Source organism: Sinohyriopsis cumingii, chromosome 15 (genome assembly GCF_028554795.1).
Source record: "Sinohyriopsis cumingii isolate HCF-2022 chromosome 15, ASM2855479v2, whole genome shotgun sequence".
Classification (NCBI taxonomy): Eukaryota; Metazoa; Mollusca; class Bivalvia; order Unionida; family Unionidae; genus Sinohyriopsis; species Sinohyriopsis cumingii.
Window position 1 is genome coordinate 45,154,854 of NC_142975.1, and position 72,089 is coordinate 45,226,942.

Sequence of the window (72,089 nt, forward strand, 5' to 3'; positions counted from 1 at the left end):
ATATCTTATTTGAGGCTGCTTCTTAATTGATCTAGAACAAACTGGTAATCGAGATTCCATGCGCGAGATAAAACGTTTCTTATTCCAGACATTAGCGGATTTTTATTTTTGCTGTTAGTTTATATTTTGTAGTTGTGTTAAGTATATTTGCATTTGCATCTTCTAAATTGTTCACTGGTCATCCTTTTCTTGCATCACCAGCTTTAATAGTAGTTAAGTGGGATACCCTAGCCTCAATGGGAATTAGCATTACAGAGACCCCTGGGACACTCTAGCCTCAATGGAAATTTAACATGGAGAAAAATCGTGGGACACTCTAGCCTCAAGGGGAATTTAACATGGGAAAAAGTCTTGGGTCACTCTAGCCTCAAGGGGAATTGAACATGGGATTTTTTTTTTTTTAAAATTTTTTTTAAAAAAGGGGTAGGCAATTGAAAGGCTATCTCTTTTCGAGAAATATGGCTGCCCTGAAAAGGGACTTGGGTTTATGTTAATATTAATATTAACATAGATGGCATCTGTCACATCTTCTTCTTCTTCTTCTTCTTAAACTCCTTCTAACTGCCGGTCCATACACAAGTACCCTCTTGAGACATCCTTGTCTTTCTATGTAAACTCTCCTCATCCATTGACTAGTATCTGTCCTATCAACAACAGTCCACTTGGACCTGACATACATGAGCATGTCCGTCCTAAACATCATGGAAGACACAAGGGTGGATGACTCAACTGTGGTCCACATCTTGAAGCGACAAGAATAGGTGAATCAATGCAGTGAACTGCGCTTATTTATAGGTACAGGAAGGATTGAAACGGATTGAATTCATTCACCAATCCGAACACGCGTTACAAAATTCAGTCAGCTCGCATCCAATCCGAAGAGAGCAGTCTGTGACGTCACGTGGTCTATATAGATTCGTTAGCGCTTGTGTGCAGTCAATCTATGCGACAGTGATTCAACATGACGGAAACTCAGAAAACGATCCATTGGGGTGCACCAGCAGGGGAGACTGCCCAAGGGAACCCGGACTTACTTTCAGAAGAGAGGTACATTGGGATTTTGTGGATTTTCTTACCTCGCAAGAATTTGTTCCGGAACCTTCGTTACCTTCTTCATTACCGCAAGTGGAGAATTTTAGACAGAGACAGAAAGAAGAATTGGAGAAATTTATGCAACGACAAAAGGAAGCGGAACAAACTTTTCTCCTACAGCAACAGCAACAGCAACAAGAAGAGGTAAGAAAAAAAACAACAACAAGAAGAAGTAGCAGCAAAGAAATAAGAGGGTGAAAATCAAACGGCTACGGTACTGTTGGACATTTTAGCGGAGTTAAGAAGTCTGAAACAAATGTATCAGACTTCTTTATCACGACCGAAGAGAATACGACCTTCCCGAGCTAAAAACGCCAACCCTGTGCCTAAGCCTATCGTACCACCCTTAGTGATTTCAACCCAATCATCAGAAGTAGGCCTCGGCCGTGGCAAAGGCTTAAGGCAGTTAAAGTTGATTGGTTAAACTCACCCCTACACCAAAATAAAAAGACCCTTTTCAGGGCCACCCACTTCTCTCGAAAAGAGATAGCCTTTCAATTTGCCAATAACTCAAAAATCAACAAAAAAACAAACCATTTTACCCTTATAGTACATGTCTGTGTATGAGTGCGTGAGTGTAGCTTCTTATTTTAAAATCAAAACTCAAAGACACTTACCTTATATCATTCATGTATTCTTTTATTCATTTTTTACAATCCAATTCACAATTCACCACAGAACACTTTAATTAAAAGTTCATTGACTTCTTCTTTCTCCTTGTTTAGTCTCTCTGTTTTTTGAATTTCTTCACCGTTTTTTCCTCATTTTCTTCCCTTCTTCTTTTCTTCTCGTGTTTCTTTGCTTCTTTTAAATAGAATTGTCTTCTTTCTTCCTCTTCTTCCTCTGAAGAATCCCTCTCTTCTTTCGAAGAATCCCTCTCTTCTTCCGAGGAATCCCTCTCTTCTTCTGAAGAATCCTTCTTTTCTTCTGACTCCTCTTGTTTCTTTTTTGGGCAATCTGGAGACCAATGTCCTTTTTCTTTGCAATAATAACAGGTATCTTGACTTTTGTCTTTTTTAGCCCCTGTTTTTTTTTTCTTTTTTGACGGTCTGGACACTCTGAAGACCAATGCCCTTTCTTCTGACAGATATAGCAAGTATCTTGACTTTTATCTCGAAAGGAAGGAGAGTAGTCCGTCGGCTGGTCTGAAGAGAATTTTCTAATGACCCCTCGCAAAGCTCTGACGAAACGTTCCATCTGGGTAGTCTCTTCCATCGTTGTGCTCGGCTTGAGAGTGAAATGAATAGTGAAAGAACAAGACACACACCCTTTTATATACGCTGGTCTGCCATGACTATAAATTAGTCTATGGTGTTTACACTTGAGTCATTTGACGTTTTGCACTCAAGATGAAACGATCCCATTCATTCGAGAAGAAAGAAGAAGAAAGTAAGAGGCAGAAACGTGATCTATCGCCTCGTACCAGAGCTGAAATCTTGGCACAAATTCATGCCAGTGATTTTGAAGAGGACATGAGTGAACCAGAATTTGAAACCTCTAAACCAAGTTCGTCACCCTTAGTCAACCCTGAAAAATACTATTCCATTCGAGAGACGGAAAAGCGCTCCTCTAGAAAATTTAAAACCACGGCTTACACCTACACGGTGAAGTTTAAAGATTTCAAGGCCGACGTACCATTGGAGAAAGCAGAAGGGTTCATCACCGGGGTGTGGGATTCTTTGCTCACCGCACTCAAGCGACAATGTCAACCCAAAGAAGACGATCGCTTGACACTATCCATAGATCACGACGGTTTGAAATCCCTGTTTGGATCGAGTTTAGCAGACCCGCAGAACTAACCCCTTCCAAAGTCATGGACAAGATTCAACACGTACAACAATCTAATGACCAGTTTGACATCACCGATGGTAAAGCCACACTGAAAATGGCTCACGTCTCTCTTCCTCAAGGGACTGGACGCAAAAAGATGTTATTGGTGGACGACCTTCGCAACACCAAAACAGGTCTCGTCCGAATTAACAACCCTCATGACCAGATGTGTTTAGCCCGAGCCATCGTGGTGGGACGAACCTATGCCAACAAGAACGACACGACAGAATGGAAAAGAGCCTGGAAAACTATTCGACAATCGAAACGAAGCAGAACTCCTGTTGCAACAAGCTGGTCTGTCCAAAGACACACCCTGTGGCATTCCTGAGATGCAGAAATTGCAAGATGCTATAGCTACACGCTACACCTTGAAAGTGCACCCTCAAGAAATGCGTGGGTCTCTGTTGTTTCGAGGCCAAGATTTTAAGGACGGAAAAAACATTCACCTTTATCATCACGATGACCATTTCGATACCATTACCAGTATCACTGCATTCCTGCGATACGGTTATTATTGTGAGAAATGTGATTATGGTTATAACAATCGAGAGCAACACAAGCATTGTGGATGGAAATGCCCAGGATGTTTGGCCTCTCAACCCTGTCTGAGCGAAGAACCAGTGCCTTGTTCAACTTGTTTGCGCACGTTTGTCAGTCCTACCTGTTACCAACAACATTTGAAGAAGCAAGGTTCACAGAAGAAATCTGCTTGTCAACTCCTGAGATTGTGCCCTACCTGTGGACAAGGCATACTTACCAATAATGCCAAGGCACACGTATGTCGAGGAAAGAAAAAATGTCACATTTGTCACCGCATCGTGGACTTGGAACACCAATGCTACGTGCAAAAATACCAACCCACACCAGAGAAAGAGGACGGTCACAAGAAGAAAGGCAATTTCATCTTTTTCGATTTCGAATGCATGCAAGAGACCGGCATTCACATTCCTAATTTCTGCGTGGCTCATCGAGCGTGCGAGAAGTGCATTCAAGAACCTATCTTCAGTCATTGCCCTCACTGCAGCAAGATTCCCGGAGGGCGTGAACAAATCTTTCGGGGACCAAACACGTTAGCCGATTTTGCCCAATGGGTCTTAGACCCCATCGACAAGACGTGGAGCCAAGAGGACATCGAACGTTACGGAGATTGTCATCGTCATGCCACGGTGATGGCTCACAATTTCTCCGGATACGATGGACAGTTTCTTTTGAGGTACTATACGGAACATGGCACCGAACGTCCTAAAGTGATTTTGAACGGAGCCAAAATCATTATCATGCAAGTGGGACAAGTGCAGTTTAAAGATTCGATGAGTTACTTGGCCATGCCTTTGAGTCGAATGCCTAAAACGTTTGGAATGACAGAAATGGCTAAAGGGTACTTTCCTCACTTTTTCAATACAGAAGCCAATCAACACGCCGTTCTACCCCATTTGCCTGAGGCTCACTATTACGACCCCGACAACATGCGTACCGAACAACGAGAAGCTTTCTACGCTTGGTACCAGGCTCATGCCTCTGACCCCTTCGACTTTCAGGAAGAAATGTTTAAGTATTGTCGTTCCGACGTGGACATTTTACGACGTTGCTGTGGAAAATTTCGAGAACTGTTCATGGAACACGGAGGGGTCGATCCTTTGAAAGAAGCTTGCACCATTGCCAAAGCGTGTTCCTTAGTGTACCGCCAACGATTTATGCCTGAAAACACCGTGGCTGTCATCAGTCCTCAAACGACCAACTATGTCAAGCGTCAATACTCGGTCAAAGTCCTTCGTTGGTTACATTACTTGTGCGACAAGGAAGACAAGTGGATTCAGCATGCCCGCAACGGAGGAGGCGAAATGACCATCGGAACGTATTCGTTCGATGGCTGGGACTTAGAAAACCCCAAGATCGTGTACGAGTTTAACGGTTGCTTATTTCACGGATGTCCCGTCTGCTACCCTGACCGTGACACTAAAAATCAGTTTTTACGACGGACCATGAAAGACTTGTACCAGCACACTTGTCAGCGGCGCCTAAAGTTAGAACAGCAAGGATACCAAGTGGTGGAAATGTGGGAACACGAATACGATCACCGTATGAAAACCGATCCCGAGTTTAAACGCCTCGTGGAAAGTTACCAGTTCATGGACCCGCTGAACCCGAGGGATAGTTTGTACGGAGGAAGGACCAATGCCACCTGTTTGCTGTACCAAGCCGACGAAGAGAAAGGAGAAGAAATCAAATACTTGGACGTGTGTTCGCTGTATCCCTACGTGTGCAAATATTGTCGCTTTCCTGTAGGGCACCCGCAATTGCTGACGGAACACATCGACCTGAAAAACATTCGACAATACAAAGGCTTGATCAAGTGCAAAGTTTTGCCTCCCACGAACCTATACTATCCCGTCTTACCTCACCATTGTCAAGGCAAACTGATGTTTCCCTTGTGCCGTACTTGTGCCGAAACGTGCAACCAAGATCAGCCTTGTCATCACAGCCAGGAAGAACGTGCCTTGACGGGAACCTGGGTCAGCGTAGAATTGTTCAAAGCTCTGGACATGGGATACCAACTGTTAGAAGTGTACGAAATTTGCCACTTTCCCAAGACACAACAGTACCACAAGGGTGACCCTACTCAGAAAGGCATTTTCGCTGACTACGTGGATGCCTTTTTGAAACTGAAGCAAGAAGCCAGCGGCTATCCTTCCTGGTGTCACACTCCCGAAGACCAAATACAATTCAAAGAGAAATACTATGCACAAGAAGGCATCTCTTTAGACCACATCGAGAAAAACGAAGGCAGGCGGTCGTTTGCCAAAGTGATGTTAAATTGCTTGTGGGGTAAAATGGCACAACGACCGTGTTTACCCAAGACGGAATATTTGACAGAACCTTCCCGCTACTTCCAGATGATTCACGACAAAACCAAATACATGAAACACGTGGACGTCGTTCGAGAGGATTTGATCTTGGTCAATAACGAAGAAGATCTGGACTTTGTACAAGACTACCCTTTTGGAAATGTCATCATTGCGGCTTACGTGACAGCCCATGCTCGCTTAAAATTGTACGAAGCTTTAGAACTGTTAGGGCAACGCGTCCTGTACTTTGACACGGACAGTTGCATTTACATCCATCACCCGATTCAACATCACCCTGACATCGAAGGAGACCGTTTAGGAGCCTGGACAGACGAGCATCCCGACGACAAGATTCTAAGTTTCGTCAGTGGCGGCCCCAAAAATTACGGCTACGAATACCGGGACAAACAAGGAGAAGTGCACACGACGTGCAAAGTGAAAGGACTGACTCTGAATCATCGTACCAGTCGAGTGGTCAACTTTGGGGTATTGAAAGAAGCCTTGCAATCGGGAGAGGATGGAAACTTTAAAGTGACCACCTATCAACCGAACAAGATTGTACGTTTACCCACTCACCACATCGTCAGTCGACCCTTGGAAAAAGTCTATCAAATTGTATACCAGAAGCGAGTGCGACTTCCCAATCACTTTACAATGCCGTACGGTCACGTCGGTATTGGTCTGTATATAAAAAGGAACCCTAGGCAAGATCGATAGTTCATTGTTCATTGAAGTAACTTACCATGTCGTTGACGAAGAAGAAACCAAATTGGTTTGGCTTGGACCCAAGAGGTGGCCCAGTATGCACGAGAGTTAATCAAGGAAAAAAGTTACTTTTCAACCCGTGTTAGTGACGGTGCCAGAAGAACCCGTCACCCAGGACGGGACTGTCGTGGACAGGCCTGAAAGACCCTTTCGGGAGGACACTTGTGTGACCTTACCCCCTACTATAGAACTGGTTAGAACTTTACCCAAAACATGTTGTACAGACACTTGTGTTTATTCCACGTTCATGGTTATCATGTGCCTTTTATTCTTGTACTTAAGCCTTTGTCTTTTATGTATTTTTGTCTTTCGTATTCATGTTTGAAAAAAAAACATTCAATAACGTGTTCTGAAAAAGTATATAAACTCTTGTCTTGTTTGTTTTTCGTGTCACAAGTGACATTTCTCACACAATGGCTACCTCTGCTGTCTCTGCTCCCTCTTCCTCTACTGTCAAAGTCATCGACGAACACTTAGATCGTGGCAGTTGGGAGGCTTTGTATCTTCGCCATCCCTTTAACATGCTCATTGCTGGACCTAGCGGTTCAGGCAAAACCGAATTCGTCAAACGTTTGATCGAACATAAACATCATTTGATCGATCGGCCACCTCAACGGATCGTGTGGTGTTACAAAGAGTGGCAATCGGCGTACAACCTCTTGCGAGAAAGTCAAGGCGATTCCATCGTGTTTGTGGAAGGCATTCCTAAAGAAGACGACAGCATCGTCTCTGACTCCCGTCAAACCCATTTGGTCATTTTCGACGACATGTTAGGAGAAGACGAAGAAGAAATTAAACTGTGGTTCACGCGCAAAGGGCATCACCGTAATGCCAGTGTCGTTTACATCACCCAAAATTTGTTTCAACAAAGTAAAGCCCATCGCACCATCAGTCTCAATGCGCATTACGTGGTCTTGTTTAAAAGCCCTCGAGATAAATCGCAAGTGCAAGTCTTAGCCAAACAGTTAGGAACGCCTTGGCTGACTCAGGCGTACGACGATGCCACTCAAACACCACACGCCTATTTACTCGTCGATTTGAAACCTACGACCCCCGAGGATTTGCGATTTCGTACCCACTTGTTTCACCACTGGTGCCAAGACGGACGGCCTGTCCTGTACACGTCTCCGTCCTCGACTTCACTCCCCATAAAAAAATCTATAAAAACCTCAGACCCTTTTTCGTCTGTCTCACAGTGTGAACATGACGTCCCTTCAGTCGCATCTTCCCGTCAAATTGATTCGTGCCTTGTATGGCATCAGTCGAGACAAAAATCCACAAACACGAGCTCGTGTCTTAGAAGCTAGTCTCAAAGAAGTCTTACGATGGTTCACGGTGAGGGCACGTCAATTACTCCAAGGAATCATTCAGATTCCTCATCAAACCAAACGCTTTTTCGATCGAAACAAAGTCGCTTTGGTCCAACTCGCCGATCCCCGCATCGACACTCAAACCAAAAAACAAATCATTTTGAAACCTGGAGGGAGCGGTACTCTAGGAGGGGTCATCATTCGCTCACTTCTAAGATGGGATCCTAATGCCCCCAAAGTTATCCCCAAGACAAAAGTCCAACGAAGTCCCAAGAAGAAGAAAAAGACCAGGTCCCCAAAGAGAAGAACTTCTCCAGTGGCAGGACCCTCCTCTGACCAGACACCACCACCCCGGAAAAAGAAAAGAAGCCCCCAGAAAAAGAAACAGACAAAAAGTCCCCAGAAAAAGAAAAGTCCACAGAAGAAAAGTAGTCGCAAGAGAGGCACTTCGGCCAGGACGCAACATTACACTCGCAAACCACGATCTGCCACGGCAGTGACTGCGTCTCCGGCATCCTCACGTTCATCCACTTCTCCGTTAATGACATCCAGAACTGAAGACTACTTGGAGACGTTGATTACACCAAGAACATCTCCGTTGATGACACCCAAAAGAACTTCCCCAGTGGCAGGACCTTCCAATTTAGTGGCAGTGGCTGCTGCTCACAAAGTACCTTTTCCCAAAATCAAAGTCCAAGAAAGATCGGGCATGTTACAAAGTTTACTGGATTTGCCCAAGCAAGAACTGGCTCGATTTAGTCCGTTGCGTACCCCTGCACGACGTGTCATGCCTGTCATGAAGTTGATACTACGTAAAGACAATCAGTGGCGACGCGTTCCAGTATAAAAAAGGCCTGTGACCAAGTCGGGGTATCAGTGTTTTGGTGCTCCTGAAGATGTCACCCTCCAGAAAACCCCAAGGAAAGAAAAGGAAAGGACTGCCTCCTCGTTTAGTCAAACATGGGGACATGTTATCTGTCCTGTCCAAACCTTCTCCACCCCTACGAAAAAAACTCATTCAAACGGCCTCCAAAGAGGTCATCGATACCGTGTGCGAATGTTGTTTGAACGTTTTGAAAGGCACGATCCCTTTGTCCAAACACCAGAAACAATGCTTAGGCAAACATCGTCACGTTCTTCGCCAAATGGTTCAAAAGAAAATTCCCATTCGTCAAAAGAAGAAGATGTTGGTCCAACGTGGAGGCATTTTGCCTCTCTTGTTAGGCCCCTTACTGAAAGGAGTCTTGGGAACCATGATGGGAGGACTGGTGGGAGCAAGATAAAAAGGCCTTCGGAAGTCCCAAGATCTCAGAATCGACCCCTGACAACCCCATGGAAGGACGAAAACTAGCTTTAGTGCCTTACAAACGATGGATGGAATACCATCGGTGGCAAGAACAACGCACCCCGCATTTACCTCCCAATCCCCATTTGAGCGAGATGTCCCAGTTACAGCACGAATTGCAGTCCTTAATGGATCGCCAAGATTTGTCCGAAACAGAAAAATCGCAAAAGTACGGTCAACTCTTGCAGCGACTGCAACTCTTTCACCAGAAAGCTTTAGACGAAACAGCTCTACCCACTCTGAAAGATTTTAAGAGCTTGATGAAAAGTCCAGCACCATCACCAGTACCAGTACCACCAGTACCCGTGACCAAGACAGAAAAAGATGAAGAAGAAGGGTTTCAAACTCCACCCGAAAAAGTACGCAAGTTAACAACACCACCTACCTCCAGAATTGGATGGATTAAAAAGATGATGGCCACCCCTTCTTCCTCACAAGAGAAAAAGAAAGTGAAGACAGAAGTGAAGACAGAAGTGAAACAAGAAAAGATATCCCCCGCTCAGACATCCTCCTCTTCAACACCTATTGCCGGTCGCACACGCAAAGCATTGCAATCCAAAAAAATACCCCAAGAGAAAAAGAGTAGCCTCTTCCAAAAGTGGGTGCCTTATTAACACACCAATCAACACAAAAAAAAAAATGGAAAAAGTCTTAGCCAGCATTTACTACGGTCCCTCGCATCCTGCAGGTTACGCAGGAGTTCAAAAATTGTATCGTGCTGCCAAAACGCGACTGAAAAGTCTCCATTTACCTCAAGTGCAACGATGGTTACAAGAACAAGCTACCTACACTTTACACAAACCCATTCGTCGCAAGTTTGCCAGAAGTCGCACCCGAGTGAAAGGTATCGATCATCAATGCAAGCCGATTTAGCCGATGTCTCTCATTTGGCCAGCTACAATCGTGGCTACAAATATTTGTTTTGTGTCATCGACGTCTTTTCCAAATTTGCCTGGGTCGTGCCCTTGACTTCCAAATGCAGCAGCGAGTTGGTGCGAGCCCTGCAACGAGTGTTGAAACAAAGCGGTCGTCACCCTCTTCGATGGCAAACGGACAAAGGCACCGAATTTCTGAACCAAGCTTTCCAAAAAGAATTAAAGAAACGTGACATTCATTCTTTTACCACCGAGAATCCTGAAACCAAAGCCAGCATCGTGGAACGTTTTCAACGCACATTGAAAGAACGCATGTGGAAATATTTTACGCATCACCACACTCTGAAGTACATCGACATCTTACCGCACCTGGTGCAAGCGTACAACCAATCTTACCATCGAAGCATCGGACGTGCCCCGCAAGACGTGACTCCCGAGAACGAAGTGCTGGTGTTCGAGCGTCTGTTTGGTACGTCCCCGACGAGGGCTGTCCCCAAGAAAAGTGGAGAGTTGGCCGTAGGAGATTGGGTGCGCATTGGCAAAACCAAACGCACTTTTGACAAAGGTTACTTACCTAACTGGACGACCGAACTGTTTCGCGTCACTGGACGAGTGCATGGCCGTCATCCTGCCGTCTATAAATTGGAAGACATGAACGGAGAAGTGCTCAAAGGAACGTTTTATTTGCCCGAGTTACAACGTGTCACCAAAAAAGAAGACGACGTGTACGACATCGAAAGCATTCTCGAACGCAGAACCCGTAAAGTGGGCAAACGACGTGTCAAAGAAGTCAAAGTACGTTGGAAAGGATATCCGCCCAGTTTCGATTCTTGGATCGACGCTTCGCAAGTCATCGACTATAAAAAGAAGTGACCATCATGCCCTTTCACACATCAGACGCAGCTACGTCGACCACTCCTCCTTCACCCAGTTCTTCTGTGCAAGATTTACAAAAACAACCCTTGTGGGTGTGGTGTGGAGAACGTGTGCCTAAAACGCAAATCGTCTTTTTCTGCCAAATCTTCGTGGTGAATTGTGTCATCGGGGCAGCCATCGCCAATTTGAGTTTGCAACAAAGAGACAAACAGTTGTGGACCATTTTATTGAACAGTTGCATCGGTTACCTGCTTCCTAATCCCTCCCTGAAATTCACCTCGAACGGGAACCACGGGAACCTTGTGTCCAGTGCCAGTGCCAGTCACCACTCCAACCACAACCAGAACCCCATTTTGGGCGGAGACACGCCTCTGACGTCCACTAACCCCTCGGACAGCCACAGAACTCTGGAATTATGAGTCACCAAAACCAATTTTACTTAACCTTACCCAGTGACAGTTCCATGGAGGTGTTTCCCAAGAACACGTTGTGCTGTTACACGGCCAAATTACCTCAAGCCATCCAGTTAGATCACGAAGCCCATTGGGAAGTGGCTTTAGTAGAAATCATTCACCCGACCCAAGTCCTCAATGTCCTTCCCAATCAAAATTTTTTTGATGTGGAAGTTCATGACGAGCAAATGCAACAGTGGATGGATAGCAATGTCAAATATGACAAGAAAACCCGTACACAAAATCAAAAGTACACCACCTATCACTTGTTCATTCCCCCAGGCTATTATTTTAGTGGTCAACATTTGGTCAGCACCATAGCCTCTAGGTTTAATCTCGTGTTTCTGAAAGCTTTGGAGCATGTCAACAAAAATGTCACCATGGAGTACCACAAAGCAGCTCGTCACTTCTTGATGAAATTGAACGGAGTAAAATCATGTCCATTTTATTTTGTCCTGAATTGTTTGACATGATGGGCGGAGACATGGACATGAGAAAGGCCATGATCAAGAAAAACGAATTACCCATCGTTTACGACAACGAGTCTTTTAGCAAGCTATTTCGTGCCCCGGTAGAACTGAACCAAGGACTGAATTTGATGTTTGTGTATTCCGATGTGGTGGAGTACAACGTGGTGGGACACACCTCCGTACCGTTACTGCGTGTCATTCCTTTCAAAGTGGATTCTGCCACGAACACTGACGAGGAAGGTGGAAACACTTACCACGTCCACCGCGAATTTGTCCATCCTCACTATTTGCCGGTCAGCAAGTCGTATTTGGACACGGTCAACATTGCTATAAAAGGAGATTTGGGACGAAATATTCCATTCACCAAAGGAAAAGTCACGGTGAAACTCCATTTTCGAATACGGTTCTCTCACGACTCGTAAGTAAGTCATGTATCCAGTGTACCGAGGGGTTCCTCGACAGCGAGGACACGGTTTAGGAGACATGTTAAAATCGGCCTTTCGTTCGGTGGTCCCAGTGTTGAAACCGATGGTGACACGCGGATTGCACGTCTTGAAAGATGCGGCACTGACGCAAGGCAAAGAATTTCTCCAAAATGTCATCATCGACAAACAAAACCCTAAAGAAGCCTTCATGAGGGCAGGCAAAAATGTCTTGCTGCAAACGGGCAAAGACATTTTAGGCCGACGAGACACACCTATAAATGCCATGCGCGCTACCGAGTCAGGTATTCAGCAAGGACAAGGCAGAAAGAGACGACGAAGAAAACACCCTTTCACCAGACTTCAAGCTAGAAAGGCCAAGAAAAGAAGAACCGTTCGAGACTTAGACGTTTTCGATTATTGAGAAAGAACAAAAAAATGATGCACCGAGAGTCTTGCGCTTGTTCCAAGTCGGAAATGGATCTGTTTGCCATGCCCCCTACCATGATGACCATGCAAGAATCCCAGTGGGTGGAATTTCACCCCGTCTCCTCACTGACGGATTCCGCTCCCATCGAGTTTGAAATCAAAGGACAGCCCGAAGATTACATCGATCTGAATAGCAGTTACTTGTACCTGAAAGTCAAAATTCTAGATAAGACTGGAGGTCATATAGACGATGAAGCAGTAGCTCCCGTCAACAATTTCATGCATTCCTTGTTCAGTGGAGTGGACTTGTACTTGAATAACAAACTGGTCAGTAGCAGCATGGATACTTACCCTTATCGTGCCGACCTGGAAAATCTCTTGACGTACGGAATAGATGCCAAGAGCACTCATCTCAATGCCTGTGTGGTATGGGAAGCTGACGAACCTACCAAGTTTGAAATATTGGAAACTGATGAAAAGAAAGACAACAATGATGGATTTGTAGAACGAAGAAAGAGAATCACGGGAGTCGACACAAGTTTAGAACTGATGGATCGTTTGCATTTGGACATGTGGTTGCAAGAAAAGTATTTGCTGAACGGGGTGGATGTCCGCCTGAGACTGACTCGTAGCAGTACCGCTTTCCATTTATTGGCAGATAGTGACGGTTACAAAACCAAAATCCAAGAAGCCAGACTCTACGTACGCCGTGTGGAAGTGTTACCTAAAGTGGGAAACGACATCAGTCAGACGTTGAGCAGAACGACCGCCAAGTATCCCATACGACGCGTGGAAGTGAAAACCTTCACCATTCCCAAGGGACAGCGATCCATGATCGAAGATCATCTGTTCCAAGGACAGTTACCCAAACGTTTGATCGTTGGTATCTTCGAGAATACAGCCTTCAACGGAGCTGCCGAAAAAAATCCTTTCTACTTTCAACACTTTGGCGTGTCCAAAATCGAAGTCAGTCGCGATGGCAAGACCTTGTGTACCCGACCTTTCGAACCTGACTTTACCAAGAAGAATTACTTGAGATCGTACTTGTCCCTGTACGAAGCCACCGGACAGTTAGGAACCAATACCAGTCACGGTATTACGTACGAGGATTATGCAGGAGGCTACGCTTTGTGGGCTTTTGATTTCACTCCAGACCAAGGCAGGGACGTGGGACATTTCCACACTATAAAATCCGGCCAGATTCGTGTGGAAATTCAGTTTAAAGACCGAGACCCTGATGAAACGGTGAACGTCATCCTGTATGCAGAATTCGATAATACCATATAAATCAACAGTCTGAGAGAAGTCATCCTAGATTACTAGAAACCATGGAAGACTGTTATCCCTCTTTACCTAGTGGAGAAACTTTAAAGATGGAATGTGAGGAGACTGTGGAAAAAGAAGAAGAAGTGATCGTGATGAAATCAAGATGGCCAGAACAAGAAGCCCATTTAGTCTCCTGTTTTGCCAAACACTTGGTCGACAAAATGACGGAATTGATCAAGAAAAATTGTTATGAATGTCAAAACGCTCATCCCAGTCAAATTCAACACGATAAATGCCTGATGTTAAGTCAAGAAGAAAAATTAGACGAATATCTGGACGAGGCTTGGAGTCTCATCTCGGACAAAGACGTGTTGCATCAGTGGTATAAAGACTTGCGTGAACATTCTTGTCCACCATTAACCACTCAAGAGATCCATCGTATCGAAGCTCTCCTGAATCAGAGTGAGGAAACAGAACGAATAACCGTTTATTCGTCAGACATTTTCAAGCAAAAAGTCAGGATCGAATTGACGACTTATTATTACCTGTGAAGAAGGAAAAAAACCATGGATACCTGGGAACTTTATTACCTTTTGAACCACAGTTCGTATACGGCTTCTTGGAATCCTGTCGTCTGTGCTAAAGATGAACTTCCTCATCGCAAACTTCAAGACCATCAAGCTTACGTGATCAACACGGACGACAGTCATCTCCCAGGAACCCACTGGGTAGCCGTCTACTTTCCTCAAGAAGGATGTGTGGAATATTTCGATTCGTACGGATTGCCCCCTTTGGAAGACGATATCATCGACTTTATAAGAAGAAATGCTCAGATTACCCGATTCAATAACGTGAAATTACAAGGCACAGATTCCTTGGTGTGTGGACAATATTGTGTATATTTTCTGCATCATCGCAGCCTGGGCTATTCCTTAGAACATTTAGTGACTCATTTTGATCCTCGTTCTTCTTCTAGAAACGATGTGAAAGTAGATCGATGGTTTTGTGACCATTATGCTTATCTTTTGTCTCAAGCTAGGAAACGTAGTGTCCATCAATGGCCTAATGATTTCCAAAAGTGGAAATCACAATTTCATTCACAACGTTGTCAGCCCTGTTTAAAGTAGATTGTCAATTGAGAAAAAAATGTTTGTGATTTGAAAAGATTGTTTGATGTTATAGTGTTGGATTATTGTTAAAAATGTTAGAGTTGTTGTTTAGTGTTAAGTGATTTTTGAATAAAAAATGTTGTGTTTTGAAAAAAAATGCCTTTGTGGTTTGTTTAGCTATAAGAATGTTGGATTGATGCTCTTTCATTTCTTACTATCCCTCTCATGACACTCACTGAACGTTGCGGCTCGAAAACCGTGTGGGGGATGTTTTCCTTCACGTCCGCGCTTTGACTTTAAGAACCGGGGTTGTTTCCAGTCTAACCATCCATTGTCGACTCATCCTCCTACGAAGATGTGCTCCAAACTAGCTAAGCTCAACGAAGCCTACGTGAATTTGCATAGGGTCAGACACAGTCTGATACCGAAGCCAGAAGAAATAGAGAATGTGAGAATGTTAAAAATCACTGAAGACCTGATAGAAGGGCTCTTCAGAAAAGAAATGAACAGGGAAAAAGAAGAATGGACAGAGAAGTGCAGACTTCAGAGACAGCAGCAACAGCAGCAACAACAACAACAGCAGCAACCTGAAGCTGACAGAGGCTTTGTCGATTGTCGTATCGACACCAAAGAGTTCTTCTTCTCTTTCCGAAGAAGCAGACCTATCGCCAGAAAGTCTATCCTCAGAGGACATCGCATTCTTAGAAACTAAAAAAGAATGCCATAGCAAACAAAAAAACCCCAGCCCTTTTCAGGGCTACCCCAATACTCTAGAAAAGAAATAACGATCGATTTGCCAATGTGTGTAGGTAGAGTAGTGTGAAAATAAACACTAACTCTTTTTTTAAAAAATGTGAGGGTATGTGTTTGTGTGTTTGTGTTTGTAAGTGCTTAAGTAAGTTGGTATGGATAGTAGATTAAAATGATGACTTTTTTGGTGTTTGAGGTGTATATTTGGAGTTAGATTGGATTGCTTTGCGTATGTGCATAGTCTATTGAAGTGATTTATGAAAAAAATTTAAAATAGTGATGGGTAGCATAAAAAGTGAGTGAGTGTTTCTTTTAGGTCCGCGCGTTGTTATTTTTTTGGTCATGATCTAGGTAAGATCAATTTTATGTTTTTAGGGGGATGTTTTCCTTCACGTCCGCGCTTTCACTATAAATTGAAACCCTCTGGGCAGTCTAGCTACCCTTGTTGATTGATCAACACCAGAATGAATACCAGAATAAGCAAACTTCTTGAACTCCAGATACATCTGGAATATGTCAGGCGCCTGGTAAATGAACTGGCTGTGGAGGCTATAGTAGAAGAGGAAAGAATAAAGAAGGAAGAGAAGGAGAGAAGACAGATGGAAGAGGAGGAAAAGAAAATAGGAGAGAGGATGGCTTACAAGATACCAGAGACAGAGGATTGGGGTGATGAAGCTAATCATCCTCCCTCTGCGCTCCCAGCCAAACGAGTCAACTGGAAAGACTGGAGTAGAAGATGCGTGTGTGGCGCAAGGCCAGGAAGGTGCCATCATTAGATAGGTGCATCTGGAGTTAAAAAAAACCAACAGCCCTTTTCAGGGCTACCCAATACTCTAGAAAAGAAATAACTATTAATTTGCCAATCTGTGTAGGTAGAGTAGTGTGAATATAAACACTAACTCTTTATTAATAATGTGAGTGTATGTGTTTGTGTGTTTGTGTTTGTAAGGGCTTGCGTAAGTTTGTGTGAATAGTAGATTATGGGTTTTTTATTGTTTCTTTGCGTATGTGGAGAGTATAGTTTGGGGTTTTATTATATGAAATGAGAAAAGTGGGGGATGTTTTCCTTCACTTCTGCGCGTTGTTCGGTCATGATCTAGGTAAGATCAATTTTACGTTTTAGGGGGATATTTTCCATCACGTCCGCGCTTTCACTATAAGAACCCACAGTGTTCGTCGTTCGCACGATTCTACGGAAAGAAAATGGCAGCTGTATCTGACCTGTTCAACAACTTGAGACACTGTTATTTTTGGATAGTAGATGGAGTATATGTTGTAGAAAGAGTAGAAAAGGAATGGAAATATCCAGTTACAAGGGATTTTGTGACCAGACAAGTGAGGAGTCTGAAACTAGCTATGGATCTCCTTGACGGTATGTTAGAAGAAGAAGTGAAGAAAATAAGAGGATTCATTAACCCTCCCTATGTAAGAGTAGGTAGCTTGAAGGAAGCTCTGGATAATACAACATTAGTAAGATGCTTCCTACAAGATATCTTAGTTTGGAGTTAGTGGTCTTTTGTGAAATGGGGTGTTGACCAACTTATAAAAGCCGAGGTACTTATGAAACGAGTGCTGACCCAAGAAGTAGAGAACATAAAGGAAAGGTGGACTAAAGAAAGAAAGGAAGAACAGAATAAGAAGAAGAAATTAGAATTCGACCAACTGAATAACAACTGGATGAAAATACAGGCCAAGTTCCGAGCCATGGGTCACCCGGACTGGATACCAGAAACAGAAAAGAAAAAGAAGAAAGGAATGATGGACTAAATAAGGGGATGGTGGAAAAAGTTAAGAAGTTAAAAGAAGAAGGAAAAACCCAAAGGCCCTTTTCAGGGCCCCCATATTTCTCGAAAAGAGATAGCCTTTCAATTGCCTACCCCTTTTTTAAATTTAAATTTAAATTTAAATTTAAAAAACTTTTTTAAAAAAAAAAATCCCATGTTCAATTCCCCTTAAGGCTAGAGTGACCCAAGACTTTTTCCCATGTTAAATTCCCCTTGAGGCTAGAGTGTCCCACGATTTTTCTCCATGTTAAATTTCCATTGAGGCTAGAGTGTCCCAAGGGTCTCTGTAATGCTAATTCCCATTGAGGTAAGGGTATCCCACTTAACTACTTTTAATATATTTCTTTCTACTTTGTGCCCAAATTTGTATCGTTTGAATTTGTGCAAGTTTGCATGTACTTATGAACGTATCGTAATATTATATGTATTAATGTATGTATGTATGTATGTATGTATGTATGTATGTATGTATGTATGTATGTATTTATGCATGTATCCGTGTATGAATGTATGTCTGTCTGTCTATCTGTATGTCTGTCCATATGTCTGTCGGTTGTCTGTCTGTCTGACTGTCTGTCTGTATGTATGTATGCATGTATGTATTGTCGTGTATATTTAATTTAATTGTTTGATTGCTAGATTTCATACTTTTGTAATGTAACATTGTTTACTGGATTTGACATTGTCCAAAATTTGAGTTCATTTCTGTCTGACCTTTTCATTTTTATTCTTTTTAAATTTCTTTGTTGTAAACAACTAATATCAGAAATATTTTAGATACTCGCAGACCTTGTTTAAAAATCAGTGTCAGATTTGGCAAACAACTTTTATAATTTTATTTTTATCTTTCTCAGAGTAAGAATCATTAAGTTGAGTCTTGGTCATACATATACGACGTGACAATTATCATGTGTCAGTTGGTAAACAAAATTCTTTTTTTTCCAGAAGAAAGAACTTTTGGCCCTCATCCGGGAATCTGCTTTGCGTCTTAGTTAATCGTATAACTGATGTTTTTGATAAAGGTTAGTCCATTGAGCATAACACACTTGACACGTTAAGTTTTAATATGCTGTGACCAGTTTGGCCTGGATTTTTATTTTCTTCAAATTAATGAATTCAAGTGAATATTTTTTTCTGAAAATACAAAAGTGCTCTGATATAATTCTTGGTCAAAGACGTTCACTGGAATTTATACGGAATTCAAAACTGAAATAATATGTTCTGTGATTCAACAAGAAACTGTTAACATATCGGTACAACGCTAACTGTTACAGACGTTATCGCCCTCCATCTTAAATTTAGATAAGACGCCAAATGCTTTGCCGCTCAGTTCTTATATTAAAAGTTTATACAATCTAGACAACATAAGAGGGACTATGGGAGTGACGATTTGTGACATTATTAGACATACACTTGAACTGTATAAATGCTCAGTTAGACGCGTATATTGATTCTTACCTGGGCCCTTTAACGAAGCCTGGCGTTTTGTACCAAAAACCAGATAGTCTTTATACTTACAACACAGCTATACTTAGATAATTCAGTGAAAGCAATTGCGAATACTGTATTCAATCTTCAAATGAGTTTGCGTATGTCAACACAAAATTCTGGGACGCAACGATAATAGACAAAACGTCGAGGAATAAAATCTTTTAAACTGTCTACCAGTTGAGCTTGTTATAGGTTGCAACAATAATGATACATTGAAGACACATTCTGCAATGTAAATCATCTCAACCTCCACCACCCCCACCCCTAACAAAATAATCATTTCAGCTTCAGATTTGAAAAAAGGATAATTTTAAAATATGTCGTAAAAGGGGCATGTTTAAGCATAGAAATATTAATTTGTCTTTACATACTAATGAGGAATCAAATTCGATTCGTAAATCTAAGGATAAAACTACAATGCATTTGCCCTAGGATTTCAGAGAGAATAAGATCTTTCAGAAACGCCAAATGACTAATTCAGTTTTTTGTCTTCAGTTTACATTAACGGATTGAAAAAATGTATGAATAGAAAGAGAATAAGAAAATTACTACAAAATCGCACAAAGGCTTTGTTCATCCTTTCTTAGAGAATTTTCCCTGGTATAGGGTTTAATAATTTTGTATTCAACAACGAACGCTTCCTACAAATTAATGGGATTGAATGGGCTCTAAAAATGCACCTTAGTATGCCAAACATATTCATGGGAAGACTAGAACGAAAGCTTCTCAACGAAACACCATAAAGACTACTTAGATGGCATAGATTCATTGACGACTTATAATCAAAATGGATCGAAACTGGCGACATTTTTCAAAATATGCTTTTAATAATCCAATACTTTTCACGCTACGATTAAATTTAAGTCGGAGTCATCCGACACGTCCGGTGTCTTTTTGGATGCTCAGTCTACCCTTCTGGAGAGGAAAATAGAAACCGATGCTCAAGATGTTACCTATTGAATCTGACCTAGGGCAGACAGATAAAGAACGCACACGTACGGAATTATACTTGATAAGAAATTTAAAAAAAAATTCATCTGGAATTTAGCCTAAATAAAAAATATCTTTGTCTCCGTCCTTTGTCTTTTATCATCATCATCATCATCATCATCATCATCATCATTAGTATTACTATTATTATTGTTGTTGCTCATGTCAGTTATACAGATAATTATCTTAACACCTTTTCTTCAAACCCTCCTTGAATAACTCTACCGGGATATCATTTCTGCCGTCTGCCATACACTGTCTCCGTCCTTTGTTCACAAGTCATGTGATAGACACAAGAACCTGCTAGTACATTATTTAGGCACAACTGTTTCTTGTTGTATCTGTTGTTGTCAATTTATATATATATATATATATATATATATATATATATATATATATATATATATATATATATATATATATATATATAAAGTCTCCTTCAACAAGATTCTAGTTTGTATGTGAGATTTCCGCCATACAAACGTTCGAGTCAAATCTTTCAATAATAGCTGTTACCGACATGATATCAGCTTCCGTAATGCTTTCTACAAGAGACTCAAAAACACACGTTGATATCTAAAAATTTAAGTCGACTTTTTGCAATAATTTTGCCATATTGATTATTTTTATTTTAATGTAAACGGTCAGGAAAATAAAATGACAAGTGCCGTGATGACATCTCTTCGTCAATTTGAAACATTACGATCATCAGCTCAACAACCAAATTACTTTTGCAAAGCTAGGAAGGCTTTGTTGTGAAATATCTTGCAAGACCCTTGTTTGGCAGTAAATATTTCGCAGAGCCAAGCTAGAGGTCAAGTGGAACTATATATATATATATATATATATATATATATATATATATATATATATATATATATATATATATATATATATATATGGGTTATATTGATTATATAGAGTGTATATTTACAGAATATGTAAAAATGTTGTTTTTCTTTTACATGCCATGTTGCAAGTTAGTGTACTATTGAAAATGTATATATAATGTCTCTTTGCACTAATATATCGTGGAAAATAATAACGATCATGGCTTAAAGGAGAAATATTTATCAACAAAATACCATTATTTCATGAAATTAATTGGCATTAAAAGAAAGTTTAATTTAGCTTGTCACATATAAATATATAACTGAAAGTCTATGGTAGTTATATATTTTTGGTGAAGAAAACAAAAGTATTTGTAATTCCTCAAAAGTCAGAGTACAATTATGATGATCGTAAGCTCAAGGTAATATTTTGTAATTCCCCAAAAGTTTTTATTATACCATACATTATTTTATTTCACAAAGGCTTCTAAAAAACATTCATTTGCATACTAGTCCATAAATCATTCAAGAATATGATTGTTGAATATTGTCAAGTTATTGTTATCATTCATAAATATATCTTATATGTTATAAATCACGAAGAGAAAGCGCATAAAAAAAACGTTATACGTTTTGGACATGATTCTTTACGCAAGATCTGCAAAACTTGCCAGTATATTTAATATGCTTCGTTGGAAGTATATATTGGAAATATTTATCTCGGCTGAGACCATATGCGCTTATTGCATTACTATTAACATAATTACTGTCAGACGTTTTAATGCTATATGTCTACTATTAACCGTCGTCGTAATAGAGATTACATGGTGGTTTGAATTTGTTTATATGCTTTATCTCAAGAATGCAGTGCAAAGTTTGAAGTAGACAAAATATACAAATTTATTCCTGCACCCGATCCAGGACAGTGCTCTTATCCATGTCAATTTACACATAAACACTCATTAGGAGACAATATTGTAATATAATGTCAATTCTCAACAAGGAACTTGAACTGTCGACAGCGGACCCAGTAACATCCACCGTGGCTGATTGTTAATTTCCCATGATTTCACTCGGCACCTGGGAAAAAATATACTTGTATATACTAAAGGCATCGATACTAAACAGTCATTAGACATGGAAGATATAGTTTGGACTATCCGGAAAATAAAGTGAACATAATTGCAAAGGAATAGAATCTCGAACTTGCTATGAAAGAAAACATGTTCAAAAGCTATAATAATATTAGAGACAAAGATCCTAAGCAAATCTACCGAATACGAACAATGATAATAAATCCATATTTAGTGGATATTGTAGATCGAACATACGCAAACACACAGAAAATAGTAGAGGCAGAGAAATTAAATATTTCTTTAAGAGTCCATGTAATGAGTTGTCGTAATTTATTTGGAAAATATGAAAGGAAATACATGTGTTTAAAATATATACAATTTCGAAACTCTCGAAAAATTATTTTTGCTATGCTTATTAAGAAAACATTGCAACATGTAAAAGATTAGTAATATATATATGTCTGGAAACTCAGATCTATGTAGCCTCTTAACTACATCAACATTGATACAAAATTACAATGCAATTTCTCGTTTTGGATCAATTGTATTACTATTATTTATTTGTTATTGATTTATAAAGAGGATTTCATCACGTGATTATGTGTTCTGAAATTGTTATGAACAATGTGAATAAATGAGATATGTAGTTTATGCTTACCTCATTCACGACTGGATAGCATATGACGAATGGAAGATCTTCTGAATTTGTTTTTCCCTCAATGAACCCGTCACAGCATCTGGCTGGACTCATGCAATAACCGTTGCAGCAAATTTCCTCATGGATTTGATTAGCTCTGCCAAGCCTAGGGAATGCGAAACTCTGAATGGACAAAACAAAAAGCTTTGAAATGTTAAAATCGTTTGTAATGTCCACAGATAATATCAGTCCTGCATAGAACAATAAATAGGTTTTGTGATTGTTGATTCAGTCCCTAGATATATCTTACCATTCACAATCCAACATTAACTGGCAGGAATTGAACCTTTTCTTGAGATTAGGAAAAACGATGTTGTAAACTGAGGATAAAATTCTTGTGAAAACCAATTTTCAGTGACGGAACTTGCAACCTAAAGCAACGTATATTATGCTTGAATGTTCTCGATTCTGAAGCATTTTACTTAAGTCAGATTCAATTTCCAATTGGCGAAATAGTACTGTATCCGCTTCGTGATATCAATAAAAATGTGTTTGGTGTGTTAGAAGAAACAAAACGTTTTACTTGTGATTTAGGGAAATTCAGTTTTTCATGATTTTACAAGACGCTCATTTCAAGAAAGGCAAACGAGAGAGAGAGAGAGAGAAATGTTTTACTCACCATTGCTCTACCCAATCTTGGAAAAACAAAGAAGCCCTGGAAACAGAAGAATAAAGAAAGATATACTTGCTGTGCATGTTTTTCATGAAGATGTTTGGAGATTTCTCATCTGTTATCTCTAGCGAGACTTTGTTTCCCAAACATTTATACCATAAATGAGAATTAATGGGTAAACATTGATTCAACAATTTTAAAAAGTAGAGTAGTTTTTGTGCTTTAAAAGCAAACACATACTTACTGTATGTATATAGCCCCCTGTACTACATGCAAGATAAGTTGCATTTATGTGGCTCTGTCTCTCCCAATTTGATTATACGTAATAACTAATTGTTAATAAGTAGGTCTGAAAGGCATCGATAACTTTATGTTCTATTTGGACCTTTGTAATTCCACGTCTGCTTAATTTTAGCAGCCTTGCAGATACAGTGGTGCGTATCGTTGTTAGTGACGATATTTTTCGAAAGATTTTCATCAGTGGGTAAGTTATACTTTGACTGGTGGATTAAACATTCGACACGACATGACCTGATACCGGTGCCTGTCAAATCTAATTATTGATAAATTTCTCTTTACTTTAAACAACAAACTCGGCCCTGTCTAATATTATGTCACAAAGAAATATTTCTGCCAATAATATTGCTGGAGAAGAATACCCCAACAGAAAACCGTCGCCTATTTCCAGAGGAAACAATTGGACTGAAACTGCAACCTATATTCACGAAGACTGTTATGGAGATAAACAATAACATGCAATGTATCTATATTATTAGATCAAATGTTTTAGCATGCACGTGGTTGTAACTTAAAACATTCAACTATAGGTTGTAATGAAAGACATCTTGAAAACGTACCTACCGATACTTTATAATATTACCTGTTTCTTCTGTGATAGATATGCATTTATAATCATATCAAATCTTCTAATATCATGCAATTCTACTACCCCAAGCTACCCTAGTTACACTGCACTGAAAATACATTCGGATGATTCATCGTATGTACCTTCTTCTAAAAGTCCACATTCATCGAATGCATTTGCGTAGCACATGCAAACAATAATTGGTTGCATACAACGATCCGAGAATCTGCAGCATAATTTATAAACGTAACATCTCTGTTCAACCACCAGTAAGATTGCTATTGCTAATTATTGCTTCAAGCTTTGTGTACAAATTCAAACATCATGTGTGACTAGAAACATGATTGTCTGGGTTTCCTATAATTAGTGCTTACTTTAAAAACATATGTTATTCTATAGGCAGGAGGAAACAAATACGGCTTTAAATCCCTCAACTCGGTCATTTTTATAAATTAACAGATATTTATAAAAGCAAACCTAAGAAGGAAACACGGTATTGTACATGTTCTATCAATGAATCACGGTACTAGCCAGAACCATTGTAATGGGTGCCGAAACGTTTCCAGCAGTCATTGCTAGCGTGGCTCAGTAATGAGATTAAGTCTAGCGTGAGTACAAAACAAGTTAACTTGATTACTATATTGTTATAATCTGGAGCTTTTGAATGTGTTATTAATTTCAAAAACGAATGGTTGCTTTTCAGACATTAATTAAACTTCGGCCATCGCTTGACGGAGGTAAGAAAAAAAGGAAAGATCAAATATTGATTTCGACAGAAACACTCAAATAAATATATTTCTTGTTGTCATGTTTAATTGCTATTTCGTTTTTCAAGACGTGTCATGTCAATATTTCATACAGAATAAATGAACTGTCCCTTCATCACGCTGACTTTTCTGTAATTCAACACTGCTGATACATATTTTTTGATAATTTCAAAGTTTAGTACATGAATGTCCATGGTCATCGATACAGACAAGTACATAAACATTTTTAAAATATACGAATTTGACTTAACCTTTCTCTTATAACTTCAAATATTTTCAGTACTCACTAAAACGTTTCCAGCAATATATTACCGCTAGTGTGCTAAACCTTTGCAACAATGAAATCAATTCATGCTTAAAGCTTGAATAAACCCATAATTCTTTAATACCTTCATGGTTACCCCTAGTAATTATTAAATTATAGCTTAAACACGTTGCTTCTGTGTAAATCTACCAGGCAAGACACAATACGAAAATATTTTATTTTTGTAGTATTGTTTTTTTTAGGCACTAAAAGTTAAATATACCGAGAATTCTCTATATTTCCAACTCGTCCCGACTTTTTCCCTGCATGCTATAAAATGGATAAACATGCAATGCTTAAAATGAGCAAACAGTTGGATCCAAATACCAAAAATAACAGTTATCTTTGGAATCCATAAAACTCTTTTCCGATCCACCAACATTTGTTGACAAATAGCTTTACTGATGTTACACCGGCGTCATTAGCTGAGTTCCTGTCCATTCCCAGGTGTTAAAGGCACTTATTTCAGTACATCGTCTTGGGCAACAATGTTACAAATGGACGCTTTTTTTTCTACTTCCATTCTCAGTTCTTGCAATGTGTTTTCCGTGTTTTTGTTTTATGTCATGTGCAATGAGTATCTTCCAGATAGCATGTGCAGGAATACCTCTGCGCCATCCTTTCCTGGAACAATTACGTCTTCAATACATGAAGTATTTTCATTCTTTCTTTCCATGGTAAGGTCATGTCCACCAAAATAATACTCGTTGCAGTCTAAGACAATATGACGATGTCTGGATAAAGTGATGTCTGCACAACTTCCGGAAATATAATTATTTTCCCAGGTCAACTCTTATCTCCAATGACTCTGCCTTTTTAAATATTCCACCATTTAATCTTTTTAGGCTTCATTTTTCACTATCCGGTTGCCTGACCTCACTGGGGTCCTAATATTCTGTTGTTCTATTTCCAACTATGAATCAGAGAAAATGTCAGATTTTCATGAATTTGAACAAGCGATGCTAAACAATTAGGTCCTATTACATTATAAAGGGTCTAGAGCAGAAACAATCTTTAAGCTAATATAGCGAACCTAATGAAATTGCCTTACATATAAACTGTACCATTTTATGTACGAAGGAATCTTCCGCAACAACACGTATACCCGGAATGGTATAGTTATATCTTTACTTAATTGGAAGAAGACAAACAATTTAAAATAATAAGCAGTGCATTCTCTACAAAATGGTCGTAGTTTTCGAAGCAAATTGGAGAAATAACTTTTCTTTTCCCTATACATTTAACAATTCAACGAAAACAATGTTTCAATTATTTTGATTGTCAGGTCAAGGTAAAAGAAATCATGGATTGTGTTCTTTCAGGAAGAATAATGATTTCAGCGTTATGTATTAACTGTCTCATCTTACAATAATATTAAGGAGATTGTTAAAGCATTTTATGGATTTGAAAATTAATCATTTTCATTTCTTTTATATTCCAAGCCTTTTCCAAAATATGCCAAATATCAAATAAACATGGAAAAAATCCACGTTCAAAGAGTTGTGAAGCAAAATACAAGTACGTTTTAGCAAACTAGTACTATATATGTCTTTCATACAATTATACGCCTTTTCTATCTTTGTACATATCTTCTACCCATCGAACGAAGTTGGCAAACGGAATGTAGTACGAAATTAGTTTGTTTTTGCGTAGGTCCGTACACGGATTATTAAAATATGCATGAAGTTACATTGCTTATAACATAGTTTAACTAATGCTTTATAGTCACCTCATTTTCAATGGAAAAATCTTAGACAGAAAATGATTAGGTACGCGAGTCAGAACGTGGTCCAGATGAACCTTAAGTCATTCCAGAACGAACAAAATGCATTTAATTAATTTTCCTGCAACACGACGTTGCATTTCCTATCTTCTTTGACTTATATCTTATATAGCTCTTTCACATGCTGTCTACAAAAGTGTACCACGCTGCTAATATTGCTGTAGGTTAAACACCATTTTAAGCATACAATAGGTTATACATAACAGACCTGTGGAAGAAGATCCTGTGAAAGACCCGGCTGGAACCACCAACCCATTGAAATTAGTGGCAATTTCTCACATACCCACAGTGGCCGAGCCTGATAATCGAATCCACATTCACAGAAGTGGCTTGACAGTGATCAGAAAAGGCGAGCTATTTAGAAGATTCAGTCACGCGAGAACCTAACATGTCGCATGAAATTAGTGCTTTCAAAGGTCTGAAACACATTTACATTGCTACCTGATGGAATGAACGCTCCAGGGCGAAAGCAAAAACAAAATGGAAATAAAAATGCACATGATACCTTATTTTGCATTTTAATGGGTGCGTTTCAAAGGAAAATTGTCTTTGACATGAGTAAATGTTATGAAAAATCAAACCACGAATGTCAAATATCACGTTTAAAACTACTTATAGAATTCGCTAAGTACAATAATGGCCTTGACTATATGTATTTTTTTTTACAAAAAACAGTAAATAGCAACTATATTGCAATGAAGAATATATATATATATATATATATATATATATATATATATATATATATATATATATATATATATATATATATATATATATATATATATATACATATCTGTGTGTGCGTGTGTACACATGTACAACATGTTGCATTTTGGAATTATATGTGTAAAATGAACTATTTTCTTTAAGTTTAACTTTCAATAATGGGTCGAAAATAATGATATTACCTATAGACAAGAACTGAAAAAAATGATAGATTATTTTCGGTGTTTATATTACAATGTAAATCGATATATTATTGTTACAACTAATTTAAGCCGTCAGGATACGGTATTTAATACAAGCAAATAAATTCCCAGGATGGGCTTCATGCATGATAATGACTCTACATTTAGCCATGTTCCCCATTGCTCCTTGAAGACTATGTGTGTCCACCCTTTGATGTTTTCATCCCATATCTTCTTCTGTCTGTCGTTGTTTCTATTTCGTGTCACTCTGCCCTGTAGGATTGTCTTTGACAGGCCAGATGAGCTTGATGTATAACCACACCATCTTAGTTTGCCTTTCTATAAGGTGGTGAGGAAATTTTCATATGGTCCAATTGCATCCTAGTGTCTATTGCGCACATCCTCATTAGCGACATTGTCTATTTATGAGATTTTCAGGATCTTTCGATCACATCTAAACACTTAATCTCTAAATCATTGATTCTTCTCCCAAGCTCTGTTTTCACTGTCCATGTCTCATATGCATTCAAAAATACGGACATGACGAGCGAATGCATATGGTTGATCTTGGACCTAATGTTGCTGGCCTTCAAAATATGCTTCAGCCTAGCCAGTGCAGTTGCTTTCCGCAATCATGGGAAGAACCTCCGGTTTTAAATCTTCATCAGTGTCTATAGCACCTAGATACTAGAAGATTATCACTCTGCCCAGTTTCTGTTTATTAACGCTAAATTCACTTGGATGCCACTTGGGTTAATTGTCATTATTTTGGTCTTTCCGTATCTTAGTGATACTTTATTGAGATGGTTCACTATGGTTTCCAGTACTTTTTCATCGACGAAAATGGATAGCAGTCATCAGCATGTCACACATGTTTCCTGTGTCAGCTCCTTGGAAGCTAGGTATTCTAGCAATGTTAACGCTAGAGCGGATGCGCTTCCTCACCGAGATGTAGTCCATCTGGCGGTGATGTTTTCCGTGTAAATGGTGCTTACGACCATCTGGTAGATATTTTGTGGCGGCCAAGTGTGTTCGTTAGCACTAGATTATTGTAGGTGGGTAAGTCCAGGAGATTGAGTCCTATCTCGTTTGTCTATTCATTACAGTATGGACCACGTACTTCTCGCCAGTCTGACTTTTCAATCTTCTTCTACCTTGGTATTCCAGTCTCTTTAGTACAAGAATATCCTTTTTAGGTGTCTTGTCAATGAAAGTTTGAAGATATTCAATTCCTCGTCATCATTTTCAGATGTCGGAGCATAAACCTCTATGATAGTGATGTTGAAGGGAAGTGCACTCATGCGGATCGTAATCACTCTGTTAGACACTGATCGACATCCACTGACTGTACTCACAATGTCTTTGTGTATCATAAATCCGACTCCATTCTCACGTTTGTCCTCATGCTCACTAACGTAAATCATGTGTTCTTCATCAGTTGATCTCTCTCCGAAATTATTCCAGCGCATCGAGCAGAATCGAAGGATGTGCCATTCGTATCTTCCCATTTCATCAAGATTTCCTGCTAATCAGTATCATGCAAAATCATTGATTTATATATTCCGGTGGTGGGTTACCAATATTTAAAGACGAAAAAGAAGACACATGGTTGTCCGTTATGTGTAATTACCGTACAGTTTGGGACGAAATGCTTCACACTTACCGAAAAAAAATGGAATCCTCTTTGGGAATAAAATACTTTATCATTGCTTAAAGAATAATATAGAGGATAGTAGCCAAAGGAAACCATTTTACAAGAAAGATTACCGAAGACAAAGTACATTTGTTTTTTGTCATTTTAAAAGTAGAAACTGCTTTCATATTAAAACTAAGGAACTTGGTACAAAATAATCTGTATTAGATGATAAGACTCCAATGGTGAACTGATAAAGATGATGACCGATATACTGACAACATGGCGTTCGATTTGCGTTTCGATTAAAGACTGATTCAATAGACGCCGAATTTTCTAAGATGCCGAGTGTATCTAAGTACATGATGATTTAGATCGAGAACACAATAACAAATTCTCATTTTGGAGAGAAATGTCTAACGATACTTGTCATTTATTTTTAGACAACAAGATAAATACTAAGAAATATAAGGTTTCAAATGCATTTTACCATCAAGCATAAAGGCCACGAATGTTAAAATTAAATTACATTTCACCCAAAACGTAAACATTTCTGCATCATTAAAATAATTGCATTTGGCATTTTACACCCCAAAAAGACTTGCACATTTTTTCCATTGTTTCAAACTCGGTATATACAACAGAGAGGACGTTGATCTGTGAAATATATATATATATATATTTATATATATATATATATATATATATATATATATATATATATATATATATATATATATATATATATATATATATATATAATGGGGAAATGTGAGAGTTACATGTGTATGTGTAAGAAACCAGTTCCTTTTAAGACACATAGATGTGCGTACGAAAAATGTACAGATGATATGCATACTTGCAGAGAAGATGCTGTCTTTCAGTAACAAACTGCTTTGTTACACTATAACAGTGTCGACGAGATCACAGTGGAATTTCGACCACGAAACGTCTAATACAGAATCTTGAAAGGTTGATGGATAAATAATCAAATTAAACAGTTCAACTGAAACCAATGATTCATGTCGTTTTCTTGCTGATGTGAGTGATGAAAACCCTTTCCATATTTGGCACAAGTTTGAAAATCATTCAGATAAGCCACATTTTACATTGGCTATCATGCAATTACGTAATATGCAACCTAATCGAGTTTTATATATATGCATGTGTGTGTGCATATTTATATATACATTGTATTCTAAGAGCTACTTCTAATACATTACATGCAATGTATAGGCTGTAAGACTTGCCTGTATTTCGCGCTTATAGTAGCAGTCGCTCTGGTCATGACGAGAACTCTACTGGTGAAAGGTGCTAGCCAAACGTGTTGCTTTTTTGTTTGCCTTGTTATACCAATTAGTTATCTGGTGAAATAGTCCAGAGTAGTAAATATAAGTTACTGACTACGAAACTTGTTTAAGTTGTAAAAGCCCGTCCAATGCCAGTCGAGTAGGATACTTACCGCATGTTTAGTGTCGTATTAAATGTATACGGTTGATATGTCAAGAAAAAGTGATCAAATTCTATTAAACTGAATGTGATTTTATTAGATGTAGCGTGCTGTAAGCACAAAAGTGCATGAAGACAGTCTTTTGGTAAATATAATCAATGACCTAAAATGCATCGACGAATGCAATGTGAAGACAGACTAACCCATATGAGAGGGTATAAACTTTACGATTTATAAACGTTTTGCCAAACATGTAGCCAGGTTGCTAATAAGAATTTTATTTTGAATTCTATGGGACGGTACCTTTGCTAAATCAAATTGAATTGATTATTAAAAAAAAAAACACAGCATGAGTTTGACTTGCTACCTTTCTTTCAGTATGTCATCTACTACACGCATCTATTTAATCTACAGCTCGCAGGAATCCAGGCATATGCTAAGCGCACAAATTGTTGATTTTCTATAAACTACAAATATTATTTTTCTAAGACTTTAATGTCAACTTTTCTTCTCTTTATATTGAAGAGTCAACGCTATACATGTACATATAAAAGGAATAAAGCAAAATGTATTGTTTTATATTTTCCGTATCAATGGCTTTTAAGGAAGTAACGCTAATATAGCTCTTTAGAATTTGCGATATATGTTTAAATATAACTACACACTAAAGACTATTTCTTATGAATAAGTCCATAAAGATGTAATTATGAGTATATGAGTACGTATTTCAAGAGACCTAATAATAGTTGACATTGCAGAATACTTAATAAAATATACAATTCGCTGAACATGCAGAACATCCATGGACATACCCCGTCGCTTTCAGACTGTGTTGCGGCCGTAGATTGGCCGGTGCGCAAGAAAAACTATAAAAAACAGCATACCAAATATTAAAGATACATTAAGAAGGAATGACATACATGAAAAGTAAAAGTATTCCACGTATCTTATTTTCTGGATGATAATTCGAATTGCTAAGAACATAATTAAGTCTTTTTGCAATTCTTTGTGTCTAAAATAATTGATTTGTTTCAAATAAGGTCTTAATGTTTACAAACACCTCGTCGTTACATGTTATGTAATATGAATTTAGAAAGACATGCAAGGCAATATGCAAACACTGTATTATGAGACAAAAGAGAAACGATAATATTTTACTGGAAAGGAGAGAACAATATATTAAATGATATTAATGACAGCAAAATATAGAACACACATGAACCTCAGAAGCTTTGAAGTGTTATTTGACAATATACACCATACGGGTATGCTAATGCAGTTGCAGATGACAATGAAATTTGTCAAATGCATGACACTGATTAACAAAGCAATTTCCTCTATGTGTGACTATAATTTGTTTATATAACAGTCAGTATTGCCATCTTCAAGAATGCTTTGCTACATGGTGATAAGCATTGATAGAATTAATAGGATGAGAAGCGTAATAAATGTAACGGAGAGATTTTCAGAACAGAATATTGCAGTAAAAGACTACTCCGTCCATGCATTAATTTCTCTAAGAAGCAGGCATGTTCAAGGAAAGAAAACGTACCGCTCGCTTCTCCTCTTCTGGAAGGTAAGACTTGTAGCCCTGTACAAACGTATACATATATAATAAAAAATATTGGAAGGCACGACTGGATATTTCCAGGTTCATAAAAATTACCTCGGTCACATATGTTTACATAGCAAGTTAGCAACGGTACATCATGGAATTATATGCAAGACTATTGTAAATGATTTCTCTTGTTCCTTTCATTCTTTCTTTTTTTCTTCATTTGATAATTCATTCATTCATTCATTCATTCGTTTGTTCGTTCGTTCGATCGTTCGTTCATTCATTCATTCATTAGTTGCAGGTATTACAAACATAAAGATATACATGAAAATCAGACCGCATGCTCCACAAATTTATTTTGGGTTGTGGTAACAGTAAAGAAATTAATCCAAGTTACTTTAGTTAAGATTAATATGACGATAGATACTGACCAAGTCATATATATTATTGATGTAATAAATACATTATGTTGTCAAGTTTAAACTAATACTATTGCGTTCAGACATTTCAGTATGTATGTCATAATATTTTATTCAGACAGGAATTAAATATAGAGCAGATACTTTTCTTGGAATCATACAATCTACAAATGTTAAAATCTGTTAATAGTTCTCTTTCAGATGAAATGAAATAGTTACCTTTTTGATGATATTAAAGACCGTTACACTTATTTCCATAAATACAAATTGTACCTGTTAATGTTGCAAATAGTATGCCTTGATACAGTTAGGTGCATGCTTTCGCGGTTGTTCCAAAGAAGACAACATAAACAATTGAGAGAGAAATAACATTATATGAGGTAAATGCTGAGAAAGAACATTGTTTACCAAGTGTCATACACAAAAACGAGAGTATTTAGTCAACATCATGCAGAGGTCCGAGGAAAAGTGGAATTTGCATACATTTATATTCTGTAGGCAAGTTACACCGTGTAGAAATTTATAAATGCAATCAAACCTTATAAACCTCAATATTATTACCATTCCGGTGTTGGATCGTGACATAAACAATGTAACCTATGAGCCAAACACAAACAACGTGAGATTATAGAACCTTTAAAAAAATATGAAGTACTGCAATCATACTCCAAAAATCAGATTAAGATTCTTTTCACAATTATTATATCTCCATTGTAGTCAAAATAGATAAACCCAATCTACTCTTAGAGTATTTACTGCAAACCTACAGTACAAATAAACTGCGATATTTTAATAAGTATTATGTCCCCGTCAGGTTTAAAAGAGCGATACCAAAGTTTGCAATTTAAGATGGTTGGCGGTGTCTGTTTTTGTTTCGTATTCCTGATAGCAATATACGTAAATGGCCTTTGCAGCTTTTGTAACTTATATTTTCATAAACTCCGTTTAAACAAAGAATATTTTATGTTGTTTCCGGACATTTTAACAACGATTCCAGAAGGACGCACTTTACCAAAAAGAGAAAAACTCTGAACATAACATTCGTTTGTTATTGTTTCAATCTTATACTCACATTAAGCGTATTCCATTATGCCATTTCTCTCTACTCCTAGAATACGGGTCCAATATCCCAGACCGTGGAGGCTTATCTGATGCAAATAAAGTCTGTGTGACGGACGAGGTTTAGTTCACATGAAGAATAACGATGTTTGCTTATACACTAAAGCAATAGATGCATATACGCAGAAATCACACCATACAAAAGTGATTTCACGTAAACTTCTTGTAACATAGAAGGAAACATTTAACTTAACTGATTGTTATACTGACAAATGGCCCGATGTCCCTACTTTTGTTTTGATTCTTTAAATGTAGGAAGGATTTAGCTTTTATAGAACAACACGAGAAAGGATACAGGAAAAAGAAAAGAGAAAATAGGAATATATTTTAGCAATAGGTATATGCTCATGAACCTCTTTCTTGCTAATTGTTTTGTTTAATTAATTCATTAAAACGTACGCACTTTCTTCATTATACGTTTAATAAATAAATGACCAAATATTCATGAAATGTTAACGTGGCGCTTCACAAAATACAATTACCGTAGGAAACAGTTTGCCAAGAAAAAGCCAATTACTTGTTTACCAAGCTGGCCCTTTCTTAAGCCATACTTTCAAAAATAAACACGTTATTCCTGACTGATACCGAAACCCTATACAAACCGAAGACTGATACCCAAACCCCATGCAATCAAATAATAGTTAACCGCCTACTTAGTTTTTACTTACTGATGTACTATTAAAATGAAACGGGAGACATGATTAAAAATTGTAACATATATGAGAAAGATATAAATTATATGTAATATGCTAAACAATCAACGAGAATTTAGATATAATTTGTTTATTTATACCTTTTGTGCCGTTTAAAATGACGAAAATGTAATACTGCTTGTTATATAACGGTTTGTATATAGAACTATATCATGAAAGGTTTATTAATCGAAAAGATAATAGACATGCAAAGATTTTTTATTGGTTAACAGCCGGATCTAGGTACATGGAAAGAAAGACAGACAGAGAGAGAGAGACAGAGAGAATTTTCAAACATGCAATCAGCTACAATATCAAAACTCCTTTTACCGAGTAAGCATACATTAGATTAATATTCGACAATCCAAACAAATATTTGAAAATATTATGTTGGTAGTATAGCATGCAAATTAATACATTGGAAGAGCAAGATTTCCTCCATCAATAGTCTTCTTTCATGGAGAGCGGTGATGTGTTTTTTACCACAAACATATTCACGTTGGTTTGAATAAGTTGACAGGAGCAAATAAAATGCTAGTTAATATTCGAAGGTACAAAGTTGATTCATTGACAAGAACATTCTCTTCAGGCATAATTACACTGCACAATGGTTGGATGGTGATATAGTACGAGAAAAGATAATTTAGAGGAACATTTGACGTCTCATTTGCTCAGTATAATATCGTGCATTGCAGGACTGGCTCGAAGAAAGCCAGTTGCAAAGAGACGAGACAGTGAAAGAGAAAGATTTCGCCATGCAAACAGCAAGAAATTACAACCACATACCATCTGATTTAACTCCGCCGTTCTTTTACCTCCTCTAGGAGCAGTATATGGATTATAATTCTGTAGAAGATGTGTCATTATAATTATCAACACTTTGAACCGTCTCTAACAAAGACGTGTGTATAAGACATGAATTATTACACATCTTAATGCCGTTATAGATCGACATTATTACATTCATGTTTGCTGCTAATAGTATTGTGATATTCTATAAAGATATTATATCGATATAATATAAGACAAAATGATGTTAATATCCTCTTCTAAGTAGCGAAAACATGGTGTACTCAACAAAGACATTCCTACTGATATTTGTAACGATGAAATAAAACACGGTTTAGGGAGACAATACCCATGCTCTGGCATAAAAGGACATTCAAATTTGTAAAAAAGACTGAACGACAGATATGTGTTGTGCATATTTCGCATATTGACTGAACAATCTACAATACAACTTCTCTAGATTTCTAAGACCGCAGTAGGGTTCCCCATATGTACCTTTGTGTATTTTCCAATCTGATCACTTGGTTTTCTGTTGTCGTTGCCTGTATTAATTGAACGTTCTGGCCTGAGCATAAAAAGACCCTGAAGAAATATTATCGCAATAATTAAACCATTGGTAAATAAACATCCTGGAAAGATTACCCGTGCAATGATCAAGAGTTCCTCAACCAATATATAACCTAATCACGTACAATGACGATATTGTATAGTCTATAATTAAATGGTAAACCATATAACAAAATTAGAAGAGTTTTTGAAATGGCAAAGTGGTACTAACTCTGCACTACTATTCTCCAAAGAAAAAGGAAAACCAATAAAGTGCAAAGATTAGCTGTTAATTCATTAAAACGTTGTCTTTCTTTGCCCTCTTTACATGATGCATTTGTTACAATAGTGTGATTACCTTTCAATATTTCCTGAATAGCGGGTTGTTATATAAGGGATTTTATTTTCGCATTTGTCTGCATTCAATCAGACTTGCTATGAAAATAAACAGTTGTAAAATAAATCAGGTGAAAAATATATCAATAATAAACAATATCGTCCAAATGAGAGTAGCGGAAATTAAACAAAAATAAAAAGGCGTTGAGACCAGATCGCCGAATTTAAAATTCATTTATTGGTATTATAACATGCAAAATAATATATTGTATGTGAATTATTTAGTCAAACGTTTTAATAATTGAGGGTGGTGGGACACGTGTTTCAGCATGGAATGTCATATCATACCATACGATAATTCTATACGGGTTGATTTGAAAATGTTAGACATGAGCAAATCGAGTGCAGGGCAGAAAGATGAGGCAGAAAATTAGATTCAATGACCAGAGCATTATAGCAAATTTGCACCGTGCAATATTTGGATGGTAATAGAAGAAGAGAAAAGGAATTTAGACGGTACATTTGGTCAGAATTATACACGTGAATTACACGAATGCCTCAAGGATAGTCAGTTGTATAGTATTGAGGTAAGACAGTTTCAGAGGAAGATTTCGCCATGCAAACAGCCAGTAATGACATCAACATACCCTTCGATTTAACTCTGTCGTTCTTTTACCTCCTCTGGGAGCAGTATATGGATAATATTTCTGCAGAAGATTTGTCAATATAATTATCAGAACTTTGAACCGTCTTTAACACTGATGTTTGTGTTTAAGAAACTAATAATCATGCATTCGAATCATGTTACAGATCGAGATAATTACATTCAATTTTTATTATAGTACTAATGTGGCATCCAAATGGAAATCAGCTATTAATATTAAACGTCACACATTTATATTGATTTGGTATATCAAGTTATTAACGGAGAATATTCAAATTAAAAAAGACGTTTCGATTGAGAAATCGCTGATAAAATTAAAGACGTTCCCAGGAAATGTTATTGTAATTCTTATACAACAAAGTGAAGTAAAAAAGAATTAAAAAATTAGACCACAATGTCTGCATGGAAACTGTGATATATATGTTAAGGATCATATGACTGCAGGAATTGCTCTCGTAAGTACCTTCGTATATTTTCCAATCTGATCACTTGGATTTCTGCCTTCGATGACTGCATTGCGTGAACGTGCTGGGCTGAGCATAAAAAGACCCTAAAGAAATAGTGTTGAAACAATTTGAGTAAAGATATTCAAAATTCAGGAAGGATTTCCGGTGGAACGGTCAGCAGTTCCAAAACATATTATCTAAAGTATATGATAATACTGCCTGATAGTGAAGAATTAAATCTGTCAATGACGAACCATATACAAAATCTACCAGGGTTTGGCAATGGCGAAATCATTCACCTTCTGAACTATTGTAATGGTAAGCTATTAAGTCTTTCTTTGTCTCTTTACATGATGCATTATGTTAAGACAGCCACTTTCTTCGTCAGCGTTTACAGACGTTTAAAGGTTTTGCCGAGACTTTAGCTTTGACTTATTTACGCTGTCATATTTATATGAAAGTAAAATACGTGTTACGCGTTATATAGAAATTAAATATATAATGAAAGAAAAGTAAAAAATAAATAACTTTATTAAGCTGCTATTATTAGCACTGAACAAAATACCTCGTAATATAGTGGTCAAATCTGGTGCATGAAGTATGAAGTATGAAGTTGTTTTTTGCCACTATAACTTCGATCTTTCTTATTCGTATAAAGTTTAGATAAGATCCAGAATCAATTAGAACTACCCGGAGCTATTTTGTTACGAAAGACAGATCCATGCATTAACGCAAAATCATACTTTCGCTTATGATTCAACATCTGTTCCTGCAGATTAGATGACACATAACGCAACAGCAGTAAAGAAACCATGAAAACATTTATATGTGTCAAATCACGCGTTCGCCATCCAGGTATTTACCTCAAGATGAATTACAGTCGGCTTTAACGCAGAAAACCTAAACGTTCATCGGAAAATTGTCGTGAATTAGGAGATCAGTAGATATAAAATGAACTAATCTGCTGCAACAAATAAATTGTTAACATGGTTTTGAATATTTGACCGTGTCTGACGCTAAATGCCACTTTCACAAAGTTGACGAGGTATATTAAATTAGAGGAAGTAAGACTTTTCAGAGAAACGAACAATGACGAGTCCCATAACTTAGATATAAAGGAAAATATTCATACTTAAAAGTTAGCGTAGTGGTCATTTGGTCGTAAAATGTTATTTTTAAGTTGATATGAGTAAACTAAAATGATTTAGTTATTTAATGTATATATCTAACTCTTGAATATTAACATGACATCTATAGTTTTCACTGACAGGGGAACATAATGATTGCACATGCTGCATACGCTTGATACCACACTTCGCCATGAAATGCATTCATTAATGTTGGAGTATAAATACCAAGATTTGCATTGATGTGTTTTAAGGACTTTTACATTTAAAGTCTAATATAATTAATCCAATATCCAAAGATCCAGAAAGGAAAGATTACGATTGCCTTCGAAGCCATGACCAGTTACGGTAATGAAGACCATTCCCCTGTTATTGGATCTTGTTTTGTAAAATAGAGTTGTGAGAAACCTTTACAAAATATTCACTTTATAAAAGGTAATAAACAGACATTTATGCGTGTTGCAATGTATGCACTTTTTCTTTATCAGACTGAGTCAAGTAAAATAAAATCCAATACACCTTGATCTCATATACATTTTGTTGCTAACAGCCTCATAAAAATGATAATAATCAAAAAATACTGAAATTGAGCAAGTGGCGGATTTGTTTACCACCCATGAATGTACTGAATTTGAATGATATGTTCCGGATGCCATTTTTGTTTTAAAAATGTTGGCATCATCTTACATTGCAATAAAATCAGAATCATTGTTTGAACTACCGCATAACGACAGATGCGAAATACGATTTGTTTACTTAGCTGCGGTAATCAAATGAATGTGTTTTATAGGCTATTTATTTTTATCATCATCCTTTGAATTCATAGTCTCAGCCTGTTCTACGTATGTTACTATTAAACATACACAATATCGGTCCGGAGAGAAAACGATAAATCCTCCTACTAGGAAGATTGTTTTTATCAAGCCCGGATGCTAAGTCGAAATCATCATAGTTTTGATGTAATATTATTAATATAAAATGACGTTTTTACCATTATAGTATGCAGTTCAGCTATATGCGTTACATGCTATGACTTTAGTCAAAGCTCAAGAGGGCCATCCAGCTTCGAAAAGATTGTATGCTTATTAACTTTTCTGTATCGATATTGCAAACTACATATTACTTTATTAAAAATATAGTGATTAGTTTAACTCATCCATATCGGCTACAGACATCAAAAACAATACTTTGAACTGGAGATAAATAGATGAATTCAACTTTTAATGAAATATAAAACACTGTTTTGCAAAATTAAATGATAATTTTTAAATAACTGTACAAATAAATGAATCAATAAACATTGTATGAAACATCATCCATAAAAAAATATGACAATCTTGTCAGTCTTCTTTGATACTGTTTATGTATGTATGTATATATGTATGTATGTATGTATGTATGTATGTATGTATGTATGTATGTATGCATGCATGGATGGATGGATGGATGTTTGGATGTATGTATGTATGTATGTATGTGTACAACAATCCAAAAATACGAAAGGGATGTTATATGTTTAAGTATGTGTATTCAAGCTATTATTTAAAACTAGTTGGGCTTCTTCCTACAGCGTGTATCTGCTTAATATAGCATTTAAAATCATTTCTGCCGTAGTATGTATCGACAACCATTTTATAAAGACGGGAATCATTTACGATTATTCAAAGGAGTCGGATTTTTATAAAGGTGTTTTATCCTTCACTATAAACTCAAACAATGCTATTGTGACTAGACAAAATATACGATGGGATTCCTATCCATTAGAGAAAATGGTTAGCATTGATATATTAAATTGACATCAGCTAAGCAACTGCGTCCATTTGTTAATAAACGCTGGTCACAATTTAGTGTTTCCCACGGGCAAAATCTCCAACATTCAGTATAAACCAACATCGTAAGACCGACGAATTGAGACACTACTCATAGAATATCGATTGGGACTTTAATTATCTCTATCTCAATCTAGTCTTACACTTTTATTTTTATGATTAGCACGGTATTATATCTTTTAGGACACTTTAATCCTGGGAATCGTTTTCCACCAGTTTATTATAAAATTGGTAATGCCGAATGAATTGTTTCTTTGAAAATAAAACATGAAAGATTTTATTTTAATTAGAAAATGGATTTAGAGAAGGAAACTGAAGTCACAACAAAAAGACTTTATGTCGTAAGCGAATTAAAGGCAATAGTAATATTTAGACTAGCGATTCGTCTCCAGATTATTTTCTCAATATTGATCGGCAGAGCATAATTTCACTAGCATTATTTAATATTTACAAGTAGGGAAATTGATGTATTTCAAGGAAGAATACTAAGTAATACTGTTCTGATTAACATATAAATAATGCGAACAATTATGGTGGTATGACCTTCTAAATATTTCCTCTCATGTTTTGAATTAAATGTCTACAGAATGCTCAGTTATAAAACTATATTAGATCAAAATGGTAGTGCAATTTCGTACCAAAACAATTAACCCGAGCTTGGTACATAAACAAAATTCAGACTATTTACTTAAGTCAAGGTTTTGTGGGAGTCTGTAGATAGGTTGATGCTATTTTGTGATATTGAACTCACATGGCCGCTAAAGATTAAATAAACTCTTGGTAACATCTGTATCAGTAGTGCATATCTAACTTCTGTAAGTTCAATTACCAAATTCAATCAAAGCTTTGAAGGAATGTTCATCGGAGCATGCTCAAACACAACTGATGTGATGTGGCTCCTCATCCAGTAAATATATGCCTTCCATAGCAACGAATCGGAAGCCTAAAATTTCGACTCCGTCTCCATCCAGATCATCGCATCGAAAGTTCAAACAGTCATGGCAAATATATTTCATAGCATGTGATACAGCAACTATTTGTTTCCAATGTGAATCTAATAGCAATGGTGTAACTTTCTTAGTAAACGCAATAGAAAATTATTTTACACTTCTTACAGCAAACATTAAAGACTGTTGTGATAAAAACATAAATAAATGTTTCCTATCTCATGCTGTATCAAATTTATTTCTAGGGTGGTTTCCTTCGTAATGGCATGACATGCTTAACAACCATATGCAAAACCTGTATTCAAACTCTTCTTCCGAATGATTCCAAATTATGAATGGAATGGTTGCTAGGACATTCTCAACATAGATGAGTAAAATCATAAATCTATTATATAAGGACTGTGTCTGCAAAACAGCCTGAGGAGACCCATTAGTACAGGTATCATAGCGTGAACACAGCTCACATCGATACGGATGATGGTAATGCAATATCGAGTCCAACTGAAATTACAAAAGCAGATACAGCTAAATACCAACAATGCCAAACAACATATCTTGAAATTGTCCTATCATGGAAGTATTTCTACTCGATGTAACTGCACGTATGTCTATTTCCACTCCACCAACCAACCCGTGTGTATTTTAAAAATCCATTGTATAGATAGTACCTTTTAATTTTGGCTCTCCCTCTCCCCGTAAAGAATGATGCGGACTCCCGTGGGAACTTGTCTAATTGCAATATTTACGTCGATACAAATGTTTGCATGTTAACTTTAGTAAGCCAGCTCAGGCCTCCTGTTATGTTTCCTCGATATTAATATTATAGGTCAAATTCACTGCCCAGTCGTTACAATTAACTCTCAAATACAAAACACTGAAGTATTCAGTATAGAGTTCGTTAGGTAGATACTGACAAATTGTTCATATTGTGGCTGATTTTAAACCAAATACCGACAAAACATGTTTTTACAATAATTTTATAATAATTTTAACATTTTCGTAACTCTGTGCAAATTCCAGTGAAATATATAACAACGAGATTCGAAATTCATGAAACTTTTTATATCTTGAGTGCACACTCTTTGTGTGTCTGCTTGTGTGGATGAGAGGAGGGGGGCCCTGTTATGTTGGGGTGGGTTGTGGATGAACTTAACATTTATAAAACTTTCATACGTACTATACGATATCTATATCTGTACTTTGAAGTAACAAACTTCATTCCAGAGACGTCTTGCATATAAATCAAAATACTGAGTATCAAAATCTTAACCTGAATGTACAATGAATGTGAAGAGTGTTCCCATTACGAGCTAATAGTGCGTTGGGAAAATCAATGCTATTTACTTTAGCTTTCAATGTGATAATATTGATTTAAATATCAATATTTTGAAATCCTGAGCGGGGTTCTCTTGAGACTTAGGGCAATTAAGACCTGAATGTAATAAGTGAACCTTTGCAGAATACTCCATTCTTTCTGCAAGTCACCAAAGTTCGTGTGACAGGTACGTCGGTACTCGACCTTATTAATAAGGTGATGAATACAACTATCACTAGGGAATGAGTAGATTAAATACACGCAGTGCGAGCGACGGCTTCTAATGGTATATATCAATTTGTGAAAATTCATTTGTTCTTCAGATCACAGAAGATGATAAGCATACGAGAATCCACGTTGTAATTATCCTTCTATTCCAAGGTACTTGTATTGAACTTGCGTTCACGCACCTATACATCAGCAGACAGCGTGTGACTCGCACGTTTGTTCATGCTGACGATATTGAAATATACATTCATATTGATTCGTATACAAAATAATGTTTACGAATAGTTTCTTACTCCAGTCATTCTAAGCTTTTAGACGTTAGAGAAAAGAATCTCTTTTAAGGTCTCAAACGATAAGTAAAGGTTTATACATGTAATTTTAGTAACTTGTTTAGAAGCTGTTGCACTTAACTTAATGGAGAGCAACACATAGAACTATTACTTTTTATTGTTTCAGAAAATGCAAAAATAACATAATAGTGTTACAAAGAGAGTTGACTGGATGATCTGCTATTTGAAATGTCACTACAGCCATTGCAATAATAATTATTATTGATTCTTAAGCAATGACGGAAACAATATCTTTTTAAAAATAAAACAAAACTGCAAAGTGGTCAAGTCGTATGAGTTTCAGATCTATTGAGGAAAAAAACTAAACACGCTCATTAATTCTACCAAACTGCATAGACACATTTTTCAATACTGCCTTTGTTCCGTCTTCAGTCTGTAGTGAGTCTACGCTAGGTAAAATATGAATCTTGGCAATCACTGTACATTCATCAGTTTATGACTAAAATTGATCAAGCATTTCCCTCGTATATAACTGCGAAGAGCCGTTAATTTCAGACATATGAATAAGATTTAAGATTTAAGAATAGGATTTGAAAGAGATTTGTACTAATCTTTTGTTTTAAATGAAAAGGCGACTTGTTTTCAGTGTTATAAAGTTAGATCCATCCATATCAACCGTATTTTGACCACACGTGCCAATTAGTTTATTTCAGTTGTTTTGGTTTTAAATATGATTTAATTTCATGGCAATTGATGCATATGAAAATAAATAAACATAAATTAAAATAAAGTGTCTTTTTACTTCATACATTTTTGTCATTGATGAGAATCGAGCTTATTCGAATTTTGATGCAATTACCGTGCAGTGTGTTTCGAAGTAAGTAGTTCAACAGCGTTTACCACGCCTTCTGATGCATAAGCTTTCATTTTCTTTCGATTTTCCGGCAATAGCTTGTTAGGCAAGCAAACGAGAACGGTTTATGATTTCCCTCATTGCAGTACAATCACCATGCGGTTTCTCTGGATGACACAACGTACCAACTAACTAAAAATATGCGAAAAATACAATCAGGAAGCCGCCAATGATTATGACGATGAAAAGCAGGACCATGACAACCACTTAGCCGTCTCCATGATATTAATTTTGATAAGGGCGATGTTAAAAAGGATTATTTAGAGTGATTTCATGATTAGTAGTCTCGATGATAACCCCAACAAATAATTAAATTTTGGAAACGTTTGAAAGATAACATCCGATATTTATACTTAGTAAAGAAGTGTTTTCATCATCAAAGATATTCTTTACGTGCGGAGAAGTCAGTGAAATTGGTCAAAAGTCATAACCTTTACCAATATATCAAAATAATCTTACATCTTTGAAATATGTATCTTAGTCCAGTCCTGCAGAGTTGAAAGAAAGCACTTTGACACGATATCTTTGAAGGGTAATACACTTACTTCAACTTCAAGTACAGAATCATTGTTTCCAAACTTAAAACTGTATCACATAACCCATCAACAACTTTACAAATACGGTATATTTGACTTTCAGGTATATTCTGGAGTAGCCAGCATATTATAAATGTTATTCCCAGGGTGTTGCAGGACACTAACATTTCAATTTAAGCCTGCATTGACCAATAACGTAGCAATGTAAAAGATTAAGAAATAGTATTGCATAATGGTTATGATGTCATCGTGTTAAGATTTGCGAAGGAGAATGTGATACTCTTGTTTAGATTTTGTTATTATTCTGATATATTTTCTATTTCTACTACGTTTTCAATGAGTTCAGAGTACTGAAAATTAAGACAACATCTTAGAAAACAATGAAACACACGAGTTTTGTTAATAGATCGTCCAAGCTAAATTGTGTTTGTCCTCTTTCACATGATTTAACACAGATTGTCGCTAAATTAGACACGATAAACATTGAATCTGATTTCTATTCTTTTTGTGTGATTTTCATTTTATAAAATTAGAGTCACATATTTTTCGCATTTCCTATAATTTCTTTCAACAATATAATATGTAGCTCAGGCTGATCTCCACAAACCATCTCCACATATATCTCTCGGGAAACTAAACAATCCAAACTAGTCGCCTAGATTAGATCGTTACAAATTATTTCCGTTGAAAAGCACCACATATGTCCATAACGCCAATGGGCAAAATTTAAAAATGGAAAACCAACAAGCCATGACCAGTCCATATGTTATCTACTTACCATAAACGCAATAGCCGATAATACAATTTCGTTTCTCGTGTGCTCTCGATAAAATGACTAAATTTTTGTAGACCTCGCCCAGCATGAGCAACAATGTATATGCTTTTGTTTAGCTAATTACGCCATGTAATCGTTAAAAATGGGAAAATCGCAAAGCTTTGGCAACTCTGAATTATCTCCATAACTTACAATGGTTAGTGTGATATTCATACACGCGCAAATACCAATGAATATGCATGTGCTTGAAATATGTCGGTTCCATTGTCAGATATTATGAAGATATTTATTTAAGAAATAAACTGCTTGATGTGATTACCCCCCTCTCGAGAAGAAAATGTGCAACTGAACTATAAAACCTGCAAGACATTTTGACTATCAATCCAAATTTGACAAAATGGACCAAATTAATTTGTATTTTTTCTTCTTTAGTAAATAATCCGTAAAGATCTTATATGATACATTCACAGAGACAGCAACTAAAGTCTCCACACATATGATAGAACATCCGAGTTCTTTTAAAGCATAAATATTGATGTGAGAAAACCCTTTAACCGTGCTACGAATTGTGGGTGTTTTTGCATATTTGAAAACAGTTCGGATTTGTATCGTTTATCCACGTGCAGACACGTACATTAGACTGAGTGGAGCAATTTTTATCCGCAGCGAATTCTTGTTTAAGTACTGTGTTTAACCTATGTCCATATCGCAAAAATATCTGTTCGGTTATGCTTGAAAATAGCGGATAATACCATCCGCTAGAGCTGTAGATGTCGGCGAGAAACAGCGCATATACATAATTATGATTTGAAATTGATGTAATGGTAGTTTTATCATCATGCAATAACTATTTTCTTTCTTATAATTTATTCGCATATACATGACGATCTTGACTCACAAATAGACGAAAACCGTCCAAATCTCGTCTGATGCGTTTGATCGTGGTCTGTGACTAGCGTGATGTGAATTACTTCTGTTTAATTTAGACACTTCTGTTTTTCCCGACGTATAAAAATGGAAATATTACATTTGAAGAAATGACCATGGGTACGTGATATGAGGACGGTCTCTGCAATACCTCGCCGAATGGATTTAATTTGTTGCCTGTATTATTCTATAGCGATAATGGTGGAGGTACTAAAAACAAACGGGGGAAATGATAAAGGAAATATAATGTATAATGTTTCTCAATGCACTTTTTTGAAACACGTGAGAGCTATGTAGTGAAATACAATAAAAGAACAAAGTAAAAAGTTGGTAAGAAATTTTAATCACAATGAAACTGATTTGTTTCCTATAGAAGAAAATGAAAAGAAGTGACGCATTGTTACAACGATTTGAAACCAACTTGACTCGTACCTTCTTAATTATTGACCTTTATTATTGAGACCCCATTTCGCATGTTAAACAAGACGTACAAAAACAAACAACAACGTTAAGCCCAAAACAAATTCGAATACATAACTGGCACTGACATTATATTTCCTTTGCATTGAGAAACAAATTGGTTGTTTGAAATGACAAAATCATATTTAGACTAAATAATATCAAACTTATCCGTCTTCGCAATATTAGTTCTGATCCAGTTTTGACGGCTTTCGAAAGGAATGGGTTGAATCGTCATTGGCGGCTCAGTTCCCTTGGAGTGTCGTCTGTCTCTGGGTTTTTTGGCATCATCGGCTATCGGCTGTGCAGGCCTATGCGCGAGTGACAGTCCCTAGTGCAGACTAGTACAAACATACTGGGAAGTTGCTTGGGTTGCTACCGCGAACTTCGTTCTTTCTCGTTTCTCTGCAGCCAGCTGGCCTTCCTCACATAAGCAACTGCTGTTTATCTAATGTATATGTTCTTATAATATTTAGAAGAGAAGAACAAGCACAATATTTATTGATGAACTGAAATTGTTTGCTTACATATAAAATGCTGATGTTGATATGAAACGCGTGACTCAGTTTGTGACGGAGATAATACAATTTTGGTGGAATATTAATAACACAATTTTACTAAATTGCGGACGATAAAACAACCCGAGTTCACTACAAGATACATTTGTGGCTAAGAGCGAGTAAAATATTTTGGTGCGTTTTGATATATTTAGTACATAACAAAAACCCTTATTTTCAGTATCCAAGAAAAAAGGAAAATTACTTGTCTTTAAAATTCCTACTAATAGTTAGCACACGAAAAGAGCTTAGATTTCGTGTAATAATAATGAATGTTCTGTTAAAACTAGATACGTAAATAATCAAACGTATCATCTTACTGTTATTGTGTTTTCAAGTACAATTTGAAATATCTTTATAGTAACACAGTTAATGCTGGGTTTCTTTTAAGCCTTTTGTTAATTAGGTATTTAAACTATTCTTTCTCCAGCAATAAGTATGGTTATATATATATATATATATATATATATATATATATATATATATATATATATATATATATATGTGCGTTTGTTTGTATGTGTACGTGTGTGTGTGTGTGTATTCCTCATTACTTTATGATCTTCAAGATATTCTGAGGCACACATTACATGCTAGTTTTACTACTGTTCTCGCGCGAAGTTAAGTGACACCGAGTCAATGACTAGTGACGATGTACTTATTCGACAAGTTTTAGACCTTCGGCAAAATGAAACTACTGTGACGAACGTGCGCGATATATAACTAGGTGGGTTAAAGAACTCAGAAACTGACGAAAGTGACATAAACTGAAAACTTCCTCTCACGTACAATGAATACATGCCATGTAAACAACAATTTATAAAAAAAGGTAATACGGAAGATGCGAGATGGACATAAAACCTTGGGTGCTAAGTTTAGTGTTATTGTCAAAGAAACGAATGGCAAATAATTCCGCACAAAAAAAATACCATGAGAGAATCAGCACCAAATTAAACATAAAAACAACGCAGCTGAAGAAATCTGTCTAAAATCAGTTGATAGTATGTGTCAATTATGTGTTGCAGTAACGTCTCTTCATTCCCCTGGAAGTAATAACAAAGAAAACTAACGTTTCATTAAATTCGGAACATCTTGAAGGCTTTCCTCCATGCGCCATTCAGCACGAAGCACACTCAGAGTTCAAATCATATCCAGATGCCAAAATTCAATAGTTTTTTTTAAATGTATTTCGAACATGCACCAGTATGTGCGAAACGTACAGTTAGCTGCATTGTTCTTCTTTTCCCAGAGTGCCTTCTTATCAGGGAAGCTGGCAATTTGGCGGTGTGTAGGTGCTGAGAAATAATTAACAATAATTCATATTCCGCGATATCGGAACTTTTTCAAAGCATTGTCAGGACGACGAAACAGATATTTATCGACGCCAGGTTGACGCCTGGATAATAGCAATTTGGAAATCTCCCGATCGATCTATCTCTCAAAAGCTGCTGCGAATTTGTTACTAAACAAGATTCGTCCTATACCGATATCTTTTCGCACTTTCTGGTACATGGAGTATTGCGTTTTCTGGATGGAACATTCATGTAGGATGTTAATGTCCCATAACACGTGACATTTATCCGATATCAGTAGCTTACTCATATATTTTACACATTACGAAGTCCTTGACGTCGCGGTCGTCTACAAACTTATGTGGCAGCTTAATTTCAGAATTTCAGAATTACAACACTCTACTAAGTTTTAGAAGCCATATTTTCATACTGATATTTTTATTTTAGATTTTGCCAGACATAATACGGCATTGATAAACGTTATCGTTCTGGAATTCATCGATCAGTCTTACGTGTCAAAAGATGGCATGTGTATAATATCAGACGTTTAGATATGTAACTTGCTTTAGAGGACTCGAGAGCACAACTTGCAAAAATAGGAAGTAAGTGATCATGGTATACAAGAATCATCGGGACAGTAATGAATTCCAATGAAAACGGGAAAATGACGGCATATATAGCAATTTCAGATTATTTTAAAGTGCATAAATACTCCAAATATTGCGCCTGTGTTAGTTTTGAAAACAGATCTAAGTGAGTTACGATGAGTATATATAACTATTTTTACATAAAATTAAAAGCTCTTTTTATGCGCTAATATTTAGAACACGTCACATTTGCCAATATCTAACTAGTATAACTAAGACAATGCACTCTTGTAGAAACATTCACAGAGTTTCCACAAAAATATATTGCATGGCATGAATTATATTAACGGATCTAAATACATTGCATGTTGTCCTGTCTCAAGACAGGTTTGAACTTCGTTCTAATAACTTATTAACAGCCATATGTTCGAACGCGACGTGAGGATGAAAATGGAATTAATTAAATTTACTCGGGACGGGGAAATATTATTAGATTTACTGGCTCCATTGCTTCTGAAACTACCGCACTTTATTCGCGATCACAAAACAACGATGACGTTGTTGAAAGAATAAACTTCGTGTTGCATTTTTAAACACGTTCTTCATGTGGTATGCGGCACACGTAAACAATGAGAAAATAGAATTTGCAATGCCCATAACGTTTGTGAAACTTTCCATTATAGAATCTCCTACCACTTGTAAAGAAACTACTTTTAAGCCAGTTTATCAACTGTAGCGTAATGTCGTGATTATTATTAACAGTAGTAGTGTTAGAAGTAGTAGTAGTACCATTGCAGTTGGTGTCGATGATAGTCCAGCTTTATCCCAGTATGTCAACCATTCGATGTTTCTATAACCCATTATATATTTTGACACATAACTTACTTGTTAACATATGTCAAGACGCCACGAATGCAGGGGCGTAAAGTCGGAGCATCACTACATACTGGAATGTTATTTCGCGACATTAATTTATGTGATTTATATTTAATTTAAATGCTAATCTGTACCGTCTGACAATAGTAATCTTACATGTGTCTTATCTGAAATAAAATTTCTGAAATTTGTTGTATGGTTTACAGAAACACAATCGAAATAAGGTCTATGGCGTGCCATTTAAATGATAAAGATGGCAATATTTTAATGTAAAGAATAGTACACAGTAATAGCTCTTGTAAAATGGAGCGTCACAAGGTTAAAGGTAAAAACGTTTAGTCGAAATACATGGAAAAAAATATATAGTTACAGATATAGACATTTTAAAACATGGGATAAAATTTGTTGCATAAACCGCATTCCCTCAAAATGTTCAATACTGCCTCACATGGTGCAAGGCCATACACTGTATTTCCCTAGCGATGTTTGCACACTGGTTGATGTACACTCTACAGAAAGCATGGTTGTCAGGTATATGTGTCAGATACGCGATCAAAACAATACCAGCTCAAATATTTGTTTTATATTAAGGATGTCGCTATCCAATGATGTTTTTGTGGAGTTCTCATTCCATGTATTTTGCAAAGTATATAGAACATGCTCATTCTGCAAAGTGAAAAAGTTGGAAACGTTTAGTTTTAGTTTCTTCAATATAGAAGGCATCCAGCTCGCTTCATAAATTTCTTTGATATGAGTACAAAAATATCATTTGTTATTTCGTTGATAAGTCTCATTGTGCAATAAAATTCTAAATATATATCTAAAACGTAGGCTAGAGCATCTAAGGAGGAAAATAACTCCAAGCAAATCATGGATGTTAAATATTACCATTCTAACGGTAACTCCGTTAGAATGCATAAAGATTCCGAAGTAGTAATGGTGAAAATCCAAAAAATCTATAAATGATATTAAATGGTGTCCTTTTACAGTTCCATAACATCTTTTATTTCAGAAAGAAGTGAACATCAGTAATTGCTCACACCATGACGCATATATATTAAATCAAACATGTCTTCCCAGGCAACTGAAAACTGTTCACTTGCATAGTGGCTTCAGCCATGCCTCACTGCATTTATGAAGTGCATTGTGATGTATTAATAACGTGGTGTTCGTTTACGAAGTGCTTCAATAATTGGGAAATTCGAATCACAGAAGAAACACGATGTAAAGTGAGTGTCGTTGACTGGTTAGAAGTGCCCGTCACATTACACGGACATATTAATGTGGTTTTCAAGTTAACACGACAGGGAATATTAGTATCGATCACACTATAACTTTAAATTCGTTGCAGAAATAGTGTTATGGTTTACCCTTAGGTATCTCAAATGCTGTCAAACCTTCAAGGATTTTAGTAAAATTTTTAAACAAACCAGAAAATTCTGGAGATGTTATATCATTGTGCGCTCATGAGGGTTAAATAATGTTAAATAAAACAGCATATTTTGAAGATGGCAATAACCGACAAGTGCAATAAATAGTAGCTAAATTGCATAGACGGTAAACACGCCACGTATTATCACCGACACTCTAAAGCAGCGGCATGACACCTCAAATCGATTTCTTGATATCAAAAAATGTCAGAAATGTAAATCAATCCCACCGATAAAAACAAAGTGATCGATATCCACACAATCAAATTTAGCATTGCAATATCTTTATGCTTGGTAAACAACGGATAAATACCCTTGATAATATAGGCCTGTATACAAAGAACTGCGTAAATAATGATGCTAAATATTTCTACCCTTAATAGAAAGTGAGAGAATAACCTAGACTGAAAGAGTCTCGCAAACACTTGAAAGAACTAATGATAAAAAGTACATAATACCAGCACAGAGTCAAAATCGACTTTCGTTAGCACTTCTTTGTCTGGCTAGCACAAATAATAGGATATTTGGTTAATTCTTGCTGGAAATGATTCAGTGATATGCATTAATAAAAGTCACCACATGCTGATTATTAGACTGAAGAGTGGCAAATAAACCCATTTAAGCGTGTTGATATCGGACTGCAGACACCTTCGAAGTTGGATGTTTCAATCAAAACTTAAATTTATACGGCTCAATCCCTGTTTTTTTTTTAAATGAGCCCATATTTAGTACATCATAAAATGGTCTGAGTTACCGCCTTTATTGTTCTTTTTATAGATTACTATAAACCGTTCCTTGCATTATTTATTTTTTAAAACTACTAAGTAGAATTGATCTCATCAGAGAAAGGAATGTTAACCACCAGGATAAATAGGAACAATCTACCCATTGGCGGTAAATATGATAAATAAAAAGCCTCAATTACTGGCGACAAATGGAAACATTAATGCGTCAGGAGCTTGTCAATTTATACAACCTGTAAATGAAGCGTGATATTCTTATGTGAGGTAACGAACCATGTGTTTCACCTATGAATCGCAATCTGCAACATTTTGTTCAGGAGCGACAACTTCCCAATAACTTTCATAATAAAACATTGATCCAGCAAAACTATCGGCTTTCGAAAACAAGGATGAACGAAAATTCATTACGATGTCTTTGGTCATGACATTAATCAGATGAACTATTCACTTTTGTTATTTTCTGTCAGAGGAAAACGATCACTAGTGTCATTTTACTGTTTCGCTTTAATGACTTTTCTTCTCATTAAGATTATATTGTTGTAACATTTTGTTATAAATATTTTATTTATTTTGTTTCGTATTTAAAAAAAATATTGACAAATACGAGCTCTGTTTTATCTTTTATATGAATTGTTTTATTATCTGTAACATTATACCAAACTGCATAAGTTATCAATATAGTCTATTTGCCATCACAGCTATTCATAAACGATCAAATGAAGCAAATAAAAACTTCAGTGAATATTGTACATTCACTGGGTCCTGTACGTTTAGAATAATTTCAGATGCATCTTAAATGTGATCCGGGAGACTTGTTTACTCAAAGTCAGCGGCTCATTTTGCACTTATTGTTAGGAATAGCGATAATACTTATACTTACGTTTGGTGATACATATGGGATATATTATTTGTACGTTTTCAAGATAAAACTATCTGATAATTGTATTTTGGTATTTGATAACACACCAATGTGCGATAATTGTATTTTAGTATACGATAACACACCACATATGTGATAATTTTATTTTAGCATATGTTAACACAACAAATATGTGATAATTGTATGTTGGTATACGATAACACATCAAATGTGTGATAATTGTATTTTGGTAGATGATAACACACCAAATGTGTGATAATTATACTCGTGCGTCCAAAATGGATATGTGATAAGTAGACTTTACTTTTCAGTAGACGATTATGAGACAATTCTTCCTATGTGTTAAAGTACGTGTGTAACAATTATATTTTACTTTTCAAGAAAAGAATATGTGATAATTGTGCCTTAATATGTACCAGAGCAATACATATGTGATTATTTATGATAGTGTGAAATTACTCGTGTTATTGCAATTCGTGTGGAAAATGTGTTATAACTGTAGTTTAATTCTCAGAAATTAAAAATGTGTTACATGCACTATGTTATGTGATGACATACAATATGTGATTTGCATTGAACTTTATGTAATACTTACATGTGATAGTCAATGTGTGACAACTGTACTTAATTTCAGAATATACGAGTGTACTTTAAATATATGTGCTAATAAATATACAGTTGTGCTTCATATATGTCCAGCACAACTCATATGATACCATTGTACTTTAAAACATTAGGTAAAACAAAAATATGAGATAAGTGTAATATAGAATCTTAAAAAAGTTTGAATATAATTAACCTACCCTGCGATATCGGTGTTATAACAACTTCCTTACAAGAATTAGCTTTAGTAAATCTCCATCTAAATTATACTCATTCCAAAATGCTGTTCGTGACTATATATCTCAATTTAAGAGCTCACAAGCCAAACACAATAATTCATTATTTTGTAAGATAGTTCAGTTTATAGTTCGTTCTAGGGCACGTTCTTGGGTCCAGTTGTGCAGCATTATATTCATCTCTGTTACAAGGAGACAACTCTCTCTCTCTCTCTCACACACACACACACACACACACACACACACACACACACACACCTACTGTCTATATTTAAATAATAATTTAGGAAGTTTATAATAAACAGTTTGTGCCGATAACTGCCGAATGTTTCAACAACCTGTACCATAGGTTTAGTATACTACTGAGTAGGAGAAAGGAAGTCAAAGTCTTATTTTGTTTATTTGTGTAGACTATCTCGGTATCGTAATGTAGCAGATGTTGCAGAAACTATATCATTTAAACCTGGATTATGCAACTGTATTATTAGCATTTACTGTTCTATTTATTTTGGTCCATGAACAAGGTTTTGTTTTAGGTTTTTGTAAGTTTTAATGCAAAATATTAGTTTTGCGGTTCAGCAAAATTAAATTCGTTCTCTTACACTTATAAAATGATTGCTATGGTTACGGAATAATTTCTGTTGCTAGGGATTTTGGTAAAAAAATCACCATGATTCGTACAAAAGTGTGCCACTCTTTCACAAGTAATACGGTTAATATTTAAATAAGCTTCTTTGGCGAGGTACATAAATACAGTTGTCTTGCACATAACTCACCAAGTCCTGTATATATAAAACTTGATTGCAAACGTTTGCTCTAGTTACTCTATGTTAAAACGAGAAATGCAAGCAAAACTATGTACTTGATTGTTGCAAACATAGTAAACGAAGATACAAGACAAAGGCTTGCTAAATAAAACATACTCTAAAGGTAAAGAAAACGATTGCACTGTCTACTGTTTTGCGGGCAATGGAACAAATTAGACATACTCCGCAGGGAAAGAAATGACTCTTTTGAGCTTGACAGGAAACATGTCCATATAAGACCGAATATCCTCATGTTGGCTTTTAATTAAAGATCAAGAAACATTAATCGTTGCTTCCCGAGGATTGAGTATTAATTAAAATTGTTCGTGCTTTCAGGCAATCAATATGTTGTCACGTGTAGCGTTGCAAAACATTTATCACAATCTGAAGAAAAATGTATAACACTTTATAAAAAAAAAACATATTCATCGCAAACCAAGCATTTGTATTAAGTACTGAAATGCCCGTATGTTGAACGCGTAGGATATGTACGCTGTAGTCAACAGAAAAATGTTTATCAAAGAAAATATTCGTAATGTACATGTATTTAGTTATAATTGATGACATATTACATCGCCAAAATCAAACTACTCTATTCCGCACAAATCGGATATTGGTAGGAAGAATCATTTCACTTAATATCATGTCACAATCATTTATAAAATAGCGCGTTTGCAATTTCTGTAAAGCTAAAGCGTATTAAAGTGTCAAATAGCAATCTTCCGCCATTAGGAATCCCTCTAAGGCTATCATATATATTAATCGCCTCACCATATATATACAATTCTGGATACAAACTAAATGCTAATAATAATATTACGTCTCATGGTTTTCGATCAATTCTGATTTCTTCATAGTTTGTTATTCTCATATATGCTGAAAACGTATAAATGTTTTCCATGCCAATAGGATAAAGAATTTGCATCTCAACATTGGCTATACCTGATATAGTGGCGCTAGACCTTATTAATCAAAGATTATTTGATGAGTTTTGAAAGAAAGCAAGTCTGTTGTAAGCAGAGAGACATTATTATATCTTGTTTCGTTTTGATATACAAATTCCATAAGCCAACAATGTGGTGTCTTTGTGAAAATGTTAACATAAAAATGTGTCAATATAATTCGTGATGTTTAGGATAATCAACTATGATTTCTCTTTTTAAATATAAAACGTGACAATTTTTAAAATAGTTGATGAACCCTGAAGGATTTAAATAACGTCAAATTTATAACATATTTCGATTCAAGTAAACACCAAGTGCAAATTACTTTGTAGAAACGCTCGGATATTTTTACCTTGTAGAAACGATAAGATAAGCGAAAACCAGAAATGAAGGGTAAAATATATTAATTCTTTTGTGCCCTGTAACTTGCGATAATAATTGAGAAAAAAATAAATACCTTTGTTTCCGTTGTCAATGCAGCTATCAGTGTTAAACACACACAAACTTTTACGATGGAAACAGACATCCTTCGAAAGTTTTTGAGCAGATTGCTGAGATATCACTTTGCAAAGACAGTTGGGGTGCAAAATCTCAAGGAAACGATATGTATCGTTTTCCTTGCTTCAGTTAACTTTTGGATCCCGGTCTTCAAATTCTTGAAAGAAAGTGTATTGTTCCGATGAAAAGACTAAATGAATTTTTACAATGAATCGTGCCGAGTGTATAGTCTGAGATTCACATTTGAGGATAACTCATGAATATATAGTCCTGATGCACGCCCACAAAATGCCATACATCCCAAACTATTACCAATCCTCGAGTCGTTGCAATTAGTAACTTCAAAATCTTGTCAGTAATACTAAACAGCCAGTACTATTTTCAATTCATTGATATGTTATATTTTGTAAATTGTAAACGTATCAAGTTATATCTAGACTTTAAAAATGTTGCTCATATGAATCTATCATACTCTGGCAAAAAACGTGTAGGCCATATACGGTAAACATTTCAAGAACTGTAGGCATAAGAGGGTGTGTCTTGGAATCAGATCGAGTAATTGCTGGAGTTGGGCGCATGCCACATAAATAAATTATTAAGCGTCTCAGGTGAAAGTTGAAATCAGATTCACAAACGTGTTTCTTGTGTATCGGCACGATCGATTGGGCTGATGAGACACTGTAGGCAATGTGCGATGCAGGAATGGCTTGAAGGAGAAATCATAATGCCAAATCATCCCCTAGGATTATTGGGAATAATAGCAGTCACTTAACGTCTTCGTGATCTCTTGTTCATTCTGACGAACTTTCCGTAACAAAATATATATGGCATGTGCCATAAGTACGCATTTAAATGTACATTATTATTATTATTATTATTATTATTATTATACCCACGCACGCCTCTTTAATCCGCCAATTAGCAAGGTGCAAGTATTATTCTGGTATTTCCCTAACTGCTCATTTCATAGTAAATATTGACATGTATGTTCAATGTATCCTGAAATATTTTACTTGATGTACCAAACTACAGTATAGCACATCAAGGCACATCAAGCGAGACGAAATTATCTGTAACATGAAACATTAAGAAGAAATTTTTAGTTTAGCTATTAAACAAATCGGCTGCTAGATGGTTACTAGCCCGTGTACAATGTTTGGAGTTTTGTGCTTGTGTTGATGTGTTTTAATTTTGTTGCTGTGTTATTACCACACAAATTTGTCACTACAATCTTGCAACGCGATCATAATAGTTTCCGGTCAATAAAGCTACAGTTTTCTTCTTTCCCAAGAGGGAGATATATAATAATTCTAGCAGGATCAGGAAACTTGTGTAAATAAAGTTTTCTGCTTACAATTTGAAATTAGTCCTAAGACCTTTCAATCTTACCTCTTCTGAGATAGAAAATGGATTTAAGGTCTTTTGTTACGATATAAGTATTTATGTTTATATATATATATATATATATATATAGAGAGAGAGAGAGAGAGAGAGAGAGAGAGAGAGAGAGAGAAATAGAGTGCCAAGTGACTGACGTAATCATGTCCGCATGCATAGATCAAATATTACAATTTTTTCTAGTCGTGGGACAGTTTGTAGTTTCAATTCATGATCGTGCGTACTTAAATAGGAAGCACGTACGAAAATTCTTATTGAATGATTTCAATTCACTGTGTGTGCGGAAATAAGTATTAACGTGACATTCTAAAAATACAATTCAGAATTTACTATCCTATTTTATTTCCTTTCTTAGAAGCCCATACCTCTGGGTGTAGGGTCTTATCCGAACCTCAGACAGGTTAATTGTTTTTATCTCAGTGTAGTCTTACAATAAGATTTAAGGCCTATTTTCAGATGACAGTGTTAACGAAGGACACGGGTATGATGTAGCTTACGTCAGAAATGGTGACATTACATGATATGAAAAATCACTTCATAACTAAAGCATTACTAATATATTTGGTCTTCTTTATCTTATTTGGTGAAATCAACTTTCTTGTCAACCCCGATAAATGTATTTTTTGAAAGAATTCCACAGATAATTAAGACTGTGCTTGCACTAAATCTTTTAGAGACTGAATATACCGATGCTTTATATATCTCATAGTTATCATCTGTCACAAATGTCAGTGCCGCACGACATGAATCCTGTCTGTGGGACTCCTGACTACGTGAGAAAGCTACTAATTTCATTAAACTAGACGATTTAAAATATTGCAATGGCAGTACGAAACGATTTTAGTAGTTAGAAAAGAATCCACGTTCCGTGGTTCTACTTTAAAGAAAGGACAAAAAGACGACGGAAACTATGTTTATCGAAAATTATTTAATTCTAGAGGTGAAACAAAACAACAAAAAACAAATTTTGAACGATCCTGTAGTTTCCAGTTTTATTTAAATCATTGACTTGACGATAGGATAATATACTTGTGCTGCCAACTATATACCTCTAGTCATCATACGTAGACAAAGTTATAATGAAGATTTCAACGCTTGACATCAGATGTTTGTTTGATCTGTACATGTTCCTTCGCTGGTAATTTTCATTGTGTCTAAAAAATTAACCTTTGCACAGCTATAAATACACATTTGCTAGGAATACATATTTTGTTGATATCTTTTACATGCATCTTTTCCATGAATACTAGTCACCGATGAATAAAGCTATGTCTTAATCTCAAACAACGCTCATTTTAGGCACTGAAATCTGGGTTTTCTAAAGTTATAAGTCATCGGACATTTAATACAAGAATATAAGGTTGCTAAGTTTAATACCGGTCAAAGGCCAGTCTGGATAGACATGCTTGGTTTGGCCTTGGGGAAGGTGCTTAGATTAAGATTTGTGTGCATACTATTGCAAGTAACGTGATACAAGTGTTTTAAAGAGCAATAAAGACAAATATAAACTCGAATTAGTACAGAGAATAGTTTGTCTTCTACGTCACCAATAAGGTACTGGCCAACTAGGTGCATGAATAGAGTGGTAAAATTTACGGACCAGCAAAATTCCTGCGAGAGGATATTTTTTTTTTTTTAAATTCTTATAACGAAGCAATGATTAAGTGAATACAAAATATGTAGGGAACACAACACTATTAAGAAGCTGTCCAAATATGATTTGCTATTCGCAGACATTCTCCTGGTGTAGTTGATTTCGTCGTAATGTGTATAATACTGTCACCAACACATCCACCTGGATATATTTTAACTTGCGGTCGTTTTATGCGAACGTTTAAATGCTTGCCGAATACCAAAATATTCATAGGTTTAAAAATAAAACTTATCAAATTCATTAATAGCTCTTTGTCTCAAACTTGTATTGAGTTCAATGTATACTTGCAGGCAAAGCTGCTGATCAAAACAGACGACTATATGTATCTTTCTCAGCCTCAAAACTAATTACAAGTCAAGCTTTAGAATTATGTAATACAAATTATTTGTCTGTAAAATATCTTAATTAATCTGAAATACATTCAGACACTTGATGGGATGTGCTTAGTTGTTTTTGCAGTCGATGATGTACTGTCTTGATGTGGTACATAGGTGTACATTTTTGGTGAAAGAGTGGGGACACTTTAAAAATATCAATGAAAGTTCATAAGGGACTTTCAGTTGATGAATAATATTTTTCAGGTGTTTGGAAGGCTAAATAAGCTTGAATATGCATGGTACCTTGCCAGACAATCTTATTTCAGAACTAATAGCATGAGCGTGTTCACTATCATATTATTTTTATTATTATTATTATTATTAGTAATAGTAGTAGTAGCAGTAGTAGTAGTTGCAGAAAAATGGAAGTTGTAATAGTTGTGGTATAAGTGGTAGTAGTTGTAATAGTAGTAGTGGATGTAGTTGTAGTCCACCTCACCAAGACCATCTAATATTATTTATAGATGGTTAATAGCCCTAAGATCATACCGCTTGCAGCGGCTTTAGATATCTATGACCTTTTAAGAAATTCTTGCCGTTCTGAAGAATGACATTTGTATAGTAGTCATCACTTAATAGTATTTCCTTTTGTTTTGAGAATCCCCTTTATCTTGTCTGGTATTGGTTCGTGTGCTCCCGTCAAAGAAAATATGAACTTTTTTGAATTTATCAACGTTTAATCCGTTTATTTACGATGTTTTAAATCAATTTCTATGCCCTGTGATGGTACATATTTTTCTGCAGCCAAGCCCATATCTCTCAAAGAACTGCAACAACGTGCCAATGGCGAGTTTCGTGTGCTAATGTCTGCATTCATTCTAGGCTGATTTGCTGTACCCACGAAGCTAGCGATGGAATGGCTATTATCTAATACTGCAGAATCTACACAACACTGATTAACAATCACTTCCCGGTCCTTTGATGCCAGTCTAAATTTGTTTTTTTTCAATTAGTGTTGCTAGTCGGAACCATGACCATGTATTCAAACCATCGTCATCGACCTTCACACCCATCCAACTTTATACTTTCTAGCACTATGTTCGAGACAGTCAAACCCATCATACTCTGGTTAGTCCAACTTTATACTTTATAGCACTATGTTGGAAGTAAACCCATAATACTTTCATTTGTCCATGTGTATACCCTATAGAAAAGTGTAGGAGATAATTACCCACCCATTATACTATCATTGGTCACATTCATTATTTCTAATACAGTGTAGGCAACAGTGTATGTACACATTGAAATACTGATGTGCAATATCCAGCTGTTTTTCAAAGGGGCGTGATAATAAATGCGATAATAAATTATTGAATCAAACTTTTCAAAAAAGCAACAAAAACAGTTTTATCATATGCAAACATTTAACACGAGTCTGTTTCGTGTTACGAGTTATAATCAATATTCGGCAAATTACAACATTAAAGAAAAGCGATAAATAAGTTCTGAGCGTTCACAGCTGCAAGACTATTTTTAATTACAGCCACAATCTTGTTAAGCCCCATGTTATTGTAAAGAGCAATAAAATGTACAGTATTGTACTTAAGTAACAGCAAGAAACAGTTTTAAAATATTTGCTTTGTGCCAGTTCATGTATAAAATTCTGCTACCCAATAAATTTTACGTATAATCGAAACATGTATAACCTTCAGCTTTTGGCTTGGGCCCTCGGTACAATTGTGGCATTTATATCACAATATAAAATTCGTAACGGCCTAAATGACCAGCGTTAGTGTTTCCCAATTGATACGTAGAGAGAAAGAAGTTTTGTAGACGTATGCACAAAATACACCGAAACATTTTGATAACAGCGAAACCTTTATTTGGAAATACTGACATTCATTGACTAGTACAGTTTTATAATTCTTCTTGTTAGGAAAACATGGCAATCTTAAACTGCTGTGCAGTTTTTTAATTTTGTGTTAGGAAAGTATGGCACTCGTAAGTAAGTTTACGATTTTATAATTCATTTTGTTAAGAAAGCGTGGCATTCGTAGACCAGCGTAAGGTTTTAGAAATCTTTCTGTACATATCGATGATTACAGCAGACAACTGTCAACGTGTTTTAAATAACTATTTTGCAAAACGCAAATGTCTTTCCGGATATAAAAATACTTTTTGAATTATTTTATTTGTTTCATTCATTGGAATTCTCCATCCAAATGTGCAAATTTTTTTTTCTTCATATGAAATATGTTGCCATAACATATCATTATTTAGGTTTAGGATTCCTATATTTCCAGAGAAATCCTTACTAAATTCGTTATGCGCTATAGCTGTGGTTTAAAGTCAACAACGTCTCAATTTGCTTGCGTTAGTATTATATTTATTTCGCATTGCTTCTACCTGGTTATAGGTTGTTTATAGGGTATCATTAAATCCTCCATCGTTTCGACTACAGATTTGTGAGGAAATTAAGTCTCTATATATTACACGTTGCTGTATATGAAATACACAGAAAAGCGAATGCATATAGCATGCAATGAAAACAACAATCAATGAAGTTAAAAACTTAATCTTTGCTAGGACAATCATGCATGTTATCATTATGTGAGATTCGTTTACATGCTCAACGGCTACATTTAAGAAAATCCATGTACTTCTTATCAAGCATGCATATTAGCATTCGTTTACTTTCTTGTGAGACAAAACAATCGTCTTGTTATAAACAACTTAAATTAATTTATGACCTGAAATCTCCCGAGGGATGGGATTATCAACTTTACATGAGAACGATCGATTTAAAAGCCTATAGAATACAATTTTTATTTATATGGGCCACGTAAAATAGGACACAATACAAATAAACAAACTTTCTGAATATGAAAGGAACACCACTACTATGAAAAAATAAAAAACATTCCAGGAAATTCAAACAAAGGATTGTCATTGTTGCAAACAGTTCGTTTGCCCCATAAGTTGTATATCAAGAATTTAGACTTGCAAGGGTAACATAAGTCAGACTTCTAGATTATATAATGGGCGAGGTAGGTTTGAGTTACGTAAATAGCACATATATGCATATTCGGCCGAATGCGCTTGTTACCTTCAAAGCTAATCATTTCATATAAATTTTGAGTTTACAGAAGATGCACATCTTAACAGAAAAGTTGTTTCTTCACAAACAGGATCAGTTTGATAAAGAAGACAGAAAAAAAAATAAAACGTCTGAATTGTTAATGATCAATATGGTACCATAATATGCACTGTATGTCTGCAGTTAACTCAGAACACAATGATATTATTTTTACATTATTGATAGAGTAATGGATATGCATTCATTCTAATAAAGTCATCGTTACTGGATATTATCGTGGGGAGTGAAATAATAGATATATGTTTTCATTCTATTAACCTTTACTTCAGTGTATGACAAAATGTGCGTGATATCTGCATAACTAGACACCAATTATCCCCTTATTAATATAGGATGATTGTGAACCCAAGTTATGTCAAACCACAATCAAGTTACTTTACGCAACAATTCTTTTATGTGCATGGTATGGACTGTAACACACTTATTGATATTCCAGATTCATTTTGTTAAAGTATAACATCTCATAAAGGACCCTTAAAATCATCTGTTAATAAAATGATATAATCCAGCTTAGCACAGGTCTAGTAGTGATTCTCATATCATATAATAATAAAACATATTGTATGTTTAGATTCATTAGGAACTTTGCTACCACTAACATTGGTGTAACTGTTATGTTGCTATAATTTTCACAATGAAATAAAAACGCTGTCATATTTTCCACAATGCATGTACATATGGAGAACAAGAAAACGTTTGCTAAGAGACCAACCGATTATCTGGTGCACAGAGACATATAACCTACTTTTAAAACCAGAAACATTTGTTTTTTTGGATCTCAAGATAACTAATTAATTTCAGCGGATTTAATTGGGTACTATATATTCTTTGTACACTAATGAAAATGAGATAAATGGTCATAAACTGAGTTTAATGCACCAGAATATAATCGCTGAACCAAGTTTAACCGACATTTTTTTATATTTTCCCTGTCAATTCAATTTAAGCTTACTGAACAATGCATGGTTATTTTAATGTTTGATTACCCTTTGATATATCTTCCTGTTTTGGAACTGAGTCAAAGGTTATGACCTGTGTATGTATAATGTGCAATTACGTTCGCGGCATACACGATTGACTTTGTTCATCGATGGATGTGCGTCTACATCCTCTACAAACATATCATATTATACCGTCAAACTTGAACTTTGAGTAAATTTTGGATAAGTATTTATTTTTACCATATAAATAAATATAAAAGGAATTAGGCCTTTTACTTTAAATAGAGAGGGACAGTTACAGAGATATGCAAAAATGTTATAGATCGTGGGGAGAAGGTTCTTACCGGGGTTTTCTCAGGATCGTTCTCTAACAGTAGTCCGCCATGTATGGCCTTTCTCCGCTGAGAAATGGCTTTTAACTCAAAACAACCAATCAAAGCTATGTCATATAATGATTTTGGTGGTTCTACAAAGCATTTGGAAACAGTTATGTATGCCGGTCAGACTCATAGTCGAGGTATACAGTTTTATTTTCTTATTTCAATTCAAGTTACATGTATCTAATGAAAATGAGTTCTGATCTTCAAAACGCAGAAATATGTAAACAGTTTGTGAGCATTAACATTTTAGTTTAGGTCGATTTTATTTGGAAAAGAAAAATGCCTTTTGGAACAACAGTGCGAAACCATAAATTTCGATTTTGGAAATGAATCTATGAATCTTCGTAAACAAAAATATAAAAAAAAACATCTGTAAAAGTGTACTGTTACGATACAAGATATAGGGATAACATGCGATTTTGTTTAGTAGACATAAGGAAATTTTGCACTCGTACGAAAAATTTAATTTTAGAATATCAACTTTTTACAAACTTAGTTTGTTCACATATTGCTTTAAACTGTATATTTTGTTTTTAAGCTAACGACTGCATTCATACAAAATTGACGAGACCTTTATTTCGTTATCACCTTTATCTACTGACTGGTACAGTGAACAGGTTCAGGCAACATTGACACATATCACAACAGTCCATCAGACTTTAAAGCGCATCATAATTAAACAAACAATTTCAATGAACGAGTTTATTTGAAGGATTTGGATTTTGTTGTTTATTTTTGCATCCAAACGCAAATGTTTCTGTATTTGCAGTTTGCAGTATATTTCATTAAGATAAAGATGTACCCAAATTGCGATTGTCACTTGGATTGACATGAACACTCATCATTGTATGTTTTCACCAACAGTTGCAGACATGATCACGACTTCAATGTGTAAATATCGCTGCTTAAATGATTCCATTACGATATTTAATCATCATGTTTTCGTACAAAAAGTGTACATTTTGTCATCATGGGTAGCAGGTACAGGGTGTATGTCTGACACGAAACATCGAATAGCAACATGTGTATAATGCAGAGGTGTCAAATAACATAGAATAGCAACATGTATATGATGTATGTGTGACACATACCACTGAATAGCAACATGTATATGGTAGATAGGTTGCACATACCATCGAATATCAACAGGTATATGGCAGATAGGAGGAACATACCATCGAATAGCAACAGGTATATGATGTATAGGTGACACATTACATCGAATATTAACTACAATCAGGTAGATGATGCTGAATGAATGACACATAACATGTAAGAGCAGCAGGTAGAGGATGCTGATGAGTGACACATAACATCTAAGTTCAACCGGTATATGATATATGGGTCACACATAACATCAAATACACAAAAGTATAATATACTATATGAGTGACACAAATATCGAATAACAACAGGAAATTTAAGTTTGCCCTGTGATCATATTAGACATTCTTAATGACGCCTTAACATGTATTACGTAAATATACACTAATGTATCTACAATATTCACACCTTTTACAATATATTCGCCATGAAAACAAAGTAATATGGACGGCGTTCTTTTGCATACCAGGACCGAGCAACGTGAAATGAATTGTCCACTGAACTTAGACACAAAGACACGGTGATCCCATTTAAGAGTGCTCTCAAAACACACGTATTCCGACTGCAAGAACAAACTTAAAGACCTAATAATATTTCCTACCTTAAATATTTTCAGCCTGTTTTTATCTTTTCTAATTTTATGGTGTTTGTTTTTGTAATCATATCATTATATATGGGTTTTTTTATCTCATAGGTGTTGTCTAATATTGTAAAGCGCTCAGAGCTTCGAAAGATTAGGAGCTCTGCAAAGCCCTCATTATTATTATCATTATTATTATCATTATTATTATTATTATTATTATTATTATTATTATTATAGGGCGAGAGAAAGAAGAAAGGAGGGAAATATAGAGGACAAGAAGTACCATAAAATAGTCTAAATATTGAAGTACAGGTATAAATTAAATACATAAGGACAGAAATACTTCTAAATGTGACAGGAAAGTATTTTCAAAAGTGACATCGCCACTGTGGCACTATCATTCTCATTTATATATTTCAATATTTCTTTATCAAAGTTACGAAAAACCATACGGCTCCAATATTTGTATGTCTGTGAAAATTTGCATGAAACAATGTTGACAATCAAAATGTAAAAACAGATAATGTGATGGTGAGTCAGTATAAGTGTTGATCATGCGTTCTGTAAATGAGTCAGTGATCTAATCCTTTACCGAATATGTTAAAAATAATATGGAATAAATAAGAGGACATTATGTCGTGGCTCCACAGACACATATAAACATAAACACATGAGCACACAAACACTATATACAGAGAGAGAGAGAGAGATAGTGTTGTGCGTGTGAAGATTTGTATGTATATGTGTTTCTGGCTGTAAGTCTTTAGTTACGTTTAATTCTTTTATTAGTAAGGCACAACATGTGTCTTTTAATCTGCTTATCCGAGTTTGACATAACAATCTACATTATTTACATGAACTAATTTTTCAAATATAAAAATCTTCAAATGTGCAACCTGTTGTTTCATCTTTTGCTTGTTAAATTATTTACTTGCCGAGTACAAAAAGAATCAATTTTAGGTTATCATTCAATCCATTACGGCCTCGGAACCTTTTCAACCGCTAATAGCTAGACACAATCTAATTTTTTATGCGCATTGTATGTAAGAGCTCTCACTGAAAGATCCTCTTATCTGATTTATGATGATAAAAATCTAGATATCCGTAAGAAATGTCTGAAGAATGATTGGAAACATAGCGGAACATACATCGACGAAATATTTGTTGTGTCAATAAAATGACCTGAAACATCAATTTTTTATTCAATTTATTATGACTCAATGGTCTGAAATAAAGTACAGAAAGAGCGAAAGTCAACACATTTGTTAAAATTCAACAAAACATTTATCTCCCTAGAATCCAAAACTGAAAGTATAATAAACAAATGTGTTGCGAATTAAATCCTAAATTATCCAAGAAGACGAATTTCTAATAAAAGTACTAATAATTAAAGCTTTGAATCAACTTTCGTGATATTATAATATCAATCCAACGCTGGTAGTGTAGATGTGCCTGTGATGACCTGTGTCATAGACATGTGCCAACAATTTTTGTTGAACCACAATAATACAGCTCAAGATTATAGCCTTACTAGAATTTTCCTGTAAATCCAAGTGGCCATTTCTAAAAGGTTGTTTTTGAGCACTTTGTAGTTCTAGAGTCGAGTAAATTGAATTAAAGAATTTAATACATACAAGCCAGCCAAAATAAAATACTGGATAAATAAAATACAACTGATTCTGCTTAGATCTTGCAGCACGAGTAAATGCATTCTAGATAGGCAGGCATATGTAGTCCACTATCTGACTTCAGGTCCGAATTACCATTTTCTAATAAAATCTAATGCCTAAGAGAAAATATAGCTCTGGATGGATATAAATGTGTATAAGATAATATCTTAGTTATAACGGGAAGGCCTGTTACTACTATTATTATAAAATTTGGTAAACAGCAGGCATTTCATGAGGGATTTCTAATGTTTTGTAATAAGCTTGAGATTAACAAGAAGTTTACATATCGAAAAACGACAGTTCAGGTCAGGTGAAAAATTAATTTGATTTCGGACATGTCAAATCCAAAACACAAGTACATATATTATATAATGAATAAAAACTAACAAACAATGGAAATTAAATAGACATTATACATTCGTCTTGTACTAGCAATGCAGTGTTTTAAACATACATAAATAAGTGAAACTTTTGTTTTAAACATACATAAATAAGTGAAACTGTAAATTAATACGATTATGTATACGAAAAAGTGTTTTAAATATGACATGCTGGTTCGTTCCAAGTACTGATTACAGCTCTAAGCTGTACAGTATGCTCAATGAAACCATATTCATATTTATAAACTGTACAGGATTCTAATTTGTTATAAACTGTTCGAACACGATACTTTAATCAAATATACTGTTCATTCTGCATTGCTTACTATAAAGTTTCATTTAGAAATGACAAAAACACACAAAGACACTAAAACAAAACCACCGACACCATAGACGAGAAAAGGCAAGATCCTGTTTCACAAAATGCGTAGAATTCATTTTCAAATAATTTTGAACAACTATTTGTTATACGGAGTAAGGGAAAATATTTCAAGTCTAATAGAACGTTGATTTCCTCGGCTATATCACATGACCCGCGTTTTACTTCACGAGGTATGAAGCTGATTCAGGTTCCATTGATTGAGTAAATGATAGATTAACTGGCTAACTGATGGACTGATTAATAGACGACACATTATGGTCATCGGCTCTACTGTTCTGATGCAATTAGAGGCATGCGCCTTGCCAATGGCTACGTTAAGGCGTTAGACACAGCCAGGTCTTGGCATAATTCGAATTAGTAGTCTTATGGTGGACTAGTCCGACATAGTGACCATAATAGCAAAGAGCACGTTTTATATGATAGTTTTGAGTGGTTTGGTTTATATAAATATATTGCTACTTTATTTATCCATCAGTTTCTCATTTTTCCAAAGTATCGAGAGTATGAAATATTTTCTAAGATATCCTCCATTACAAAGAGATACTTAGAACAATTTGGGTTAACTTAGTATATTTTTATTTCAGAGACGACACCCTACAGTCCAACAAATAATGTAAGTGGACCTAATATAGGTCATTGCTGATCATGTTTGTCACGTATCCACGTGACGTTTATATGTAATATCAAGGAGATAACTAAATCAGCATTGCACATCTTTGCAAGTTTTTTCCGTATTCCTCTAACCATGTATGCACTCAACAAAGCTCAGGCTTTCTGAGCTTAATAGACTTAGCTTTACTCCGACTAACAAGGTCTAGTTTTACTCCCTTACACAAGACAGAGCCTTATTCTCTTTAATTAGGATCAGTCATTTCCCTCTGGACTATTGTCAGCCTTATTTCTCTAGACATTGAGTAGCTTTATGCTCCTCAATAAGGCTGAGCTTTACTTCTCGAAACGAGGATAAGCTTTATTTCTCTAAACAAGAAACAGCGTGATTTCTCTAAATAATGTTTAATTGTATTTCTTTAGCAAAGAGCAGCTTTGTTCCTATAAACAACTAACATATTTATTTATCTAAACAATGATAAGCTTTATTTCGCTATGCAAATAACAGCTTTATTCCTTTAAACGAAAATTAACAATATATATGTTGACAAGATTAAGACCTATTTTAATCTCAATTTGTCCGCTTGGGGATTCAATAACGAACATCATAACTTTACAATACGCACTTTTAACACTTTTTAATACCGGCTTTTGCATTGTAACGCCATTTTACCACTTTTACCGTATTCAAATTAACTGCTTTCTTGGTTTAGTTTGATATTATGCATCTTTACTGCAATATATAAGCGTCTACACAAATTGTTTTTTTCAGGTGTTTTTCCTTAACAACAAATTTCTAATTCCTAATGATATGTGCAATTCTTTGACGATATTTCATGAAATTATATTTATGTGATTCAACAGGAGACTATTCAGCACCCGTAGGCTATAATATACACGTTATCGCCTTCAGTTTTAGATCACCTTGGCACTTCTACTGATAATTATTCAGGATTTTAAATTACTAGGACTTGTGTTTGATATAATTCTTGGAATAATGTTGGATTTAATTCTCAGTACCGTATGTTCTTTTTTCTCATTTTTCACTTTGTGTTCTAGGGAAATAAATTATTTGTTAAATTTTACAAAGCGTGTTGTCTTTCACTCTTTGCTGTTAATTATTTCAAGAGCATGAACATGTAACACACCAAACGTTTTTACCTTCTGAAAGAATTGTGGAAAATTTCATTGAACTAATGGCAAAGAAAATATCTGCTCTCGGTACTCCATATTCACTCATGAATAAAAATGATAAATGATACTGTTTGGGAAGAAAGGTTCGCCTTAAACGTTTCAACTTTCAACGAATATGATTACACATTGTCTAGATAATTATGATGCTGACATCATGTACAACACCACCAGGAGACATCAGAGAGACCTTTCGGGAATTCTTTGACAGACTCACTGATGCAAATTTGACAAATCATTTATCCAAAAGTGAATCTTGCCGTACTTGTGTTACATTTCTAGGACATATCGTGGGACATGGGAAAGTTAAACTTAAAGATGCCAAAGTCAAGGCTATATCTGAATTCCATTAGCAGATTTTCCACAATTGCCGAACCTCTGAAGAATTTCCTAAGCACAAAAAAGTAAAAAAAATTTGGGTCAGGAAAATATCAGGAGGCTTTTCATAAGTTTAAGGCCTTATTTAAAGTAAACTATTCCTTTTAGCTCCATATGTTTGTCAATCATTTAAAAATTATTTTGATGCAAGTGATGTCTCTGGTGCAGTATCGATTTAAGCCGACAAACGTGGTGATTATCATCTTGTTTAATATTTTTCTAACCAGTTAAACAACCACCACTCAATTATTTCACTATTGCTTAGGAATGTTTGGCTTTGATATTGATGTTGCAACACTATCAAGTGTTTTAGATATTCTCCAATTAATGTGTTTAGCGAGCATATCCCTTACTTTCATTGGCACGATGAAAAACAAAACATTAATTTGAAATCAGGAACATTATTAATAGGAGGAAACATGTATATTTGGGTTTTATTCTATGTTAATGGAATTGCCAAAGAATTTAGTTGGCGAGCCTGAAATAGTCCAGGTTATATATTATAATTTCATCAACACACTTTCTAATTATAAGTAACATTATATTTTGCAAACATTTAGACGTTTCAAAAATATATTTTCCATTAGATAATAGATTTCCTGTCCTTTCTGAAAATGCCAATTGTAACCTTAGGACAAGTAGTTGACTATATAATCTAGAGACAGGAAAGATTATTCATTCCTGCTTTAACATCCGAGCAGAATCAAGTTATTGTTGTGTACATTATTTGATTTGGAATTATTCAAACTATTTCTATTCTGGTAGTGCAAAAGTGCTCTGATAGCATTCTCGGGAATAGCGATTTGACGTGGATTGTATTATTGTGATAATAAAATAATGTTCGCACATCAACACTTTGGGAGCCATCATAGTCAAATCAAAATGTTTAGCGTTGGACGTATTTTGGATTTACACTAAGATTTATTGAGAACTTTAATCATTATGACTGGTCTGTCTATGTCTAGGATTATTTATGATTTTATTCTCAATACCTTAATTTTATTTTAAAATTGTACTTTGTCTTCTAGTGAAATAAATTATTTATCCTTTTCTCTCCTCTCTCTCTCTCTCTCTCTCTCTCTCTCTCTCTCTCTTTTCTCTACCTGTTTGATTTCCTTAGCAAAGGTAACGATTCTACACATACATTCACGAAGATAATCAGAAAACATTCATAAAATGATACAACCCAGTTTCCGAAGACCTTAAATCTCAAGTGAAATAATACGGAAAATGTCAGTACACAAACACGATAAACTAAATGGAACCTAAATAGCTTTGATGATCGTAAAGGACACACGGTACTAATTATACGGAAGAACTGTGAACCAGTCTAGACATGGGTAAACAAATAATAGAGTATTTACGGGTTTGGTGGTCCATAATTGGTTAATAATGAAAATTAAAATTTTAGTAAAAATATCTTTTAAGAGCTTATCCTATATGTAATTTAAAAACAATTTAGACAAATTTCTACTGACGCAATTTTAGTACTTTTACAGGCTTGACTCTGGAGTACCCAATAATGAAAGTAGCACCTGATTCATTTG

The 72,089-nt window shown here is 35.8% G+C and overlaps 1 protein-coding gene across 4 annotated transcripts; it reads right to left on the minus strand.

Annotated features, from left to right (window-relative positions):
• Positions 1 to 21,157: 21,157 nt before the first annotated feature.
• On the minus strand, positions 21,158 to 56,658 carry LOC149781724 (uncharacterized). Of its 4 annotated transcripts, XM_089935823.1 has the most exons (9): positions 56,358 to 56,658; positions 37,618 to 37,704; positions 37,138 to 37,197; positions 35,606 to 35,665; positions 32,584 to 32,622; positions 31,844 to 31,897; positions 23,325 to 23,360; positions 22,667 to 22,828; positions 21,158 to 22,012 (listed from the first exon to the last, which is right to left on the minus strand). In XM_089935823.1, exons 1-9 carry the CDS (start codon positions 56,424 to 56,426, stop codon positions 21,986 to 21,988), a joined length of 594 nt encoding a protein of 197 aa, XP_089791949.1. In that variant the 5' UTR covers positions 56,427 to 56,658; the 3' UTR covers positions 21,158 to 21,985. The 4 variants fall into 4 exon arrangements, with proteins under 4 accessions (XP_089791949.1, XP_089791951.1, XP_089791950.1 ...); XM_089935825.1 differs by lacking the exon at positions 35,606 to 35,665 and having other exon boundaries at positions 56,358 to 56,655; XM_089935824.1 differs by lacking the exon at positions 31,844 to 31,897 and having other exon boundaries at positions 56,358 to 56,652.
• Positions 56,659 to 72,089: the final 15,431 nt, after the last annotated feature.

Excerpts from the sequence above, each read along its gene's own strand:
- LOC149781724 (XM_089935823.1), bottom strand. The coding sequence starts at position 56,426 with ATGTCTGTTTCCATCGTAAAAGTTTGTGTGTGTTTAACACTGATAGCT. Across the intron at positions 31,898-32,583 it reads CAGAAGAGGAGAAGCGAGCG|TTTTTCTTGCGCACCGGCCA; the intron begins GTACGTTTTCTT and ends TGTTTTTTATAG. Across the intron at positions 22,013-22,666 it reads GCTATCCAGTCGTGAATGAG|GTGCCGAGTGAAATCATGGG; the intron begins GTAAGCATAAAC and ends ATTTTTTCCCAG.